Genomic DNA, 72,089 nt, shown 5'->3' with positions numbered 1-72,089 from the left:
AGTTCTTTTTTAGGAATATACTTGTGGGCTCGTCCAGTGACAATTAGAGCCACACAGCCGGTAAAAGTTCTTGTGGAAACCTGAAGTCTTACATTCAATCTCTGAAACCCACATCATAGGAGGAGAGAAACAACTCCTAAAAGTTCTCCTCTGACCTTCACATATGTGTGTGCCTGTACTCATAACACTTCCCAACTCCACCACATAAATTAAATATATATTTGAAAAACTTACAAGGTGGGAGCTCAGCATCTAGGAATACTGTAGGGGTATTTCCCTCTTCAACTTTGGGAGATCAGTGGCGACATCTGAGTAATGGGCTAACAAGGCAAAGCAAAGAGGGAGAGAGGGGAGGGAAACCATTCCAGGTTTGTAGAAACTGCAGATTCAGCAAGCTGAGAGCTAATCAATGATCTTGACACGCTGAGTGGCGTCTAATAGACTGAGTACAAGCACACAGGTAGCCTTGGTCCTGTTACACTTTCTGTCATTCAGGCTGGAAAATACTGCTCTGAAAACTAGAGAGAGCAAGATACCTTTAAAGAATTGTGCAAAGCCAGCCTTGAGGCAGGAGGAGGGGCTTGGACCTGCCTCAACTGAATGTACTAGGCTCTGCTGACTCCCCATGGGAGGCCTTACCTTCTTGTAGGAGGGAATGGGGGATAGGTTGGGGGGGGACTGGAGTGGTAGGAGGAAGGAAGAGGGGGATCTGTGGTTGTACACAGATGTATGTAAAAAGAATAAAAAACTTCTTAATAGTAAAAATTACTGTAAAAAAAGAATTGTGCAAAGCTTGAACTCTATCAAGAGTAGTGTGAGGTTGGTTAAATTTTAGTCTCATCCATCATATTTTAGATGTATAATAATGTTATTATTAGTGTAACCCTCAGACTAGTGAGAACAAAAGCTACAGGATTGGGGTGAACTTTATGACTGAATAGAGAGTTAGTTACTCTTTCAACATGATTTGTGAAAAAATAGTTGTCCTTTTGCCTCTGTTATCTGCTCACCTTCCAGAGTTTCAGGGAGAATTTGGTTATGTGTACATGGTGCCTTGGCTATCATGGTACAGAATCAGAGGGCCACTGACAGAGATGCTGAACAGAGGGAAGAAGGGATGGGAGAGGGAACAAATGGTTAAGGCCCTCTTTTTAGGGTATGAAGGAAAATATGACTTTTTACAAGGTTCTGTGTTAAAATGGAATACATTTTCTTTAAGATTTCCAAGTACAGATTTTGGAAAAATCTAAAAAAATTACTTTAGCTTCCTTCTTTTTACAAATTAAAAATCTTCAAATGTGACATGGAACAGAGACCAGGCCCTATGAATGCTGAGATTCATCAGAGTTGTGTGGCATGTGCACATAATGCAGGGAGAGAATTAGTATAGAGCAGAGAGCAATCTGCATTTGGAATCAGAATATGCGATGCCTACTTTTGACACAGCAGTGGCAGCAGGATTTTGGATTGGCTTCTGGGGTTGCCCTGAAACTTTCAACTACTAATTGTTCTTACAGGTGAGCAGGAATCTGGTATACCTACAGACACTCAGGTTAAAATTCTACGGCAGCAGAAATAATAATGGTGCCAACATTAAGAAGAATACATCTGTTCTTTAAAAACTGTTATGATCATACCTTTGGGAGCTGATGGTTTGGGATGCTTTTGTGGAGGTAGAAATAGATCCACTTTGTCCTGTTTGAATGTAGCATCTCTAATTCAGGGACACTGACTTCTTGGCAGGAGCCTGAGCTCCAGTCAGGACAGCCTTCTTTCATACTGCTCTTCCATTGTTCTCTCTGGAAATACCATGGCTCACTCCCTATACATTCGTGTTCTGTCATACTACAGAATCCTGTGATAGAGGGGTGGCTAATAAATTATTTGACAGGAGATAGAGACAAACATCTCTGTAATTCACAGCTCTGACATAATGAGAAGCTTCTGATTCACTAGTGTGACCTCACAGCTGTGAATTACAAGTTGCACTTGACTCGTTCACAATTTGTCTTTGAATTTATACTATGAAAAGTGAGAACCATATTGTCAAACTGTCACTCCATATTGATGTATTACTGCTGAAGGGTAAGAAACATTTTGTCAAAGAGCAGGAAAATAAAAATACTCTAAAAAGAAGATGGAGTTTGAGACAGATTTGATGGGTAGTATGAGGCAAAGAAAAGATTGCCAGGGAAAAAGGGGCTTGGTATTTGTGTGTACCTGGGGACTTGCCTTGAATTCCCTTGGTAGCACCACACTTCTGTGTATCCCTCAATAGAATCCACACACCCCTCTAAGCACGTTATATCAAACACCTTTAAAGCCCAGGAAACCCCTAGTAGACACTGTTTCTATTTTATAGTTGAGAAACTGAGACACAGGAAGGTTGACTGATTTGTGTGGGGAATCACAGCTAGGAAGTGGCAGATGTAGGATTCAAACTCCGCTTGTGTGCCTCTAAAGGCTATACTCTTAAGCTTCTTCCTCTTGGACATCTGGTCCTTGTGAAGGAATTGTCATCAGAGATGGGGCTGACGAAGTCTCTACCAGTCTTTCATCCGTATCAACCTGAAATCATGTTCGATTGGACCCCTTTCTCCGTAGCAGAGCTACAGAGGACTGAAGTGGCTGGGATGTGTCTCAGTGGTACAGCCCTTGTCTTGGATGCTCTAGGTCCTGTGTTCAGTCACTAGCTTTGTGAGGAAAAAAGCACAAGAACGAGAAATTATTGACAGTACCTACAGAATCCTGTGCACCTGCATTTCTAATACTCCTTTCAAATTTCCATACATCTTTAAAAGATGCAAAGCAAATTATTCTATCAGGACTTGAGCTTAAAACCTTTTATTTTAATAAAATTTCTGACATATAGCAAACTTGTAAGGATAGTTCTAAGAACTGTTGTGCACATTTGCTCGGATTTGTGAATGCTTATACTGTATTTTTTCTCCATCCTGGCTTCCCTTTCATCTTTCCTCCTTCTTTCTCTAAAAACATGTGAAACTAAGTGGCAAAGTGAGTCTCTATCCATAATTATCTGTGTTTGCATTCTGAAAGCAAAAGCAATTTTGACATAATCATGATAAAATGTTCAAAATCAGGATATTTCACATGGGTACAATATTAGTATCTCATCCATGGTCTACATTAAATTATTGTCAATTGTTCTAATAATGATTGTTATAGATATTTGCCTTTATTAAAGAATCCTTGTGTATTTCTTCCTTTGTACCCAAATGTTCAAAGCAGACGTATTTATAATATCCAAAATTGGAATGATCAAAACATCTTCCTATGAATGACTGCTTGAACCATGGCACACTCACTGTGTGAATACACTAAGAAGTGAAAAGGAATGATTTCCTGATTCATGCAAAAGCCTGAGTGGATGTCTGTGGCAATATCCTGGGTGACAAAGCCAATCACATACCGTAGATTTGTGTAATGTCTCTCAGATAACAAATATAAGCAATAGAACAGATGTAGCTACCAGGAGTTAGGAACAGTACTGTGATAACAAAGGGGCACATGTCTGTGCAGGGAAGCACAAGAGAGGTCTTGGTGGTGTGAAAGTGGTTCTGCATTTGACCGAGATGGGGTTACAGCATGATCTGCTTCCTCTTAGTAGAGTTTTAACAGCCAGGTATAAAAGTAATTGAACAAAGTCAGAAAAACAAACTACAAATGATGTGAGGCCTCCTCAGAAGTACAGAACTCGTTTCTCTCAGATCAGAGGGCTCCTCTGATGTCCCCGGTGGACCCCTGCACCACTCCCCATCTCCAGCAGTAGCCTGTCTCGATCTGCCTGCTCTGGCTGACTCTGCTCTTCTTCTTCCTCGCCTTCTGTCATGCTCATCGTAATCTAGTATCTAGCCACCTGTGAAGCTGTCCGGCACACTTTGAGCTCATGTTCTTTCTGAACTCTATATCAGATACAGGTCGCCTGGCCTCTTTCTCCAGTGCCACGTCTGTTCTTTCTTTCTGAGCCTTGCGACAGGAGTTATGCTGGGAGTTACTCCGAGCTCCACTTATAACGTGCACCACTCTATAGCTTAGAAAGCTGCCTGCTTTGAGTTCTGAGTGGCTCAGAGATTTCGTTCAGAGTCTGTGTAGTTTAGTATTGTGCTTTTAAAGAAACTGTCTCCTGTAGTTCAGTCTTGGCCTGTAGATCCATAAGGATGATGAATGGCAGATTTCATACTTTACCTGAAATCCTCCTTAGCTTCACCTCCAGACCCTTCCTCATCTCTCCTAAAAAATGTTGCCAATTATTCATTCAGTGGGTACTTTACATATACATTGTCTTCTTGGTTCCTTTCAGTTTTTTATTTATTAATTTTTAAATTAACATATAAATCAGTGTGTTTCATTATGGCATTTTCATGCATATGTGTCTTTATACCACACTCTTCTCCACTTTCTACACTGCCCTCTCTATACCCCTGCATCCCTCCTGCTGGTCTCCTCCCTCCCTCCAAGGAGTTCCCCTTCCAGCTCACAGCCATTCCTTCCCCCTCTCTTTCTGTCCACCCCTTCCCTGAAGGCTCTTCTTCCCTCTCACGGTCCATTTTCCACTTTCAAGAATCTCTGTGCTGTGTTGGCTTAGGCTCCTCTGAACATATATCCAGAAGTGGTATGGCTGGGCTATAAGATAGTTTCACACTGACTTCCATGGTGGCTATATCAATTTACATTTCCACTAGCAGTGTGTATTAGTATACTTTATTTTCTCAAAGCAGCTTTACAGCAGCTCTTGAACAAAAGTCCACACATCTGAGATGGGTCCAGTTTAATCCAGCTTCCTCCTTTCTACTTTCTATGTAACATTTGCATTCTGTTCATCCACGGAACAGCTTTTTCTCTCCCCACAAAGATGCTTCATAGGCTTCTCCTTTTGCTTTGATATGGATCTTTTGTGAATATGCATGTCTTTCTTCTGAGCATCTGCAAAATCCTAATCAGTCTTGATGGTCCACTTGTAAATTCATATTTGTCAAGAATGCTTTCTTGGTACCTGCCTTAGTTAGGATTTCTATCGCTGTGAAGAGGCGCCATGACCACAACAACTCTTATAAAGGAAAAACATTTAATTGGGGTGCCTTACATTTTCTGAGGTTTAGTTCATTATCATCATAGTATGATGCCGGAGATGGCATATAAGATACCTGACATGCTGCCAGCAGAGATTGGAGATGAGGGACCCAAGATTGTGGACCATCAACCCTCTGTGTGTTTCGCTCCAGATCTTCTGCTTAGCATGCCTCTAGAGGGCCAAAGCAGAAATGCTTATGTGTTTCGAGGTCATGCTTTATGGCATGCGCATGTCATGTCATCCTCCATATAATTACTTCTTGTAATGCTAGTCTTTTTTTTCTATCTGATCTTCATGTTCTGTGTTCCTAGATCAATGGTGATTTCTGTGATACAGGAAAGGAGTGAAGTAAATTTCACAGGAAATTATATAGAAATGATCACCCAGGCTAGGGTTAAGGCAGTTATGCAGGTCATGGGAATAAATCTGCAGCCTGGGGAAGCTTTTCAGGCTTGGATAAACTGTACCGAATGTGTGGTCAACTATAGCACATGGTATGATGTGTATCAGCACACTGGATTCAAATTGACCATGATGAATAATTCAGTTTCTGAGGATATTCCAAGGGCATTGCATAAAACTTGAGACCCTAAGGGGTATTAGCTGAAGACTGTGGATGGAGTAACATACAGATGGGATGACAAACTAAAAGTGTGGGAACCTAGAATAGGAGAAAAACAGTGGCCTCCACAAGAAAGGGAGATGGCAACTTTAATCCAGATATTTTGATTCCTCCTGAAGGAGTGTGAAGACAATGTAGCAATGGTTGAAGTGATTACTGCAAGTTTTATTGGGTTCCTTGATTGAAAAGAGCTGCCGGAAAAGGTGAGCTTCTCTTCATGGAAGCTCTGAAAACTGAATTAGGTCTTCCTTGGAATTGTTGGGATAAGAAGGACAAAAGCTGCTGACTTGCAGGGACAGATCTCTTGTCGAGGTCATTGTGGCCCACCAGTCATGGGGCTTGGTGTTTGCAGAGGGCTGAGGGGGAACTTAGGCAGCTACAGGGGTCTTGAGGTCGGAGCAGGCTGTGTGAGAAGGAAATGACTGTCTGGTACATTGACCACTGTTATTATTTCTACCTTTTTTGTGAAATTGCATGTTGTTAGCCTCTGGGTCAAGTGCTCAGAAGATTGTATAACCATTAATAATAAAATTAGATTATGCTTGCTTTGGTGTTAAGTCTGGGCTATTTCCTGTGTTTAATCAAAGATGTTGAAGAATATATTGGTGATATTCTAAGAATAATCTTTGGAATCATGAGAACACTCTGTATTGGGTGATTGCCCCATTTTTTTCTGTTCCCCCTTGCTCATGATAATAAAAGACTGAGGTTACCAAGGCAAAAGCAGAAGCTAAATAAACTGTAGCAGAAAAGCTTCTTAGCAACTGCAGAAGCTGGAAGTGACCTGTCAGCTTGCACAAGTACTGTCTCTGAGGTGTTACTGTGCCTTCCAGGTATCCCATCCTTCAGACCCCCAAAACTGCTGAGGCTGGTCCCCAGCAGTATGACACGGTGGTGTGCAGGCAGACATGGTGCTGTAGACATGGAGAAGTAGGGGAGTGTCCTACATCTTGACTTACAGGCAACAAGAAGTGGTCTGAGTCACTGGGTGTGATTTGAGCATATATGAGCCCTCAAAGCCTGCCTCCACAGTGAAACACTTCCTCCAACAATGCCACATCTACTCCAACAAGGTCACACCTCCTAATAGTGCCACTTCCTTTGGGGGCAATTTTCTTTCAAATCACCACAGTGCCTTTCACTATTCTCCCTCTTTGCATTTTCTGTTCCCCTTTCTCCTTTCCACTGGCTCACAAATTTGCTATTCTTGTCTGTAAGCTCCTGAAAGGTAGGAACCATGTCTTATTCCTGTCTTTCCTTGCTTTGTCCTAAGGCCCTTTCCTTCATGTAGATCTCCATTGTTGTACACCTGAGTCTTAATTCCATTAACCTTGCTCTGTCTGGGCAGATAACCAACAATTTAAACATTTAACTAATGTTCTCTAATTTTCACTGGGTATAATTGGCCCATGATTAGAGACCTCTTTCCAAGTTGACATGAATTAATTGAAATGGGCTCTTTGGAGATAATTATTCCATTAGATATGATTATACTTAACTGTAGTGTTCATCACAGGAATCAAGAAGCTGCTGTTTGGTATAAGACAGTCCTGAGTTTGAAGCCTTGTTTTTCTAGTTATGACATGAGATTTTGGTCACACCATTTCTTTTCTGTGTTGGGGGCAGTATTTGTATGTATATGTGCGGGTGAAAGTTCATGAGACATGTATGCACATGCTATGGAAACCAGAGAACAACTTCAGACGTCATTTTTAATCCACCTTTTTTTTTTTTTTTTTGGAAAAGATAAGGTCTCCTGGCATAGACTGACTCTTTAGCAGGCCCCAGAGGTCTACCAGCCTCTGCTTCCCCAGTATATGATTACAAGCATTCTCCATCATGCCTCGCTTCTTATTGGGTTCTGAGGATGGAACTTAGTTCCTCATGCTTGAAAGGCAAGATCTGCACCAACTATCTCTCCCCTGCCTCTACTTCTTTAAGGTCAATTCTCTTAATCTGAAAAGCACCCATAGGGGCTAATACCTACCATTTGCTTCTAAGGACCATCCCAAGGAAGGGGTACTTAGCACCTTCCTTTTCCAACTTAGTAAGCTTGGCTAATTTGGCTCTCTTTCCAAACATGATATTAAGATGGATTTGTGAAATGTAGTTTGTGATAAGCAGACATCTTCAGACTTCTCCTGGTGTGTCTGCCTGGTTCTCTAAGGAAAAGAGGACAAGGTTCCTTTGTTATCTTTGTATTTGACCTATGAGAAGTCTTAGGAAGGCTGCTGTGTTTTACAAAGACTCAGTTGCTCATCCTTTTACCATCAGGAGCAGGTCATGATGTTTGGTCCTTTTAACAAGGAGGACATGAGAAAGCAAGTATCCTCTTTTTTTTTTTTTTTTTTTTTTTGATAATGGGAACTCGCACTGTGAAATTTTCTAGTCTTTTTCCTGCTTGAAAAATTCTTTGGATATTACTAATTGGTAGTTCTGTCATGTACATGAAAATTTCCTTTGTGCCTACAAAACAGCCTAGTCTAACCTGGCTGATGTCTTTAAACTCTTAAGCAATTATAGCCAATTTTAATGTTGTTGTCTCTTTTAGAGTTAAATTCTGCTAATTTTTGTTGTACCCATTTTAGTTAACAGATCATTCTTCATGATGAAACAATCAGATTAAGAGTGAAATATTTTGTACTTTAAAATGTATTAGTAATGGTCTTTCTTTTGTTACCATTGCTTTTTTGGACAGATTCTTAACCCAGGCTGGCCTGAAATATACCTGAGATGTCTTCAAGTTCATGATAATCCTCCTAACTTCATCTCCTGAGTGCTGAGATTACAGGCACACGCTGGGAAGGCATACAATGGCCTGCAGCAATATTAAGTAAGGAACAAATGGAAATCAGAGCCTTCTTACTGTCTCCCTAGAACTTTTTGAGGGTAGATTCCTGGTAGGCTGCCCTATTACCTTCAATGTGTTAGTGAACTTCCTGTCAGTGACACATTCTATGGGGCAAGGTCAGGGAAACCAGAATCAAGAAAATAACATGTTATTCCCATCTGGTTCTTAGACTCCACTCATTTCAGGGAGCTGGTCCAGTGACATCCCTTGTAAACAGAAAAGTTCCATCCAAACCCATGAATACATCAGGGGTCATGTCTTCCTCAGTCTTTTCCAGTCTGGAACATTTCCTATGACCTGCAAGCCCGTGTTACTTGTGAGAATTATAGTTGACTCCTTCTGTCAGATATTCTTCAGCTGGGATCTGTCTGCTGCACCTCCATGATTAGATTCGGCCTGGGCATCTTAGAAGCAACTCTGCATTTCTTGTTGAATTTTATCCATACAAATTTTATCCCATTGCTGATAGTGTTCATTTTGGTCATCCTTAAGAAGGTACCTTCCAAACATTGGCACTGTAAGATGACTCTCCTCCTATTCACTGTAATGAATATGTGTTTTGAGGGGAGGTGCTTTTAGACTGTGTGAATATTATGTAGTCTTCATCAAATTGTTAATTTGTTTATTATGCATCTATTTTTTATTTATATAAAAATGGACTATGGATTTCTGTGTTATTGAATAACTGCCAGCTTTATTACTATTCTTGTTCGTTTTGGTGCTCAAGTCATTCCCAATTTGATCAGTGGGAACCCTGTCAAGTTGGCACTGTGTCTTTTTGACATGTCCATAACATTTTTCAGCACTTTCTTTCTGACACTAAAAGATGCTACATCTCATTGTAGTGTCCTGTTCCAGTGAATCAATCATGTCCCAGTTCATGTGCATAGGAAAGTTGTATTTAGAAGCTAGGATCACACTAGATGTGCACATAGTTCTTGAATAGTTTTGCTCTCAGATCTCCTCACCAGACTGAGTCAGGTCATATATGTAGATATTCATACATCCACACACATTTGTGTCTATATGGGGATCCATGGCTGTCTAAATATATTTACAGCAGAATTTACACCAATAGGGTTCATTCTTTCTTTGTCTCCATATTTGACATGATTTTGATAATGAGAAATATGATGGTCATTATCTTTAATACACACATGCAAGTGACCATCCCTTGGTCATAATAACCAAATGTCCAATACTGCTGCTGCAACTCCCTCCACTCATCTCATAGAAACACATTGACCGACTCCCAGCAGCTAGAACTTTCCACATGGACATCAAATCTCTCAGCCTTGTTTCAGGTATCAGTACCTTTCTCTTAGTACAGTCCCCTCAGCCCGCCAGGACTCCACAATTCCAAGCTACCCCACTACCCCACAGATTCTCCGAACATCACTAACATGCTCTACCTCAGTTAGGCTTACTAGATGTTCTTCCATATGTACAACTTCCAGCCCCTACTTGGCCTCAGACACCTTGAGCTGGGCCAACCCTTGTGTTGTATAACCTTGTCATAGCATTTCAGTTCTGACATTCTACAGTGATTGTTACCACTATTCCTTCTAGATATTTATTATAATAACCCCCACTAGGGCTATGGTAGCTACATTTGACCACCCATCGTTTGGTCCAGAATCTTAACCTATGTTAGGCCTGATGCACCCCTGCTGTGATGCCTGGCCCTCAACTGGATACCCATCTCATCCTTCCGAGGTTCTCTCATACCACTGAGATGCATGTCAAATATATATTATGTGGAATCCTTCATCAGCCCAAGGCCTGTCACCCCATGCTGGGCTGTTGGCATGTTTGCAGCAAGTTCTTCCTCACCTGGTTCAAATCCACTCCCCATCCCATCCCAGGCCTTCCTATATTTCCTACTTAAATGTTCTTGGCCTCATTGAGCTTCTACCCCTGACACTGGACACCTTGGTCATGTTTGGGGGTTTTCATCACAGAACTCAAGCTTAAATTCTTCACACGCAGGTGCCTTCCCCTAGAGTTCCCCCTTGATTGCTACAGTGCTCTGGCCTCCAAAGTTAGGCCAGTGCAGCCACCAGTTTCCTGCATGAATGCTTTGATAATCCTCTCAGGTACCCACCCCTTGTACTCAGCTGCCCCCACACTCTGATAGCCTCTGGGTGGGAATGGACCACCTCTGTGCAGGGAATGCCTTCTGTGACATAGCACTCCATGCTGCATGCTACTGAAGGCTGCCTGCTGTCTATGGTTGCCCTTAACGGTATCAATGTTCATGGTATTCCTCCCTCCCTCTGCCACTGGGATGTTGTCCTGCCTTCCCTTTACTCTACCTGGGCTCCAATGTCCTGCATTAAAGGATGCTGTCTCCATAAATTCCTCTGTATCCCACTGGGGTTCCAACACCAGTGCCCTGCCTACTTGGCTTAGCTCTAGCCTTTGAATTAAATTGCTTCAGAAGTGAAAGGGGAGAGAAAGGAGGAGAAGAGACAGAGACTGGAAATGATTTTGACACAGCTTCTCTAGACCAAGCTCCAAGCCCGGGAATAGTATTCCTAATTCCCATTTGTTTTCAGAAATATTCTTTGTTTGAACAATTTGAACATTTAGCCAACACGTCAATGTTCTGAGCTTTTCTCAGGGTACTCAAGAGGCATATTCTCTACAAACAGCTGTTCAGTATGATACCACCAGGGTCCTCCAGTATATTTATAACCTTGGAAGTCAGAGCCACCTATAATTTATACATGTATAGCTCTTCAAAAAATGCAAAAAATAAATCCTTCTAACTTCTAGGGAGTATGGAATCCAATCAGCAGTAGCAAGCATTTCTATATATTAATTATCATTTATTTGAATACTGTTTAAAAAAACCATAAATCTGCAAAAGCTTACACTTTGTAACCTTGATCAGAAATTATTTTTAAACTCCTATTGCAATTTGGGGATTTTGAAAGTCCTAGAACCAAGAACAGAATGTCACAGGGAAGTAGTTTTCATGATGGAATGATGGTTATGAGATAATTATTATAATTAATGCAAAAATCTGACTGTAATTCAACATGTTTGACCGCAGTGCTTCTACGACGACTTAGGTTGTGACAGATTTACTCCCAGGGATGTGACAAGCTGAGGCGAGACATCCTCCTGAATCTGTGTGGTTCGTGCTTGCTGCAACATCCGGCTGCGGCGGGGCCCAGGCCTCCAGCCACTGTGCTTTCTCTCCAGAAAGGACTGTGAAGGGATGCACTGCTTTGTATACCAACTTTTGGTTGTTGCATTTGTCAAAACAAAGACTCTCTGAGAACTGAGGACGAGCTGCAAAGAAGACTGTCCTTGTAGGAATAAATCATTAAAAGCTAGAAAGCGATGACCGACCTTCTGTGTATCATAATAAGGCAAGGAGTGACTTTGCATAGACAAGAAGTACAGCTGTGCTTTGCGAGATGGACAAAAGACAATACCAGGCTCTCTGCCCCTTTGAGGCTCCATTGCTTCAGTCTGGGACATTATGGTTCGTCCTATGCAGGAGACACATAAATATCCTTTGGATTTTCTTCAGTAAGCACACACTAGAGGTTAATAATGTGGGGATGTTTGATTCCCTGCTGTTTTAAATAATTTCATGGAAAATCTAATGCAGGAGGACACTGGTTTAGAAAGGTTATTACCCTCATCAAACGAGAGCACTTCTTTCCTATTATTTTCCACCAATTCCTTGCCCTTATAGCTCCTCTCCCTTCATTTACCACAAATGATTCTTCAAAACGACACTGTGTGGTTGGGTGGAGATGGGATTGGAGAAAGCTTAATCCCTAATCAGGGCCCTGTCAGGGCTGGCAGCGTGTGCATCTTTCTTCCTCTGGCTTGCTGGAGCTCAGGCACAGGCAGGGAAGCACACTCCCTGGAGGGCTGGCCTGGGAAAGCCTGCCTTAGCCTCTCCTGGGCTGTTTGACATGGTGCTGGAGCCCGGGGGAACCTCAAGGCAGTTTAAGCTCCAGTAGCCATCTAAGCTCTTTTAAATTAAGTGGTGCCTTGATTTCATAAATTCTCAGGTCATTATCTCCACTGTGGGTGGCGGATACTTAGAACTCTGTGTTCAAATGGACTCAGCACAGTTTTCAGGGCTAAGGACCCATGTGAGCTTCTCTCCGTAGACTGTGTGGCTCAGGCTCACTGAGTACCAGAGACCGCCTGCTCAGTCTTTTCCTATCAGAACATCATGCTTTTGCATTGATCATGACCATTCCTCAGCCCCCTTTGTCGACATGTGCCACGTGACTAAATTCCAGGCAATGAGATATGAACTTTAGGAGATAGCTGGGTGGTTATTTTAAATGGTGGGTCAGAGCCAGAGAGAAGTTTGGTTTTTGGCTTTTCCTTTTGGTCGGCCACCTATACCAGCCTTGACTGTGGGAGGTTCTTAAAACACAAGACATTGAATCTTAAAATCAAGTTAGTCCCAGACACATTTTAACAATTAGGCACACCCTGCTTCTTTTTCTTCCCCCAGAAGAAATATAGGCATGCCAGCGCGGATCCCAGTGGTTATCTGTGACTATGAGCTGCCATCCCCCTGCTAAAGGTAGGTAAGTATAATGATAAGAGGAGCTTGCACCGATTGCACCTGTCTCAGATATCTTGGTGCCTTCACACATACACAAAGATCCGCACCTACGCTTCCCTGGTGCTGCCTGTCCCTGCTATGGAGGCCAGTGTCACCTCCATCACAGATGTGAGCTGAGCTGAGTGTGGTCCTTCGCAGCCACCAGCTGTGAACTTCAGCCTCCAGCTCCTCCTTTGCTGGCTTTCTTTGTTGGATGTTTTGGTGACACTATAGGAATCACAGAGCCAAAACAGCTGTGAACTTGAGAGCTTTGTTTTATTTTTGACTTTTACTGATAGATGAACACTGACCACGAGAATGACTATTAACCAGAAAAATCTGGTTATGCTTTCTTTGCATAAAAATTCATTTTTTTTTTACTTGCCTGAGTATCAAAATCATCCTTTCTAGCCAGGAAAGCACAGTACTGAGCTCACATTAGACACTCAAAATAATAATTCAATAATTGAAACAGGAAATAAGTTAGTGCCATTTCTGGTACCTATTGTGTTCCAGGGGCCATGGTTGACTGCAGTTGCTTGTCAACTACATGACACTAGGCGTTACAATTTTGAAATTTACCTCTGGGGTGAGGAACACCAACACACCCTTATGTGTCCACTCATACTTCTGCTTTAATTACCACAAAAATCACCATTAAGTGAAGGAAGGAGACTCCATAGAAATGTGCTTTTATTCACAATTCACACAGCCATGAAGTTGGGATTTAAAATTTTTATTAGCATATATTAATTATACATAATAATGGGGTTCATCATGACACTTTCTACATGTACATAATGTATTCTGATCATATTCATTCTCTATTACCCTCTTATTGAACTCCTTCTCTTTCCTGTTTTCATATCTTTCTTTGTGACACTATGAGTTAATTAGGGGGCTTAGAGGTGCACGAGGGAAGTATGGGCAACTTACCAGGGGCTACACTACCAAAGGATACATCTCTTCTTCCTCATGGCAGTTATCAACTTCCTATAGATCTTCAGGGATGGGTAGGGCCTCATGGCCCCTTCTCCATGGTGGGGTATTGATGGGTCCAATGTATGTAGGTCTTGTACAGGTAATCAGAGCTTCTGAGAGTTCAGTGCAATGAACTCAATGCAATGCAGAGTGCATTTGCCCTATCCTGACCAGAAGACATCATTCCACAACACTCCACCCTTACCTCCAGCTCTTCTCGTCTTTCTTCCCAGTCTTCTTCCCTAAGTGAGGGGCTGGTATAGATATCTCATTTAGGACTGAGCATTTATTAACCACTTAATCTCACTGCTTCCAACAGTTATGAGATTCTATAGTAACTACTTTCCATAGCAAAAAGAAGCTTCTTCAACCAAATCTGGTGGCAGCACTATTCTATGGGCATAAACATAAAGAGTCCAAAGACAATTTGATAGGCATATCATGTCCATTTAGCAATATAGTTGCAGTAACTTCCCAAGTAGGGATTATGCCCCCTCTAGACATGAACTTTTGGCCAGGTTTAGAGTACCAGACATGAATTCCCTCCAACCAGAAAGTGGTTGGGTTCCCTGCAGCAGCCATGTCTCGCTTGTACTAATGGGCACGTCTTGCTTAGCAGATCATCAGTATAGTGTGCCAGGTCCAAAGTTGAATAGGATTGTTAGTGGTGATTCTTCCACTTTGACATTTCTTCAGGTTAATAAACAAAAGGAGTCATTGTCAGCTACATAATGAGTCTGAGGCCAGTCTGGGCTATATGATGTCTATCTCCAAAAACAAACACAAAAACCCTGTAATGGTAGGTATCATGAAAATGGAAGAAGATAATTAGAAATGTTCAAGGAAAAGTGGTTTTGAGATACTGTGGACCACTGTGTACATTGTGGGCAAGCAAAACTGATACTGTCTTATTGTTCTCAAAAACTCTAAGCTGTGCTATTCCAGAATATATTTCTGCACACTGCTGCACAGAGCTTTCTAAAGATTAATTAGAAGGGAGATGAATTTCCATTTTGCAGATTGTATGTGAAGGCCTGAGCCCATTTGCCACAGGGCTATGGCTCTCCACAGGGATGGAACTGAAGCTGCTACACTTTATTGGGTGCTTTTTGAGGATGCTCAGAAGAGAATCTCTATGGAAAGTTAAATGAACTCATGTTTTAATGAAGTTCTGATTGACAGGCTAGGGAAGAGTTGGGCCAAACTAAACAGTCATTCCCAGGAGACATGAACACCTTGGAAGATGAGATCATTCTCTGTGTGCATCTTCTGTTGGATCACAGACCAGGTGTTGTGGGTGGGGGTACTTGTGTTATTGGCAATCCCCTACAAAAAAGCAGAATTCCACGAGCCTGCTGGTGAGGGGTTTTGTTTGCATGCCCTACCTGTGAACTGCATTTTAAAATGCATTTTGAGCTTTGAGCTAATAATGTGAATGACATTCAGCGAGATTGCCAAATGCTGGTAATTTAGTCTCATTTTCACATTAATGTGGGCCCACCTGTGATGAATTGGGAGCTAGATAAGCACATCAGTTTTAATTAGATATTTCAGAGACTGGATCTGGCTGAACAGCAGCATTCAATCCTATCTATTTAATAGTGGGAGAGTTTAGCACATTCTTCAGAGAAGTTCACACCCCCCATTTGTCCTTCCCATTTGATTTTCAGATACTCCTTTCTGGAGCTGGGTTACCAGGTGCCTGTATTTGTGCAAATAGAAGAGATGATCACAGAGAGTCTTCATGAGGAACCATTCCATCAGCTAGTGGTGTGTTTTATATCAAGAATCATGAATTTGGGAACCTTCAAAAGACAAATTCCATCACTGATTTTCTGGGAAATGCTGAATGGAGGATTAATACCCATGTCCCTCAAACATTGATCTGATTTAAACAGGTCACTGAGGTATAGAATAGATCTTGGATGACCTTCTGGCAAAGAAAGAGGCCAGTTTTCAAAGTTAAGGATATGACGTTCTATTCTTGATGAAGGCAGTATGTTTTCTGATGCACTAGGGGCTCAGTAAAACCTAATGAAAGAAACTATAAATGTGGAGATATCTTTGATTAACATTTCTGTAAGATAAGAATTAAGAGACAACCAGGGTGAAAAGTCAGTTACCTTTCCAAAGTTGCTTATAGTTGCAATCTTTGTATCGGCTCAGCACTAGCTCTTCTCTGTCCTTTCTGTAAATACATCTACTGGGTTGGACTGTGAATCTTGGGAGAAAGAAAGTGGGCCTCCCTTGCTGCGACTCTGTTTTAAGGCTCAGCCTAATGGCTACCCCACGAAAGGTGCTTCTAGGACAGTGGCCCTTCTCTGGACTGTAAAACCCCTAAGACTTCTGTTACATGCTTTGTCCTTTCTGCCCCTTGGTTAACAGCAATCAGGATGAGATCTTTACATCACTCTATCAGAGAAAACTGATTTTCCCTCTCCCAGCAGATATAAATAATAGTTAACCATTGCCCTAGTTATCTTTTACCCTAGTGACTAAGTTTTCATTCATTCATTTCTTTTTTAAAAACATATAACAAAATAAAATATAATAAGATAAAACAAAATCTATCACAATGAAGTTGGACAAGACAAATCAATACAAGAAAAAGAGTCCAAGAGAAGTCACAAGAATCAGAGCCCACTCATTCGCACACTCAGGAGCTCCATAAAAACACTAAACTGGAGGTCATCATACATACACAGAGGCCCTGTGCATGCTGCCTCAGTCTCTGTGAGTTCATATGGTTCAGGATAGCTGACCAACATATAACTGGACTCCACAGGGTTTTTTTTTTAATATGGTTTTATTTTTTCTTGGTTTTATGGGGGGTTTGTTGCTGTATTGGGTTTTTGTTTCTTTTTTGAGAAAGAACTTAAAGTTGCATGGGTAGGGATGGGGAGAGGATCTGGAGGGACTCGGGGAAGGGGAAGAATATGATCAAAATATATTTGAATTTGAAAATTGTTTTAAAAAATGAAAAATATAATGAAAATACAAAATAACTAGAAGACAAAACAAACAAACAAACAAAAAGCCCCCACATCATTTTTCCCTTGTCTTTCTTGACAGAAGGATATCAAACAGTTGGCCACAGGTACACCACAGTGAGGTTTAAAAATCTGGATACACACAAAAGAAGAAAAAAAGATTCAACATATGCCCAGAAAGTAAAAATCTATCTATCTATCTATCTATCTATCTATCTATCTATCTATCTATCTATCTATCTTCTATCTATCATCTATTTATGTGTATGTATATATAGCATAATAGTAATTACAGCACCCAAACAGAAACAAAGAGAACCACTAAAAACACTTATAAATTATAGTTAATTATGCATCTTTCACACAATAGATTTTGTTATGGTTTCTATATGAAATGTCCCTCAGAGGTTTCTGTGATTAAACACTGTAGTACGAATTGTTAGAAGGTCTTATTAATAAAAAACGAACCTGGAGCCAGGTATTGGGGTGAATGATCAGAGAAACAGTACAGGCCACAGCCACCTCACTTTGCCAGTTCCTCAGCTGATGCTGTTTCCTCAGATTGGAAGCCTCTGAGTCCTCATCCAAATGGATCTCAGTTGAACTGCTGCTAAAAGCCTAAAAGTTTAACCAGCCTAGTTCCTGGTCCTCATGCGCTGTAGATGTAACCAACCATCTTATTAAATAAGAAACACAGAACCAATGTAAAAGAGAAAGCCAAGAGATCAGAGCTCAGAGCTAAAATCTCACCCTTCCTTCTGCGGTGGTCCTAGCTTCCCGAAAGAGAGCTATTTCCCTGTGTGTAAGTCGTTTCATAGTCATTCTGCCTTCTCATTGGTTGTAAACCCAAACACGTGACTTCCTCATCACTGTCTGTATGTACAGCCCTCTAGGTCTTAAAGGTGTATGTCTCCAATGCTGGTTGTATCCCTGAACACACAGAGATCTATGGGATTAAAGGTGTGCGGCGCTGCCGCCGCCGCCGCCGCCGCCGCCGCCGCCACCGCCGCCACCGCTGCCATGATCTGTCTATGGCTCTAATAGCTCTGACCCCCGGGCAACTTTATTTATTAACATACAATTAAAATCACATTTCAGTACAATTAGAATACCACCACAATGCGCCTTATATACCTTTCTGCTTCCTGCCATCACTTCCTGGGATTAAAGGCATGAGCACCATGCCTGGCTGTTTCCAGTGTGTCTTTGAACTCACAGAGATCTGGATGGATCTCTGCCTCCAGAATGTTAGGATTAAAGGTGTGTGTGCCACCATTTTCTGGCCTCTATGTCTATCTAGTGGCTGTTCTGTCCTCTGACTCCAGATAAGTTTATTAGGATGCACAATATATTGGGGGACATAATATATCACCACAAAACACTTGATCCTGAGCTGGTAGTGTTGTTTTGGATGGTTCTGGGGTCTTCACAGGCTGAGGCCCTATTGGAGGGATGGGTCACTGAGGACAGACTTGATAGGTCTTAGCCTATTCCTTCTCCTGACCAAGTCCTCAGCCATGCCAACATGACAGACCTCTTAATCCATGGGTCAAAGTAACCTTCCACTTCCTTAGGTTGTTTCTAGTGGGTGCTTTGTCAAAGTGACAAAACTAAATAGAAAAGATTTCTACGTACTCATTAAATAATGTTTGTGGCTGGGAATTGTGATGCACACACCTTTAACTCCAGCACTTTGGAAGCAGAGGTGGGCAGATCTCTGTGAGTTAGAGGCCAGTCTGGTCTACATAGGAAGTTCCAGGTCAGTCTGGGCTACATAGTGAGACCCTGTGTTGAGAAAATGTTTTTAAACTCAAGTACAAAATAATTCTCCAATATATTAAAATTTAAAAACTCATCTGAAATACCAAGCATTTAGAGTGTAATATTTTTCTTTATTAAAGCATAATTGAAAAATTAAAATGATACTACAATTATACTTTCAGAAGTGTTCATTCTTGGAGATAAAATGGATTAAAGATTTGCATCAGAACTTTTAGAAAATAATTTTTTAAGTTTCTGACTAGGAAATATATTACTTTTATATTCAGGAAACATGCTATGAAAATATAGAATGCCTTTAAATAGAACTCTCTTTGGCTTGAAGTAAAATACGATACAATTTCCTATGAGTCTGTCTATGGAAGACGTTGAGTGGTCCTGTGGAGCAGGAAGGTAGTGGATGCAGAAAGCAGAGAAAGCAAGGTGGATGTGTTGGTAAGGTTGGTTTGACATCTGCCACGCTAATATCTAGACTTCCCCAGGACATTACCGAAACACCTTGTTTTAGAGGGGGAGGTGGTTTCAGATTGTCTCTGTAAACTACCACAAACAATCACAAATGATGACTGGAAGCAGAAGTGGTGGGAATGGCTTTTGGTACCTGGCTCTGTGGCTTTAATTTATATGTGACTATATTGACTTCTTTCACTCCTGAGTGAATATATTGAAGATAATCTTCAAGCTTCCTGCTTTACTTCTTCCCTATCTGCTTTGCAAGTTGCCTTTTAAAAGATGAGAATCTGGCTACAACTTCTTGAACAGGTTCTCCTTGCCTGTAAGGAACCATCCAGATTCCCCACTATGATGGACAAGCATGATATCGATGTCCTGGCACCTGTCCTACTTTCCAGCTCATCTCGGAACCCGCGCTGGACTTCATCACAGCAGGCCACTTGAAGCTTTTGTGTTTTATCCACTGTTACTCAGCCTGCACTTCCTTTTAGAACTATCTTCTATTTCTTCTCCATCTGGTCTTCCATGATCACATACACCTTTATCATGGACTTTATTTTTTTTAATTTAATTTAGATCACTATTTTCCCCTCTTTATTAATCATAGATTCTCTTCTCATACAGTATAATCTGAATACAGTTTCCCATCCCTCTACTCCTCCTAGTTTCTTCCCACCTCCTCTTGCATCCAGATCCACTCCCTTTCTGTATTTCATTAGAAAAGAACAGGCTTCTAAGAGTTATCAACAAAACATAACAAAATAAAATACAATAAGATAAAATGAAAACCATCATATTGAAGTTGAACAACTTCAAGCCAACAGAAAAACAAAAGAGTTCCAAGAAGAATCAGAGACCCACTCATTTACACATTCAGGAGACCCATGAAGTACTAAACTGAAAGCTATAATATATATGCAGAGGACCTGGTGCCGACCTGTGTAGGCCCTGTGCTTGCTGCTTCAGTTTCTGTGAGTTCCTATGATCTTTGCTCAGTTGTTTCAAAGAGCCTTGTTCTTTCAATGTTCTCCACACCCTGTTTCCTTGGCCCACCCTGCTTCCTCTTCTGCAGGCTTCCCTGAACTCTGAGGGGAGGGATTTGATGGTGACATCTTGTTCACAGCTCTGTGTTCCCTGGTCTTTCTCTCTGTGTAATGTCTGTCTGTGGGTCTCTATATTTGTTTCCATCTGCTGCAGGAGGAAGCCTCTCTGATGATGGCCGAATAAGGCACCAGTCTATGAGTGTAGAAGAATATTGCCAGAGTCATCTTATTTTTACTTTTTTCTTTTATATCAGTAATATTTGGTTTTACCCTATGACTCTGGGATCTCTAGACTCTGGTTCTTGGTCATCTAAGCAGTGTCAAGTATGGGTTTCATCTCCTGGAGTTGGCCTTAAATTAAATCAGACATTGGTTGGTTATTTCCACAAGTTTTGTACTACCATTGCCCTAGCATATTTTGCAGGCAGGACAGATTGTAGATCTAAGGTTTTGTGGTTGGGTTGTGTTTACATTTCTCTTTTGGTAACCTGCAGAGCACCGATACCATAGACATTAGACTATGGGGATGAAGGTTCTATGTAGACGCCAGCTCGGCCTCTCCATGGTCAATGAGTTGTGTGGGTGTTGTCTTCAACAGTGGGGCTGTGCTGTAGTTTGTAGAGAACAACTTATTGTCTTGACAACAGCCTGGGTTGTTTGGAGATTTCCATAGGATCCTGTTGGCTAATAACTCAATTGTATGAAACCCAGTCCCCACCCTGGAAGCTTCATTTGGTGACAAGAGATGGCCAATAGGTGTTCTGTTTTCCTTGTTATTTGGAGACTTTGTTAGGATCACTTTCATGTATTATAGGAAGTTTCCATTGCACTAGGTTTCCATACTCCCCCAATTGCCCTTTAATTCTATCTGTTCCTCCCCTCATTCCCTTCCCCTTCCCACCTGATCCTCCAGTTGTCATCCACAACCCTGGCTACAGTCCACCCAGAAAATCTATTCTATTTCCACCTCCCAGGGAGATCCATGGTTTCCCCCTAGTCCCTTCCTATATGCCTAAGCTCTCTGGGTCTATGGATTATAGCTTGTTTAAATTTATTTAACTAATATCCAAATATAAGCCATGGCATACCATATTTATATTTATGAATCTGGGTTACCTCACTCAGGATGTGTTTTTTCTAGTTTCACCCATTTGCCTGTAAATTTCATGTTGTCATTTTTATTAACAGCTGAAAATACTTCATTGTATAAATGTATCACACTTTAGAGTGAGTTATCTTAGTCCTTGGCTACTTACTGTTTTTACCCATTCTTTTGGGGGAGCTACCACAGAAAAAAAGAAGCAAAAGGAAAAGGAGGGGCTTTTTCAGGGTTGGTTTTAAAAAGTTGAGGAAGAAAGGTACTTGTTAATATGTACACTCTAAATAGGTTCTGTCATTATTTTGATTCTAAAATTTTGTCAGGGAGTTGCTGATATTGCTGGGTTCTGAGACCACACTGAGGAGTGTCTCTTTAGAACTGGATTCACCAAGAGGCTTGCCAGTAGCCTCTTGGAGCTAATTAAAATCAAATGAAATGAAAAAATTTAATGTTTCAGTTGCATTAGTCCCCTTGCAGACCTGTCTGTCTTGGAGCACTACCATAGACATAGCTGCAAATCATTTCCACCTTGGTAGAAAAGTCTACTGAGCATCACTCTCTTCTGGATTGCATCCAGAGCAATTGTTTAGAATCAACTTGCTGAATTGTTTGTTCATAATGGCTCAATTTAGCGGGGTTCCAGAGAATAGGGTCTATGGGATCACTTTGTCTTAACCTAGGACACCTGAACTCTAGTCTCAACTATGCCATATCTCAGCTCAGTGGCCTAGTCCCTAAGAGATGAGTATCAGATTCTGGAATTGATATAACATTGTTTTAATCTCCCAAATCTCAAATGACCTCAAGGCTTCCTTAATTCCACTTCCTTTGTTCTCAGCCTGCTATTAATCCCTTCCCTTCTGTGAAGACAAAATGCTACCAAGATATCACTCAGAGCATGGAAGTTAGTTCTTCTTAAGTGTATTTGTTATTGACCTGGGTGCCCACTTCTTGACTTAGGATATATTAAAGAGCATTAGTTTATATTTAGCACCAGATGCTAAGAAAATAGCTACATTAGTTCATTATGGTCTACCCTTTGTCTCACCCGGGGCAGTGTGATACACATGTCAGGGAAAGCCTTCAAAATTGTTTTCGAATCTTGTTCTCAGTCCTATACTATTGACCAGTTAAACCACAGTGTCTGAAGAGAGCTCAGGCTTCAGTATTTTCTGCATTTTGGCATATTGTCCTTGAATTTAGTTTAAACTGAACCAAGTCTATACTTACATTACATTTTGACACTGTCTATCATAACCTTGTACAATTAATCACATAACAGTTTTTTCCTTTTCTTTGTGTGTATACGATTTTCATTGTGTGTGTGTATATGTGTGTGTGTATGTGTGTGTGTGAGTGTGAGTGTGTGTGTGTGTGTGTGTGTGTGTGTGTGTGTGTGTGTGTGTGTGTGTGTGTGTGTTCTGTTCTTTCAGTGACTGGCTGGCCAGCAAACTCCCAGAATCTATCTGGCACCCTAAACTCCACCCCAGTGCTGAGGTTATGAGCTGAAGTGGCTGTATCTATCTGTTCTTTTAATGTCAGTGCTGGGATTCTAACTCAGGCCTCTATAGCAAATGCTTTATCTACTGAACCGTCTCCCCAGCTCTGTGCAACAGTTCTTAAATGTCACCACCCATAACCATTAGTGAAGTAGCTGGATACAAAATTAACTTAAAAATATCAGCAATCATCCGATACACAAATGATAAACAGACTGGGAAAGAAATCAGGGAAATGACACTTCACATAGCCACAAATAATATAAAATATCTTGGTGTAACTCTAACCAAGCAAGTGAAAGACTTATACGACAAAAACTTCACATGTTTGAAGAAAGAAATTGAAGAAGATATCAGAAGATGGAAAAATCTCCCATGCTCATGGATTGGTTGGATGAACAGAGTAAAAATGGCCATCCTACCAAAAGCAATCTACAGATTCAATGAAATGCCTATCAACATTTCAATACAATTATTTACAGACTTTGAAAGGGCATTATACAACTTCATATGGGAAAATAAAAAAATAACAGGAAAGCTAACACAATCCTGTACAATAAAAAAAAATCCAGAGGCATCACCATCCCTATTTTAAACTGTACTACACAGCTATAGTAATAAAAGCCACATACTTTTGGCATAAAAATGTATAGGTTGATCAATGGAATTGAATCAAAGACCCAAATGTAAATCAACACACTTATGGACACTTTATTTTTGATTAAAAAAGCCAGAAAGACCCAATGGAAAAATGAAAGTGTCTTCAACAAATTGTACTGGTCTAACTGGATGTCAGCATATAGAATAATGCAAATAGATCCATAGTTATCACACTGCATAAAATTCAAGTCCAAGTGGATCAAAGACCTTAACATAAAATCAGATACATTGAACCTAATAGAAGAGAAAGTGGGTAATAGCCTTGAAAGTATTGGCACAGGATACAACTTCCTCTTAGCATAGGTACTAAGAATAACAGTCAGTAAATGGGACCTCGTGAAACTGGGAAGTTTCTGTAAGGCAAAGGTGCTGTTAATAGGACAAAGTGGCAGCCTACAGGCTTTCTATGCTATAGCACAGAAAGATTTCAACAGCTCCACAGACAACAGAGAGCGAATAAAGTATATAAAGAACTCAAGAAATTAGACATCAACAAACTAAATAATCCAATTGAAAATGGGGTACAGATCTAAACACAGAATTCTCAAAAGAGGAATCCCAAATAGCTGAGAAACACAGAAATGTTCATCATCCTTAGCCATCAGGGAAATGCAAATCAAAATTACTTTGAGATTCTATCTCATACAGCTGTCAGAATGGCTAAGATCAATAACACAAGTGACAGATCATGATGTCAGGGATATGGAGGAAAGAGAACACTCGCCACTGCTGGTGGGAGTGAAAACTAGTATAGCCACTATGGAAATCAATATGGTAGTTCCTCAGAAAATTGGGGATCAATTTACCTCAAGACCCAGGGATACCACTCTTGGGCATCTATCCAAAGGACACTCCATTATATCACATGGACACTTGCTCAAACATGTTCATTGCAGCTTTATTCATAATAGCCAGAAATTGGAAACAACCTAGATGTCCCTCAACTGAAGAATGAAAAAAGAAAATGTGGTACATTTACACAATGGAGTATTACTCAGCTGTTAAAATCAGTTACATCATGAAATTTGAAGACAAATGGATGGAACTAGAAAAGATCATCTGAGTGAAGTAACACAGACTCAGCAAGACAAATATGGTATGTACTCACTTATAAATGGACACTAGCTGTTAAATAAAGGCCAGTCATACTACAGTCCACAGACCCAGGGAGGCTAAGTATCAAGAAGGGCTCAAGGTGGGACACATGGATCTCACTGGGAAGGGGAAATAGAATAGAATTTTGCAGGTGGACTGGGGTCAGGTAGGCATGGGAACAGGAGGGCTCAGGCAGGGAGTGGGAGAAATGAAGGGAGAGAGTACCAGGAGAGATGGCTGGAATTGGGGGCATTTGGAGCTGTGTAGGGACCTAGTGTAGTGGAAACTCCCTAGAATCAATGAAAGTGACCCTAATGGAGTTTCCTAGTAATGGGAAATATGAAGCCCAAAGTGGCCATCATCTATAACCAGGGAAGACTTCTAGTAGAGGGATGGGACATCAACCCAGTCACAAAACCTTGACTTACAATCTGTCTTGCCTACAAGATGCGCTGAGGTATGGTGGTGTAGAACTTGTGGGAGTGGCCAACCAATGACTGGTCCAACTTGAGACCCATGCTATGAGAGGGAGCCCATGCCTGCAACTGCCTGAATGGTCAGGAACCAGAGGTTGGACAGCCCAGAGACCCAGGATAGAACTAAACATCACTAACAGGAATAAAAAGCCACCAAAATGATTCTTCATGATATTATAATTGTCATGGGGGGGGGGTCTTCATCTTGCAACTGATGAGAGCAAATGCAGAGACCTCCAGCCAAATGCTAGACAGAGCTCAGGGAATCCCAAGGAAGAGGGAGAGGAAGGATTGTAGGCACCAGAGGGGTCAAGGACACCACAAGAACACAGCCCACAGAATCAACTAAACAGAGCTCACAGGGGCTCACAGAGACTGAAGTGACAAACACAGACCCTGTGTGGGTCTGAGCTAGGTCCTCTGCCGATATATTATGGTTGTGTAGCTTGATGTTCTTGTGGAACTCCCACCTGTGGGAGTGGGGATTTTTCTGACTCTTTGCCTGAGCTTGGGGCCCTTTTTCTCCTACTGTGTTGCCTCATCCAGCCTTGATATGAGGGTTTATGTCTAGTCTAATTGTAACTTGTTAGGCCATATTGGGTGGATACCTCTGGGAGGCCTGCTCTTTTTTTTTTAAAGGGAAATTGAGAAGCAGCGGATCTCGGGGAAATGAGGAAACTGGGAGAAATGTAGGGAGGGGGAAACTGTGCTCAAGATGAAGTGTATGAAAGAAGAATAAAAGAGAAAACAAAAAGCTTTAGATTTGACACAAAGGCTCAGGATATATCACAGCTGCTGACCCATAAGACACATCTTGAATGTCAAGGTTTTATGGCACTTTACATTTGAGCATCATCTATCAATTATATTATTTAGCATTTTGTTTTATTGTATGTTTAGCCTTATAATTTAGATATTAGTATTTACTAAATACTAGTTAAAGAATTTTGTTAATAGTTTAAGGTTAATAATAATTGTTTTGAACTAAATATTTTTGTCCTTCTGAAAATTTTAAGTTGGAATAGTAACCTCTAGTGTGCTGAGATTTGAAGATTAGGCCTTTCTCAGGTAATTAGCTTTTTGTAAGGAATGAGCAGACACCAGAGTTCTCTCTGTGTCTTCTGAGGATAAAGCCAGAGGGCAGCTGTTTCCAGGCAAGAACATTCGCACTAGAACCTGTACTGCCAGCTCCCTGATCTCAGACCTCCCAGCCCACAGCGGTAAGAGAAACCCATGTCTGTTATTTAAACTGCCTCACTTATGGTTAAGGTTACAAAAGCCTTGAAAACGAAGCTAGCTGCCCTGCCGGACACTTAACAAGGCTAGCATTTCACTATGCTCTGCTTTCCACGGTTTATCATTTCCCTGATTTCACCTTTGTAGATGATAGACATTTTCTCAGATACTTTCATGTTGGACATTTTCATTAAAATCCGATAAAGGTTTGTTTTTATTTATCTTGTGCACTGGTTTATCATGACAGACACCTGACCTGTGGGATAGTGACTAAAGGAAACTGCAAGGAGAAAGCCTGTAGACTCACATCCGCACTCTCTCTGCTGCCTCCTGGCTGCTGGGATGTAAGCTGCTCTTCCCTGCCACTTCTCTCTCCCATGATGGATGGAAATGATGACCCGAAGCAACCGTTTCCTCCTTTAAGGTGTCGATGTCGGCTTTCTGTCATGGTGTCCGAGACTGATTTACACTTCTTGTTCATGGCAGAGGATGCTTCCCGAACTGTGCATTCACACTTTGGTTACTCGTGGAATGCTTTCGGGCGTTCTATCTTTAAATGTTTCTTTTCCTTCCACTCTTGCTTTTACTGTCTCCTCCTGTGGTCCTGCTTAGTTGTTTCCTCCTTTCTGTCATGAGTCCACTTTTTATTTTATATTTTCTTTCCTTGTTACATTACTTTATGGTTAATCATAGCTTTCCCTTGTTTTGTGTATAACTGCTGTATTTGTTATTTACTCGTTTATTAACCTTTGGTTTGAATTCGTGTGTGTGTGTGTGTGTGTGTGTGTGTGTGTGTGTGTGTGTGTGTGTGTATTCATATGCATCTGTGTATTTCCCCAATGTTTAGCATTTCCAGTCAGCAAGCATTTCTGGTCAGTTTTTGTCTGATATTTTTCGAGACAGGGTTTCTCTGTGTAGCTTTGCGCCTTTCCTGGAACTCACTCTGTAGCCCAGGCTGGCCTCGAACTCACAGAGATCCGCCTGCCTCTGCCTCCCGAGTGCTGGCATTAAAGGTGTGCGCCGCCACCGCCCGTCCCTGATATTTTTCTTTGATATACAGGTATTATGCCATTATTGATGGCCGTACATGAGGTAGCAGATTATTTTGAATTATGTTAAATGTAAAGAAAAATATTAGCATTTATATAAAATTTTCCAATTTGATATGGTGGGAAAGCTTACATTTCACAGCTCAGTAAGCTTACATTTCAATGTCTATCTTATTTGACTAAGAAAAAATGACTTTCTTTAAAATATAAAATCTGCCTCTAGAATCTAGCTTTGTTTCATTTTTATTATATGTATTGCATTATATGTATTATATATTACATGAGTTTAGTATATTTATTTTTTATTACAGCTAACATACTACTTTTGTTACAGTTTTTAATTGAAGATGTACTGTTAAAAATCCTATAGGTAAAATGTCTCAATTAGAAAACCCACAGAAAACCCATGACAAAATGAATGTTCAGTATAATTTCTAAGTTATTTAGAAAAATTTGTTCCTTATCATGTAAAATTATCCTACTGTTAGAATACTGAATTTTTTCATTAAAATGTCATGAAATGTATGACTTATGAGCCACAGACATTCAGTTGGTTTTTTTTTTTTTTTTTTTGGTTTTTCGAGACAAGGTTTCTCTGTATAATTTTGGTGCCCGTCCTGGATCTCGCTTAGTGGACTAGGCTGGCCTCAAACTCACAGAGTTCACCTGGCTCTGCCTCCTGAGTGCTGGGATTGAAGGTGTGCACCTCCACCGTCCTGTGAATTTTGTTTTTTAGCATGCTGCATATCTGTTGCTCTCATATTCCCGTGTCATTCAAAAGTCATGTGAGATATGTGAGGAAAACATCATGATTAGTCCTGTTATACGTTTAGTAACCGGCAGAGACGGTTCTGTGTTTTCCGAATGTAAACTCCTTGCTTTGATTCCTTGCATCATGCTGATTGAAACACACATCCTGCCACTTGGGGGATACAGAGGTCTATAGTATCTGGGAGTAAAATAAATTCCATTGTCTCCTAATGATTATTATCCAATTGTACTGGCACAGATTGGGGAGAAATCTCTTTGGTAGATAACTTAATAGATGCCCCAAAGTAATGTATTTTTAAGATGATCCTGTAGGAAAATTCTTGAGTAGATTCTGCATTGGTTAGGTTTGTGTCAACTTGGCACAGGCTGGGGCCATATTGGAAGAGGAAAACTCAACTGAGAATATTCCCCCATCAGACAGGCCTGACTGATGTGGGAGGGCCCAGCCCACTGTGGGTGATACCAACCATGGCGAGGTCATCCTGGGCTGAGAAAGCAGATCATGAGATTCATGAGCACACCAGCCTCCTCTATGGGTGTAGCCTAACCTGCAGTGGAGTAGTAACATGCTGCTCCCTAATGCTGATCATTCCGGAAAAACAGAATAAATTCTGCAAGCCAATATAGCTAGCAAGTTTTCTTCTGCAGCTGAGTGCTAGATAATATGCCAGTTTGTGGTATATCAGCCACTGCTGGCTTCAATGTCTGTGCTGTTCTGTCTTCCCATACTGTAGACTGTGGCTTAGTCTCAGAAGTCCTGCATTGACTAGGTCATAACCATACGCGAATGCATAGTTAGCAAAGCACGCTGCAGAGGCTCAGTCCACACCCAGTTCAGATGTGTCTAGATGATTGGTTTGTTGTTTGTTAGGAAATTTCAAGGGAAGGAGACAGAATTGACTAGCCATTGTTTAACACTGGCTAAATCTAAATGAAAACATGACAATTTCTCCGGCAGATTTACTTTCCTAATTATGCTTGGCGAATGTTTCCACTGGCTGATGGAAAGAGATGGTGCCTGGGAGGATGCCAAATGGCAGAAGGAAGTGTGACCTGAGATTAAAAAATGTCCAAGGGTAAACTCCTGAGTGGACAATCTGCAGCAAGATTTTTAAAAAGAGATTATCTGAATGTCATTATTCTAGCAACTCTGCCTATTTCCTTCTTGACTCTGTCAAGCACTTTCTTGGCTGAAATACAGACACTGTACTTTTACCTTGCTAGCATCTGACAAGAATGAAAATATATTGCTTCTATTTCAGAGTTTAGTACAAGGTTTTGTAAAGGAGGAATGTTGGCAAATATTGTTAGAATGTGTGTTCACTGTTCATGGTACTAGGTTACACAAGCACATTTTCACATAGGCATGTACTTTGCACGTGTTCCACCCTATAATCCACTCCCTTCCCCTTTCTCAACCTCTTCCTGCTAGTTCCTTTGCTGCTGCTCTGTTGGCATATTTACATACATATCTTATGTAGCTAACAAAAATATACAAACCACAAATGAGAGGAGATGTGATATTTATGTTTCTAAGACTGACTTAATTTTCTTTCTTTTTTCCTTTTTTTTTTTTTTACTTTTCTTCTCTTTCTTTTTTTTGGGGGGGGGGTTGGCTTTTTGAGACAAAATTTTTCTGTGCAGCCCCGAATGTTCCATAACTTGCTCTGTAGACCAGGTTGGCCTTGAATTTAGAGACCTACCTGCCTCTTCCTCCCAAGTAATGGGATTAAAGATGTACACTACTACCACCTGGCTAATTTTAAAAATATCATCTCCAGTTGCACCAATTTCCCCAAAACAGCCTAACTTCATTCTACTTTATAAGTGAAAAATTCCATTGTATTTAAACACCATAGTTTTCTAACCACTCCTCTATTGTTATGATACCTAGGTTGGTCCCATGACTAACTTTTGGGACAGGTGCTACAATAAACATGGATGTGCCAGTATCTGCACTATATTGGCTTGGGCAGATGCCCAAGAGTGGTGTAGCTTGGTCATACAGTAGATCTTACTTAGGTGTTTGAGGAACATCAGAATTAATTTGCACAGTAGCTTCACTAGTTTACATTCTCACTAAAACTGTGTAAGGCTCCCCCTCTGTCAACTTACTAACACTAGCTGGTATTTGTTTTCACAATTTCTTCCCTTCTGACTGGGGTGAAGTTGAATCTCAATGTATTTTTAAGTTGCATTCCTCTGATGGTCATTTGTATTTCATCTTTTGAGGGCTGTCTGTTCATTTCATTAGCTCTATTTTATTGGATTGTTTGATTTCTGGTTTCTTTTTCTTTTTAGTTCTTTGTATGTTCTACATATCAGTATCCTGTCAGATGTCAGGTAGCTATTAAAGACTTTAACCCATGCACCAGGATCTCTTCACTTCATTCTTTCCTTTGCCATGCAGAAGCTTTATAATTTCATGAGGTCCCATTTGTCAATTGGTGGCATTAGTTCTTAAACAACTGAAGTCTTTTTTTGAAACTCCCTGCCTATGCCTATATTTTGAAGTGTTTTCCCTCTAATGGGTTTTAGAGTCTCAGGTCCTAGGTACATTTGGAGTTGATTTTTTACAGGGTGAATATGGAAAATTAGTTTTATTCTTCTACGTGTGAACACAGCTAAACGAGGCCCACTTTTTTCCAATGCATATTCACTAGTTATTTGTCTTGTTGTGGTAGCAAGGTGCCTACAAAGGCAATTTAAGGAAGTGAGGGTTTTGGTTTTCAGTCCAGGGTACATTCCATCATGGTGGCTATAGACACAGCTGTTCACATCAACTCCACAGTCAGGAAGCACAAAGGCAGAAATGCCATGCTTGGGTTGTTTTTGCTTTCATACATGCTGCGACCCCAAGCCATGGAGTGGTGTTGCCTGCTTTCTGGGTGGGTCTTCTAAACTCAATGAACTGTCTGTCATTGACAGACACACTCAGAAGCCTGATTCCTAAGTGATTGTAGATCTTGTCAAGTTGATAATCAATGTTAATCATCACAGTATATCTTGGCATCTTTTTTTTCCCCCAAAAGTCAAGTGGCTGTAGGTGTGTGGGTTTATAGTTGGAGCTTGTATTCCATTGATCTAGATGTCTGTTTTTATGCTGGTTCTGCCTTTTCATTACTGTGGTTCTACAGTACAACTTGAGACACAATAGGTATGGTGACACTCCCACCAATGTCTTTTTTTTTTTTCATGATTGCTTTTGCTAGCTAAAGTTTTTTTGTGCTTCCTTATGAGTTCATTTTTTTTAATTATAATAGAATTCCATAATATCCCCTTTCCCTTTCCTCTGTCTACTCCCTTCCATGTATCCCATCTTACTCTCTTTAAAATTCATGACCTCTTTTTCTTTAATTGCTGTTGCATATGTATGTGTGTGCATGCATATATATTGCTAAATGTATAAATACAACATAATCAGTCCATAAAGCATTAGTCACTTGTATATGTTTTCAGGACTGACCATTTGGTATTGGATAACCCATTGGTGTCCTCTTGTCTGGGGAGGACTGATTCTCTTGCTCTCAGCATCTGAATTTTAAGATTTTGTTCTATTTCTATGAAGAAGGGTGTTGGTATTTTGGTGGGGTTGCACTGAACCTGTCGGTTGCTGTCTAAGAAGCTAGAGTTTTCCTGCATTACCCACAGTCAGGACAAATCTCTGTCACCCGCCAATCCCACAGCCACTCAGACTCAACCAAGTAAACACAGAGACTTATATTGCTTACAAACTGTATGGCCGTGGCAGGCTTCTTGCTAACTGTTCTTATATCTTAAATTAATCCATTTCTATAAAACTATACCTTGCCAAGTGGCTCATGGCTTACCAGTATCTTCACATGCTGCTTGTCATGGCAGCGGCTGGCAGTGACTCTTCCCACCTTCCTGTTCTCTCAATTCTCCTCTCTGTTAGTCCCACATATACCTCCTGCCTGGCCACTGGCCAATCAGTGTTTTATTTATTGACCAATCAGAGCATTTGACATACAGACCATCCCACAGCAGGTTGCTTTTGGTAGACCAGCCATGTTCACGGTACTAATTCCTCCTGTCTATGGGCATGGGACACTTCTCCATCTTTCACTTCAGTTTCTTTTTCAGTATTTTGAAGTTTTCATTGTAGAGTTCTTCACTTCCTTGGTTAGGTTTATTCCAAGGTGGTTTTTTTTTTTTTTAAAAAAAACTTTGACAATTAAAAACACATTCGTACTGACATTTTCACCCTTATTACACTCTCATTCCTCCTGTCTCCTATTGAAAACCTTCTTTGTAGCGAGTGAATTTATCCCAGTGTGACTGTGCATTCTTGATCTGAGCAAAGCCGTAAGGGGTCTCAGGGCTAAGGAAATGGCATGGCCTTCTCCATGCCTGAGACTGAGATGTTTGCTGAAGGTAGATGTTTGCACAACAGCTGACCTTTAACAAGAGAAGGTTATGTGCAGAATTCGCACAGAGTAATTTCCTTGCTTACAGAATACTGCAAGATCACTTTCCGACTTCTGCGATCCCCTACCAAGATTAGCTGTCCACTCCCTGTTTTCCCTGTATGCAATAAACATGCCGAGTATTCCTTCCATTCAAATATGAACCCATGTAACCCAACCCCAGATTCACGTCTGCTTTGTGTTTGTCTTTCTTATTCTCCAGTTGCTCCCGGTCAGGTCATCAGACTCAGCCAGACAGCTGTGGTACTTCTCCACAACAACCACTTCCTACTCTAATTCCAGGTTTTTTGTTTTTGACCCATAGATAGTAAATGAGGAGTGGGGTCTGATCATCTGATCATCTCCTTCCCCAGGAATGATGAGATGTTGATGGACCAAGTCTTGTGTAAGTCTTGTGCAAGTAACCACAGCTGCAGTGAGTTCATGACTACAATACTGTGCCCATGTCCAGAAGACACCCACAGCACCTCCCCTCAACTTCCGGCTCTTGTATTCATCCTGCTCCTTTTTTGTGGGGAGGAGTGACATAGATGTCTTGTTTAGGGTGGAGCATTCAGCTGTCATTTACTCTCCACACATGCCTCAACTGTGACTGGTCTGTAGTGACTGCTGCTCAAGGACAAAGAAGCTTCGCCGATGAGGACTCAGCAGCACTAACTCCAGGCATCGTGAGAAGGCAGTTTGACACCATGTCCATTTAACAAAATGAGAATGGTAAGTTTTCTCCTCGGGCCTGTGACCTCTTCAGCCACAGATTCTTGGCCAGGTTTACAGCACAAGTTACCTCCTGTGGAGTGGGTCTCAGCAGAATCAGAAAGCAGTTCCTACTACATAATAATCATGCCACTACTGCACACAGGGAGTCTAGAACACAGGAGTGAAGACTCCATGCAGGCACCAGCTCTACCTCTCTACTTTCAGTGAGCTGTGTGGATGTTGTTATCAGCAATCAGGCCCTGCTCTCAGTTTTCAGAGAGTGACCTTCTATCCTAGCATAAGCCTGGGTTGTTTAGGGATCTCCAAGGAGGTCCCAACAGCTCAATCAAATGCAAGCCTTGCCTGACTACCAAAGATGACCAGTTTAGACTCTTTCCTCCATTACTAGGAGTCCTCAAAGGGTCACCTTCATAGATTCCAGGAAGTTTCCACTGCACTAGGTTTCCATCCCCTACTCCCCCCTAAAGCTCCTCAGTTCTAGCCACCTCACCCTGCACCCTCCTCTCCTTCCATCCCTCCCCTGTCCCCACATATCCCCAGTCTACCCACAAAGTTTATGCCATTTCTCCTTCCCCAGGAGGTTCATGTGTACCCCTAGAGCCCTCCTCTTTACCTGACCTCCCTGGGTCTGTAGACTATAGCTTGATTATCATTTATTTAATAGCTAATATCCACAAATAAATGAATACACACTGTATTTGTCTTTCTGGGTCTGGGTTACCTCACTTAGGATGCTTTTTTTTAATTGCATTCATTTGCCTATAAATTTCACGACATCATTTTTTAAACAGCTGAGTAATACTCTGTTGTGTAAATGTACCAAAGTTTTCTTATCCATTCTTCAATTGAGGGCTTAATAAACATAAAATAGTAGGTTTCCATAGTGGTTTTTTTTTTATATATATATATATCTTTAGTTTTGATTAACCTTCCCGCCACCTAACTCTCCTCTTCTGTATCTCCTAAGACCCATTTCTGCTTAAATCATTTTACCTCTAGCACTGACTCCTTTCACATTTCACTGTTTGCCATCCCGTTCCTCCTCTCTCGATCCCTCCCCTACAATTGCCCTTTCCTAGCTTCCCGTTCTTTATAAGCATTCCAATGAAACGTCTAACTATTTGAAGCTAGGGTTTCCACGCGAGAGACAATATGCAGCCTTTGTCTAGCTGTGCCTGGATCACCTCTCCTTTTGTTTCTTTCCAGATCCACTCATTTTTCCTGAAAATGTTGTAATTTCACTTGCCTAAGATGAATAAAATTCTATTGTGTATATGTAGCACCATTTCATTGTTCATCATTTGTTTTGTTTGTTTGTTTTTCCAAACATGGTTTCTCTCCATAGCTCTGTGCCTTGGAACTCCCCCTGTAGAGGAGGCTGGCCTTGAAGTCACAAAGATCCTGCCTGTGGCTGCCTCCCCAGTGCTGGGATGAAAGGTGTGTGCTACAACTGCCTGGCTCATCAGTTGATTGACATGTGGGATTTTGCAATTCTTGGCTATTGTGAAGAAAGCAAAGATGAGCATGGGGCATATTGCAGATCTATTTTTAGCTTTTTGAGAAACTTCCACACTGATTTCCATAGTAGTCATACCAGTTTACAATGGGGTCATCCACTGGAGTATGATCAACTTACCAGACACCACCCCCTGAAGAAAACTGGCTTGTCCTCCCCTAGCAGCCATTAGCTTCCATAGTTCCTCAGCTAGGGGTGAGGCCTATGGACCTTTCTCATACCCACACTTGAATGTTGACTGGCTTGATATCGTATAGGTCTTGTGAAGGCAGCCAAGGCTTCTGTGAGCTCATGAGTGCAGCAGGTCTGACATGTCCAGGAGACTATTTCTCAGAAGCCCCATTCATTCTGGCTTTTATAGTGCACCTGCTCCGCTTCCACAAGGTTTCCTGAGCTTTGGGGCAAGGGGTTATGACCTCTATGTCACAATTAAGCACTTTACGGACGTGTAGATTTTGGCAAGTTGTGAGTCTCTGTGTTAATCATGGTCTGCTGTAAAGCGAAGCTTCTCTGATGACGACTGAGAACTACAGTAGCAGAGAAACATACTTATAAAACAGTTCAAATGTCTGTTTATTAATAATAGTTTTCCTCTAGGCATTGGAGCTCCCCAGCCATGTCTTCTTGACTAGATTTATAGCACCAGACACACATTTTCTCCTGTGGAGCAGATCTTAAATCCAATCAGAAAGTAGAGCTTAGTAATTTCTCGAGAAGTCATGCTATCTTGGCCTTTTGTGTTTCTTGTGTGTTTGTACTGGCATGTGTGCTTCAGGGGTTAGGTTGTTGGTTGAATTGGTTTTTTTTCCCATGCCCTGCTGCCTTACTTAATGTTTCTATTGCTGTGACAAAAGACCATGACCAACAAGATGGGGAGAAAAGGGTTTATTTGGCTTACACTTCAGCATTACTGTTCTTCACTGAAGGAAGTCAGGACAGGAACTTAAAACAGGGCAAGATCCCAGAGGCAGGAGCTGATGCAGAGACCATGGAGAAGAGTTGCTTACTGGCTTGCTTCTCATGGCTTGCTCAGCCTGCTTTCTTATAGATTTAGGACTAGCAGCCCAGGAATGGCACTACCCACTATGGACTGTTCCCTCCCCCATTGATCACTAAATGAGAAAATGACTTACAGCTGGATCTCATGGAAGCGTTCCTCAGCTGAGGCTCCTTTCTCTGGTGACTCCAGCTTGTGTCACGTTGACACACAAAGCCACCTAGTGCAGCCACCATGGTGGATTGCTTTTTAATCATCTCTTCTCTTTCAGTGGAAATGCTGCAATCTTCAAGAGGGACTATGTTGTAATCATGTTGGGGTATCATGTCTCTATGCTAGACGGGGGTATCTGTTGGTAGTGAGATCTTCAGCCCATATGCTTGAGGAACCACGGCAATACCCTGTATACACAACCACAGTTGAAAAGTATACACAATCATGATGAAAATACAGCAATAGTTCATCAGACAACATTCTCCCTCAATTATAATCAATGTTTTGGAAGTAAAGGAAGTAAGATATTAGCTTCTAAGGAAATTGATGGAAAAATAACAGAGAAATTAAGACTATTGTTTACTATTGTGATAAAAGAGAGAAGAATCAAGTAACTGTAAATAGAAGTAGGACAGTGGGGGCAGGAAGGGAGATGAGGCAGCTTTGGTTAAGGACAGGACAAAATGAGTGAAGTGAAGCCATACAGTCCCACAGCCGGAAACAATCTCAGCTCTCAGGGTACCAGGACACACGGACTACCCCGAACCAGTCCAGCATGAGGCTTGGATAGTCCTATCAAAAGGAAAATGGGGGAAAAAGAAATGGAAGAAAAAATTAAGAACAGTGAGAAGGCTGGTACCAGGACAAAGTTGGCCTGGCCTTTTGATACTGGGTATCAAAGAATTAAGGAAGTCCAGGAGAGAGAGAGAGCAGAATGGGGTGTAGGGTCTGACTCCCATCTTTTGCCTGCTTACTGGTTCCAGCCTCAACTCTTGCTTGGCATTTCTTCCTGGACTTCCAGATGCCAGTCACCCCCTGGGTGGTCTTACTCCCACTATGGGTTACAAATGTGGTTATATACTTTGGTGAGCCTTCTCTACGGTTAGCACTCAGGTTCGGAACCTGTGACTGTGCTCCTCTGCAGACTCCAGCTAGATTTCCACCTTGCTGAGTACTGAATGACTGTGACTCAAGGTATCTTCTGCATACTTAGGTCTAGAAGTATTCTGCTGGCTAGCAAGCAGAATATGGTCCTTTAACATTTGTCCAAGGTCCTCAGAATGTTGAGATCAGGGAGCGTCTAGGGGGTGAGTCTGCTGAGTCAGCTGCCCCCTTTATTACAAAGGTATCTTTCAGATGCTTCCTGGCCTTCCCCTCACTCTGCCCAAGCGGTGGCCATGTCTGACTTTCGGGTTCTTTTCTCCTCTTTTTCTGTTTGTTAAAATGTCTGTCGCTCAAAGTGCTGTACAGATTTTCTGAGGCTTTCCGGCTTAAGCCAGGCAATCTGTTGTTGCTCTCCCTCTCCCTGGGAGAAGAGAGCTGTCCAGACCACACCAATTCCCTTGGGATGGACTGTGGACTTTAACTGTTTTGCTTTGTGAAGTTTCTGGTTTTGCTTTGCTTTTGAAACTGGAGACTGATTCTGACAACTGTGTCCATCTTTCCCTGTTCCCCAGAGACCCCAGCAGACTGTGCCTGCCTGTCAGCCTCTACCTTCCTTTCCTCTGGACCCCAGCAGACTGTGCCTGCCTGTCAGCCTCTACCTTCCTTTCCTCTGGACCCCAGCAGACTGCGCCTGCCGGTCAGCCTCTACCTTCCTTTCCTCTGGAGTTCATTTTTTAAAAGAAATCAAGTAAGGTCATCTTATTCAGGAAATGCCCTCTGACCTGACTTCATCCAGGCTTGTCACCTGGACAACAGGAACAGCCTCCTGTTTTTTTTCCCTTTGTTCCATCAGTCTTCCATCATGTGGTCTACAGTGGGTCTTCCTCTTCAACATTAGTGCTTTTTCCCACATGATTCTTTCATTAGTGTGATAATAGGAGATGTCACAGTTTGGAGTCTACCAAACCTGCCTCAGCATTACTTCTTACCACTGCCATATCATCACAATCTGCAGCAAGGATAGGCTGGCCATCTCTTTTCCAAACTGCTCATGCTCTAATATTGATCTGCTATTTCTTCTGTTCCAGGTCTTCTTGAAATACTGACTTGCTCCCATGCATAGACCTATTATAATAGGATACAGACTAAAGCCATGCTTGTCTCGGTATTGAGCATTCCATGTTGTAGTATTTTTAATTTGTCATAATTTAAAAGACTTAACTAACCAATGTTCAAAATGATATGTATAAATCATGTGGAAGCCAAATCTCAGTTAATATACTTATTAATATAAGTTTAACATTGTCTAAGCAATCTATTGGAATGGCTTTTTATAACCAAAGTCTTCGCTTGAAGACTGGAATTTTAGACTTGAAGGTGAACAAGGATAAAATTTAATGAATAATACTGTATTAAAAGTTACAGCTATGAAGACAACATACATTTATTTGAATATGCTCTCATTTCACATTAGGATAAAGGGCCCCAAATACTCAAATGAAACTAGTGTCCTCCAAGCTTACCTTAAGTTATTTATGGAGTTGGAGGAAGTACGAGAACGATCCAGAATATGATTTTTTGAGAAAAATAATGCGCCTAGTCTCAGTAGGGTTGTGATATGCTCTCAGTGGAACCTATTGCTCCTAGTTTTCAATTACAACTTTGAATCATATTCCTTGACTAGTAACAAGCAATCAATCATAATTAATTAGTTAAAATGTTCAACCGTTAAAATCATTACCATTAATTAAAATAATTATCTGTATTTTGGCTACACTTCATTACCATCTCAGGGCATTGCTTCACTGTGCCGCCATCCTCGGCGCAGAGTCTCAAGGAATGCAGGGCAGCTGTGATCTGGGAGCCACTCTCAAAGTGACTAGGGAATAAAAGTTTGGCCTTTTTCTTCTTCCTGTGCTGCTGAGGAAAACATTTTACTACAGTATTGGGCTGTGTGGATGAAGCTCTTTGAAATTAACAGTAGCCTATCACAGGATACTAGGAAAGAGGACTTTTGTTTGGTCAAAGAATGTATTTCCTGGAAGGAAATGTTGACTTTCTTGGGCTTTGGGAGAGATGAGACAGAAGTGTTAGAGGCAGTTCTGGACTAGAAGTGGTTGTCTTGAGACTGTGGGCATATGGACTTTCTTCCAGAGTCTCTGTTCCCAAAAGAAATAGCTATTGAGCTTTCCTTCTTAGAAATCCAAGTTTCCCTTTAGGCCCCACATGGTAGTTTAACCTACTGCATAGCATATGTCTGTCTGTTGTACCTCAATAGGTTGCATGCTTTGCCAGGTTTATCCCTCCTGCCCAAGTTCTCCAGGTTGTGTACAGCAGTGAGCTCTTCCAAGGATCTCAGTAAAATATCTGCTGAAAGACCAAGTTTCTTAATACTCTAAATGTGCTTTTGCTAAAATGAAAAACCCAGCCCAAACAAAGCAAGCTGCAACCAAGTTCTGCTAGTATTTATAGCTGTCTATCTGAAACATGAAATAATATTCACATTTTGAAGCAAAATATCATTTGTAAGTCCTCCACTGCTTTAATATCACTAATTCATATGCTTTATTGAACTTTTTCCTATGATTAAACAGACTTGCACTAATTGAAACTTGGTTTTATTTATAGGGCTTTCAAAGACTATACCTTCAGGGACCATATCTATAGTTTGTTGTGTTTGTGTGTCCAGTACATTTATAGCTTCGGGTTTGAACTGCCGCTTCTGCCAATTTCGTTGCTTTAGCACAGGAAAACATGGTCATTGGGCTTTCATTATAAAACCAATTTACAAGTTGAATTCACCAGTTCCTCAAAATGTGGCTGCATACATGGAGAAGGCACTTCTGACCTTTAGAACACGGTACATATTCAAAGTTCACAGCAATATTTTGAGGTATATATTCTCTTCTTAGAGAAACAGTATGAGAATCAAGCAAATTGCCCATTTCCTTATATGTTACCTGTGGGTGGTTATTTTTTGATTAATTCTCAGAAAATTTCATGTACACCATACAGATTTATCAGCAGATTCATCAGGCCAGATGCCAGGTCTCTAGCCTTGTTCATCCTGTAGACCTGAACTTGGCACCTCTGACCAAATGCCTCTCAGTATCCTCAGCCCTTTCTTCACTTTCTTGTCTATTTGGTTTTTCAGATTCCACATTTGAGGAAGAGTATATTTTTCTTTCTCCATCTGGCTTATTTCAGTTATCACTCCCTTCAGTTATTCCATATATGTATTGTAAGTGGTGGGATCTCCCCCTCCTGCTCCCCTGCTCCTAGCCCTTCCCCCTCCTCCCTCCAAATCTCCCAGTCTCTCCTCTCCTCCTTTTTATTCTCCTCTTCTTTCTTGTTTGACAGGGTCTCACTGCATACATAGTCCAGGATATCCTTGGATTTGTGATCCTGCTGCCTCATCTCTAAGTGCTGTGAGTAGAGTCATAACCAAGGATGCTCAGCCAGGTCTCCTTCTCCTGATCCTCTTCCTCTTCCTTCTTTTTAAAAGCAACATACTGTTGCATTTATTCATAGTGATAACTACTACATCTTACTTATCCATTCATGTATCATAGGTTGTTTCCATTTCTTAGTTATTGTGTGTAATGTTCAAGTTAAGTTAGATCAAAGGCATCAGGGTGGGCCCTAGCCTAATACGACTGCTATTTTTATAAAAATTTATATACAAAAGGAGAATGGTAGAGAAATATAGATAGAAGATGACCATCTACATATCAAGGAGAGAGGGCACTAAAGAAACCTGATGGCATATTGATCTGAAACTCCAGCTTCTAGAAGTGTGAGGAAATAAGTTTCTGTTGTGTAAATCACCCAGACGATGACACTTTGCTTGGCAGCCTTAGAACACTAATATAGACCTTAAATTCATATGGTTGGCACTGACTTAGAATTCTATGCCTCACATTCCACTTTGCAAAGCTAACAGCCCAGTCTCATAGGGATTTGCAAGATTTAGTCAAATGAATCTATGTAAAGAACTTGCGACGTTGCCTGTGCGTGGTGAGTCCTCAATAAGTGCTAGCTCTTTTATTACAAACACTCAATATGACAACCTATTGACGCAGTTTAATTGTGAGTGGTTGGAATAGGGGTATTTGTTATACTGTGACCTCTACTCAAGATTGAAGAATTATTCTGAATAAAAGTAACTCTCTTTTGTGGGAATGAGATAGCAATTAAATACTGATTGACATGAGAGAGTTTATTAATATCACTTTAGAGAAGTAATTTTAGGGCATCTTTCTTACATTATATGCCAAACAAAGACTGAAAAATGTATTGATCATGGTCATTAATTTTTAGGGGCTTGTTGTTTATTAGTAATAAGATTTCTATCCAGGGATGGTGGCTCATGCCCATAATCCCAGCACTTAAGAGGCTGAGGCAGGAGGATCGTCATGTTTGAGGCCAGCCTGGGTATAAAGTAAGAACCTATCTTTTATAAAAGAACCTAAATATAATGGCACATGTCTGTAACGTCAGCACTTAGGAAAATAGCAGCAAGACTGGAAGTTTGAAATCAGCCTGGGCTACATAGTAAGACTTCTGTCATGTCCTGTTTTTTTTTTTTTTTAAATAAATTATTGATTAGGAAATCTCCATAGTCCCCCAAACCAACTGAGACTATTGCCACTGTTCTTGGCTCCTACCAGAAGTTGGTGGTAAGTCTTTGCTGAAGATACTACACTCTGGGTAACAGGACATGGAGAAATTAAGCTGCAACTCAGCTAGAAGCTTCCCTGACCAGCTTGCATTGTTCCAGAAAGTACTATTCAGGTTGCTAAGGGAGAAAGGTCATCGATAGTCTTATCCAGAAGGTTACATATGGGTTTAACCAACAATTTTCTGACTTGAGGCCTGTTTCAAAGGAGAGAACTCAACGCCCAGTACTGTAAACCTGGTCAAGAGCTGGTGGCCGAGGAGATCACAGGCTTTAGGGGAGAATATGCTACTATTGTTTTTTTAAATCGATAGGTAGTCAAATCACTTTCTAAATATTTATATCCATAGGTTAGTGCTGCTCCCAGCCTTTGTTAGAAAAGCTTCCCGTGTGGACCATAGTTAACGACGGCCCCCTAACTGGTGGAACTGACAAGACTAAGCGACAGTGGGGTACTCAGCCCTAAACGGGACATCGGGAGCATCCATTTCGTGGCTCAGAGGACATAATGGATGTGGGAGTGGAAAGAAGAGAAGAGCCGGAAAATCTCTTCAAAAGGTGTCTCTGGACACGACATAGCTGTTGCACTCATCAACTCACTGGACCTTGGTTACCTGCCCAAAGATCGAAGAGACTAAATCTGCCAAAATTTTATTCTGTAAGGGAGAAGGTCCCTCCATAAGGGACTATTAAAGTAAGGCCTACCACCCATGCTCATGTAAGCATCCCTAATTAAACTAAGTGGAACACACATACACACACACACACACACACACACACACACACACACACACACACCCTGGACATGAGAAGTGAGGAGACTTATTGAAAGAAAGTTGTTAACAGGAGGGAGGGTGATGAGAGGGTCAACGGTGTTGAAAAAAGTCATTATGTATATGATACCTTTAAAGAACAAATCTTTTTCAGATGCTTGAGTCAATTAACTTGTGGAGGCAGAGGAAGGAACAGTAAATAGTAGTTGACTATGATCTTCATGGCCTCTTCCCACAAACCTACCAAGTTAACTTGTGCCTGTGTTTAGTATTAAAAAAAAAATGCAAAGATGATTTGAAGAGAACAGGAAGGAAAGAGTCATCTACACCACCTCTTCCTAAGATCTAAGCAGCTCATCCTGGAGAGAGGTGACCTCTACTTGGGAGAGGGAGGGGGTATCAAGTCTAGGCCTCAGACTTGAAACCCAGTGCAATACCCTCTCCTCCAGCCCTTACACACAGTAAAATGAGTGCTGTGAAGAATATATGACCCCTAATTACCACCCCACCTCCAACATTGGGTCAGAACCAGGTCCCTACTTATTGGAAACAGAGAGCTGGCACAGAGCTTTGTTTGGATCCAAGATAATGAGACCTAGAACCTGGTAAAAAAAAAAAACTATTTTTGAGCTCAAAGACAGAGCCTCTAGAATGTTCCAGACATCTGGTGGAGACCTGTGTAGTTGGAGGATAGACTTAGGTATCAGCTACAACAGTTCCATCCTTGGCTTAATCTGGGACATATTTGCCCTCTCTTTTCCTGAGACCATGCAAATCCCTATGGCTGGAAGGCTCAGATGTGACCTACTTTATCGATAATCTGGGGGGCCAAGGGATTGCCTCTACCTTGCATCCCCAACTTTAGGTTGTACAGATATTGCAAAGTCAATACTTGAAGATTGGTGTGTGTGTGTGTGTGCTTTAGACCTGCCTCAAAATCAGGTGGGGTTCTATGCCCCTGTGGGGTGGACTTGTGTTTTGTCCTGTATCACCACCAGCTACAGACTGAGTTCTGCTCAGTGCACCTCTGAGATTTTGCAATACCCGTGACCATGAGAGTCAGACACCACCCAGTTTAACACAGATGTCTTTGTTGTCCCTTTTATTTTTATTTATATTGTATAATTTTTATTGCAGAAAATTTTATCTCTGTGCTTACATTTATTTATTTTTTGTCGATAATTTCTTAAAGTGAAATTCTTTCTTGAGTTCTGCTTCAGATAGAATTAGACAAGTAGTACTATGTAACATGGTTCCAAAACATACTTCAAAGCTATAGTAATCAAAACACGGTGTTAACATATAAATGTATGTATAGACCAGTGGAATAGAACAGAAAGCCAAGAAGTAAGCCCACGCACCTACAGTAAATCGATTCTTGACAAAGATGACAAGAATGTATATTGAAAGAATGGTAATCTTTTCAGTTAGTGGTGCTTGGAATTTTTTTTAAAGATTTATTTATGATGTATACAGTGTTTTGTCTGCATGTTTGCTTGTTTGCCTGCACACCAGAAGATAGCATCAGATCTCATTACAGATGGTTGTGAGCCACTATGTTCTTACTAGGAATTGGACTCAGGACCCCTGGAAGAGAAGCCAGTGCTCTTAACCTCTGAGCCATCTCTCTAGCTGGGAATATTGGATATGCAGATTTGGAAGAAAGAGCCTACACCCAACTCCCACCAGTTATGCAAGTCAGCTCACCATGACTTAAGTGTAAGACTGTAGAACTACTGAAAGAAAGCAGAGAGGAAACGGTTCAAGAAACTGAAATGGAATGGTATTTTGGGAAAAGGCCCCAAAGCACAAAAACAAAAGAAAATATAAATAAGTTGAGTTACATAAAACTAGAAAGCTTCTGCTCAACAAAGGAAACTACCTACAGAGTGAAAAGAGGGCTTACTGGATGGGAAGATATTTGTACACTACACAATTGACAAAAGATTGATGTCTAGGATGTCTAGATGTCTCAGTCAATGTTCTGTTGCTGTGAAGAGACACCATGACCACAGCATCTCTGATAAAGGGAAACATTAAATTAGAGCTAGCTTACAGGTTCAGAGGTTTATTCCATTATCCTAGTGGTGGGAAGCGTGGTGGCACACAGTGGACATAGTGCTGGAGAAAGAGCCGACAATTCTACATCTGGGGCGGCAGGCAGCAGGAAGAGGGAGACAGACACTGGGCCTGGCTTGAGCATTTGAAACCTCAGAGCCCCCCCTTCCCCAGTGACACACATACTCCAACAAAGTCACACTTTCTAATTGTGCCCCTCTATAAGCCTATGGGGGCTATTCTTATTCAAACCACCACAATAGGGGATTCTATCTTTTAAAAAGATTTATTTAAAAGATTATTTTTATATACATGAGTATTTGCCTGCATGAATGTATGTGACCCATTTGTGTGCAGTGTCTCCATAGGCCAGAGGGTGGCATTGGATCCCCCGGAACTGGAATTACAAGCAGTTGTGAGCCACCATACGGGTGCTGGGAACTGAACCCTGGCTCTCTGTAAGAGCAGTAGGCATTCTTAACCATTAAGTCATCTCTCTAGTCCTTATAGAGAATTCTTTAAAACAACAAGTAAGTCTATAATACCATATTAAAGAATAGTAATCAAATTTTTAAAAGACATTTCCTAAAAGAAGACATTCATATGTTCAACAGGTACATTAAAAAATACTTGACATTGCTAATAACAAATACTCCACAACACTAATTGTGAGGGGGATACAAATTGAAACCAACCACAATGAGATATCACCTCACCAGGAAAATGGCTACTAAAAAACTGAATGTGACAATTGCTGGATGTGTGTGGAGAAAAGGAACCATTGCATTACATACTACTGTAACATAAATTAATACAGCCATTACAGAGAAGAACATGGAGGGTCCCACAAACATTGCAAATAAAATGACTGTCTGATTTACTTGCTCCAATCCTAGGTATTCATCCAAATAAGGTGAAATTGATATCTAGAGGGGCATCTGCAATGCCCCATTCACTGAGAACTACTCATAACAGCCAAGAAATGAAAACAAGGTAAGTGTTCATTAGCTGACAGCGGGTGTCAGGTGGTACAGTCACACAATGGGACATTATTCAGCCATGGAAAGAATGACATCCTGTCGTTTGTGACAGTGTGAATACAACTAGAAATCATCATATTAAACAGGAACTGAAAGACTAGGACATGTGATTTCATATGTGGAATCTAAGAAGGTTGATTTCACAGAAGGTGGGAGAAGTATGATGGTTACCAGGTGCCAGGGAGGGAAGGAATGCAGGAAGCATTGACTAGCAGGCATTTAGTTACAGGTAGACCTGAGTGGGAAGTTGTGATGTGTGTGACTATAAATTAGGTGTTATAACATTCAAGAAAGAAGAAGAAAGGATTTTTATAGTTTTTAACTTGTAAAAATAATATTTCAGGAGATGAATATGTTTGACTTGATTTAAACATTAATCACTCATGTAGTCACTATGTATCAAAGAACATATCAGATTAATATGTATAATTTATACTTTTATGAATCAGCTAAAAGAAGATCCACTCTATATTTCCATGTCTGCCTGTGACTTTGCAAATGGGCATTTGTCTAGCAGAACTTATCACAGACTGGCAACCCAAAAGCCTAATGGCTATGCTTAGAAGATTTGATGTAGCTACAGTAAACAGAGAGCTACTTAAGAAGAATTAAAGATTTTGTTAAGTAGCCAATTGGTTAAGGGTCTCGGGTTTCTAGACTACAAGGGTAAATAAAGATGATGACTTCGAGGCAAGACCTGTCCCTGTGAGTTAAAGTGAATGACACACGAACTACGCTTGCTTTGTGCTGGGGATCCATCCAGATGCCCCCAGCTGTAAAAGAGTAATACGAGGACTCATTAATTGGTGACTCTGAACACCTTCAGAAAGAGATCTTCACCACAAGCTTGAATTTTCTGACAACCTCCTAATGTATCAAAGCTGTAGAGAAAGGCTTTGCCAGTGTGGTAGCACAATGAAACACCCAATCATGGCTGGAAAGATCATCTCATTAAAAAAATTCATCCTTTATTAAAAACACTTTATTTGGTTTTGCTGAAGTCACTCTCTTGTTTTTATCCCTTAGAGCTGCTGTTTCACAGTTGATGCCAACATTTATTCTTTTTTTTGAACACATTCACATGGAGAGAGCTGTCTTTGACAAGGTAGGGACATTGACACCATACTTTCCAGTTTCCTCTTTACTCCATCTGCTTCCCTCTAGGACTGGAAATTTCAGTGACTAATGTGAATGGCTGTTGTTAAGTTATGGGATGTTGATAAAGTGTAAAATGCGGTTTGTTTATGTGGTGTTGTTTTACAACTGAATGTTAAGCTTGCTACAAGGAGTAGAGTCCATTTAGGAAGAACTCCCGAAAGCTGGAGCTGGAAGAGATGTGTTAAACCTTCACTTTCTCTTGTGTGGTCTTGGATGGGTCTTTTTGTCTTCTCTGAGCCTTGGATTATGCATCCTTGCTGAACACTAATAACACGTGTGCAGTGTTGGGGTGAGATGAGATTGTGGATATAAAGCACATAGTTCAGTGCCTGATACAAACCAAGCCTTCACAGAAGCACTTTCTGGGCTTCCTAACACAGAAATTAGTTCTGTTGTACCAATATCTTTAAACTCACTGAAAAGCCTAAGGAGCACCTTCTCTTAGCTAGACCCTGCTCTCAAAGTTAGAAAGGGAAGGGTAAGCAGGCTGAGGCATGTTGTTTGTTGTGAGAGGAAAGAAAAAGGAAACCTGGTGAGCCCTACTGCAGAGAAATGCAAGATCCAGTAAAAATACAGAAATGGGAGCAAGCAGTGTCTCAGGGCCAAGAGCCTAGGGAGTCTTCATAGAGTTCCAGGTTAGATCTTCAGTTATTCCAGCTGCTACAGCATGGTAGCATAGGCTGAGTGGCTTAAACAGCAAACATTTATTCCTTACTGTTCTGGAGGCTATGAAGTTCAACACCAAGAAGACATCAACAGAGCTTGTGTCTGATGGACTCGGCTTGCTTTGTATGTACATGTGGAGAGCTGAGGCAGAAATGGACCATTTCTTCTCAATACTGCCCATCTCTTAATGCTATCATATTAGGGCACCAACCTACGACTTGTAAATGTCCATAAATCCTCAGTCCAAACCAAGTTAGGCCCAATAGAATCACATCTGTCACGAAGACAAGAGGGTCCACAAGAGCCATGGCAGCGCAAAGCCAATGAGACACAGATCTGATTGTCACCCTTGAGGGACTGCAGCTTGAGGAAGTCTTTTGTGGAGGGAGTCTAGTATAGTATCGTAAGCTCAGATGGTCAGTGGGGTGAAGACTAGGCTGTAGAGCTAGGCAGGTCAGGTGTGTGTGTGTGTGTGTGTGTGTGTGTGTGTGTGTGTGTGTGTGTGTGTGATCCTGTACAGCAGTGCACTCTTACACTAGCATCTGAACACATGGTCGGTTCTACTTGAGCCCCCCCAGACCCACAGACCCACTCATTCTCCTGAGGTTTGTTGGTGGATCTCCTTGAATCCCTGGCTGGCCTTCTTTTTCCTGTTGCCCATATTATCAGGCTGCACCATCTACTAGCTTCTGGCTGCCTTGCTGGGTACAGGAGCTGAAGGCTGCCATGAAAGCTAAGCCAGGCCCTTCTTGAATTTCTGCCAGTCCTGCAGGACTGTCTCCTTTTCAAACCCAAAAAGTAAAATGGGGAAATGCCCTTTGTGTTTGAATTCTGCTTTCTCTGACCTGGAAGGTGTTGGGGTGGAGTAGGTCACAACACACCAATTGTCACTTCCCAGGGGTTGTCCAAATCTGCCACCTACCTTCCCTCATTCTGGAAATAATTTTTTTTTTTTTTACCTAAAGGAGAGATCTCTTTGAAACCTCAGCCTTTATGGACAGCTAGGCCTGGGGGCAGAAAATTTCTAATTAATGGAGGTACTCCAGTAGGAAAACATTTTGTGAAAATATAGTAGCCATTGTAATGGTATTTGGGGCTCCATTCCAATGAGAAGTACAGCATGGCAGGAGTGTTCTCTCAATGGTCCTAAGCTCAGAGGCATCATTGGCAGGATCACTGCTGTGGCTCTAGAGAGGAGGTGCCTGTCTCTTAGGTAAGAGCTCTCTATATGACTCACTTGGGGAGACCATGACAGGGTTCAGGTACTCTGGCCTATAGATGATTTTCTACTGGTTGGGTGGATGAGCTAGTAAAAACTTTACACTGGCCATAAAGAGAAGAAAGAAAGCCCACTGAAATGTCCTATAATTTGAAAATGATGAAAGCTACAAAACATATTGGGATTGAGGATTCTGGAACTTTATTTGGTAGTGAGCAGATATTTAAGCAATGGGTGGCTGGCTTCCACTGCCTGGGTGGATAGAATTGAAGCCAGGGAGATATCATCTTCCCGGTGGCTGCACTTCAGAGGCAAAGCTTCCAGAACATCCGTAACCCATCGTCTTGGACTTTTCCTATCACTGGATATTAGAGTACCTTTCTAGTAGATTCCATTTGTACCACTGTTATTAGAGCTTCCACTAGACCCAGTGGAAGCTATGGTTTCTATTACTTTTGCAAAGAAGTGTATTCCATGTGGGACTGTCTGGTAGGAAATTGGGATAGGAGCCTTGGTGCCTTGGGCCACTATTGACCATGTCTTGTATGCGTGGGGTGGATCCGAACTCAGAGTTCCTTTGATAAAGTTGGTGTAGATTTTTATACAAGTGTGATTTGACATAGGATTTGGGGGAAATTTCTGAGTCTAATGGTGGCACCTTGAATTCAGCTAGTTCCATGTGGAGCATGTCCTTGTTCTGGGCATAGGATATGTGGCCTTCTTAAGTTCATCTAAGTTGTGACAAACAGAACCGGTGTTCTTATCATTTCAGGTTCACCTTCCACCCAAGGCAGCTTCCACAATGGAAGCTACAAGAAGTTGCATCAGTATATAAGAGCATGGCAATGAGTGTTCTTATGTCTTCCTCTCTCCTTCTAAAGCTTTCTTCCCTTTTCAAAAACTGTCATGTAGTCAAGAGATGAGATTACTTTCTGATTGTTACTATGTTTTATTTTTGAAAGGGGAAAGTTTCAGAAAAGTCCATATCACTTCTTTTATGTTTCAATGTAAAAGTTTTAAGTAGCTCACACCTCTAAGTCTATCTCTTAGGAAGTGGAGGCAGGAGGATTACTGTGAGGTTGAGGCTAGCCTAAGCGATATAGTAAGACTCGATCTCTGCAACAAAACAGAACAAAAACCTGAAGGGACAATTTAATCCCAGCTGGAATCAAAGATGAGGAAAAGCAGGCTGTAATGTTTGCTAAGAAAACCTTTCTCTGTGTGGTGCTAGGGACGTAGGGATGGAACCTAGGGCTCTAAAAATGCCTTCTAGACATTCACGAGCAGCTGGGCTCATTGGATATAGGTTTTCTTCTTAATTTTAAAAATAGATGTTTGGTTCCTATGTAGATTAATTTGAGGAACACACACACACACACACACACACACACACACGCACACGCACACGCACACGCACACGCACACGCACGTATGTATACTCGAACAGATATGTGAGTACAGGTTCTCATGGATGCCAGGAGAGGACATCAGATTCCTATAGTTGGAGTTACAGGTAATTGTAAACTATCAAATGTGGGTGCTGGGAACCAAACTCAGGTCTTCCACAAGAACAGTGCAGACTCTTTCCACTGAGCCCTTTCTCCAGCCACCTTGAAAATCTTTCTTGGCTCACTTTCAGATTGTATGTACTAGCTTGGAATGTGTTTTATAGATGCTTTTATAGTCTATAGGGGCATTAAAGAATAATCTGGAAGCTGTGGATAGTGTATTCTATACCCCTTAGGGCAATATCATGGAAAACATTAACTACATATTTGCTAAATGCATGCATTAAATTGCCAAACTTTATTCAAAGAACCTACGTTGCAATTGTAAATAATGGATGATTATATACCTTCCTGTGGCACTGGTCAGAATTTTGGGATTGACAATGAATGCTTCTTCTTTTGCTTATCCCTCTTAAGCGAAGTATACTTCTTGATAAGGGTTGAGTGCTAAAATAACCTTCTTCCAGCATTTATTGGAAGAGGTGCACAAAAATTTCCTCAGAGATTTTCATCATTAACAAAAATATGATGCTGAATGGCATGAGGTCCAGAGAGACAGTGTTTCTATGGGCTAGTAGAAAAGTGCACTACATGCTGTTGCTAGGCAACAGACCATGCCAGCTCTTCTTGAATGAAGGCCAAGAGAATCAACAGAAACCAATGGGCTTATGAGGTGAAGGGTTTACACTCAAAATACCAACTTTCATATTCCTCTTGCCATTGTAGATGCCATATATCTTGGCCAGAATTTGGTGGCAAGGAGCTCTGCATGCAGCAACAGTTTAGGAAATTCTCCCCAAAGCCATTTTATGAAGTCTTGCTTATGGCCAAGTATTAATTATAGGATTTGTGTACAAGATGTAAATTCAAAGAGAAGGAACACATTTCTCTACATGATGTTCCATTTTCACCAATATGTAGCCGCCCACCTACTTTTTCCTATTTGAATATTCCATTCCAGGCCTTTCTCTCCTTGGCTACATGCTTCATGCAGAGTGGGTCTGCTCTAGACAACATGCTCAGATTACATTAGTAACTAGAAAATTCTGTCTTGCAGCAGGTGTTCAGGGTGCTGTGGCTTGCCATGGCTAACTTAACAAATGCACTATGTTGGGTTCCTGAAAGCATTCCAGTAGAAGAAATTGTGGCCGTGGCTGTGTTGGGAAACGCACCCATAGTTTAGCATCCAGGCTAGCAAATCATTTGACTTAAATCACACAAACTGTGTGCATTGTTCTGAATATATCAGGTACTGGCTCTCATAAATGGTATCACATCCCTACTATGTGCTAGATTGTAACACACAGTGTATGCATAATCCATTTACACTAGCACACACATTTATAAACTATAATGTATCCAATGTTTATTTTCTACTTTGCATTTTCCTTAAATTCAACCCTACCCAGTTACTTATTTTGACCATGAATTATCTTCAATGGGATTGACATCAGGGAGTTCTTGGCTGGTGGTAATACTTACAGGCTTCTAAGCCTCTGATAAGTCATGGTAACTGATGAAGCAGCCCATACTATTTCTTACAAAGAATTTTTCTCTCAGGTCTGCATAGATTCACTGTATGCTGACCTGAATTTTTGTTAAAAGGAGCTAAATCAGAGGTTCTGAGAAAAATTTCTGGAGACTTTAGAAAGGCTTTCTTTCACATAGCAAATTAAATAGTTTTGTTTGAAATAGTTACAAAAGAGTTTGACATATATGGCTAGGGACCAGCCCATGTGTCTACCTCCCACCACAAAATAATAGGGAAGTACACTTTCTTACTGTGTGCACACCCAGAATCATGCTTTTCTTCTTTCTGTGAACAGCTATGACTAAAATAATGAATTTTGTGTGAATGATTCTGCTTCTCGTTGGTTCCTCTCCATATGATTATATGATTAAACAATGTATTTCTCGTGTTTGCTGTTTATATTGATGAATTCATGCTTACATATTATTTGTTTGCAATATTTTGCAATTTAAATAATAATAATAATAATAATTTGTTTACATATTATTTAAATTTTGCAATCACCTAAGATATATTCATCTTTTTATTTGTAGCAGTTTTGAATTATTTGCTCTCACAAATGATGCTTCCAGGAACACTGTTGTCCCCTGCTTGTGCCAATGCTATGTCTATATATTTTTAGAACCTGACAAAGTGAGTGTGTGTGTGTGTGTGTGTGTGTGTGTGTCTGTGTCTGTGTCTGTGGGTGCTGTGTATGTATGGCATATGTACAAATGTGCATGTGTTCATACTCATGTGCCGTGGAGGACATAGGAAGATGTCAGGCGTCCTACGCTGTCACTTTCCACCTTGTTCCTTTGGGACACTGACTCTTAGTGAACCTGGAGTTAAGTTGGTGACCAGCAAGCACTAATAATCTTTGTGTCTCCCCACCTCTCTCAACCCTCTCCCATAGCACTGGGGGTGCCGGCATGTGAGCAGCCACACTTCACTCAAATCCTCATGACTGTTCAACAGGTGTTTGTTCTACCCTGTTGTCTCCCCGCTCCCCACGGCAGGGTGTATTTTTAAGTGTAGAATTACTGGGAGAAATGTGTAAGTTCAAATGTACTAGATGACTGCATCCTTTCCCCAATGCGGTTGTATCAGTTATGTGAATTTTCCTAGCTTTACTCTTACCATGTCACCACACCTATTTTTTTAAGAAAGTGTGGCAGACTAGAGGGGTTATGGTTCTGTTTGTCATTTGGTCGAGAACTCTACTTTCTGGCATGACTAAACATGGTTTTGAAGAGGGAGGAATTCATAGTTGTGACAATCTAGATGTAGATGTATAGCTTGAGATCTTGATTTCAATTTCTGTTTCATATTGTGGCCTTCACCTTCTTTCTCATTGGAAGAAATTTCTTTCTACAGAAAAATAATGGCTAGAAAGGATTGCTTGTGGTTTTATGGCCTTGGAGAGGGTTCTCAAATCTAAATTCCCCAAAAATGTTATAAACCCTCACAGATTAAGTCTGTATGAGTGCTGAAAATTACTAACATATCCTTTGGCAAATCTTTTAATCAGTGTCTTTATTGAAACAGTTACGGCAGAACTTGCCACAGGAGTTTTTCTTTTCTTTCTGCCCAATTTGAGATACAAACATTTACAAATATCATTGTCTTCACCCATGAAAGTACTACTGATGCTGTTCTTTGGATAAGTCTCCAGGTTTATGTGTTGGAAACTTCTTGGTTTAACAGTTTGGGATGTGGGAACTCCAAGGCCTTGTGGGCTTTGTATTTATGGATAGATTAATTTCCTTCCTTCCTTCCCTTCCTTCCTTCCTTCCTTCCTTCCTTCCTTCCTTCCTTCCTTCCTTCCTTCCTTCCTTCCTTCCTTCCTTCCTTCCTTCCTTTGAGACAGGGTTTCTTTGAGTAACAGTCCTGGAACTAGCTCTGTAGACCAGGCTCGCCTCAAACTCACAGACATCTGCCTGTCTCTGCCTTCTGAGTTCTGGGAGTAAAGGCATGCACCAGCACTAGGCTATATTAATGTCCTTATTGAAGGAGTACACATGTTATAAACAAGCCTGGCTCCCTTTGCCTTCTCCTAGTCTTGTGCTTTCCTGCTCCTCTCTCTTCTGTCTAATCATAGAGCAAGAATCTTGAACCAGACTCGCACCCCATGATCTGTGATTCTCAGCCTCCAATTGTAAGGAATTATTCCTGATCTTTATAAATTATCCAGTCCCCAGTGTTCTGTTATAGCACACAAAGTATGCTAAGAACGCATGTGCTAAATAAAAAGACAATGCATAAATCCTTCTCTCTTTTTGATAAGGTGCTTGCCTGCTTCATAGAGCAGTCACAGGTATTTGAAGAGAACAGGGCTTTCACAGAAGACTCCTTAGAAAGGAAAACACAAATCATGGAAGGAACAGTTCACTGGATATGACACTGAAGAACAAGGTCTGGCTTGCCCCTTTTAATGGTCACTAAAGTAGTGAGGTTAGGGAGCTAAAACTAATATAAATAAATTATTATCTCAGACAAAGGAAGGGGGAAGGATATAGCTGTGTAAAAATACACACTTTCAACTATTTTGGTCAATTTTATTTAACAATAGCTAAGTCATGGTTTTTCTATAATGTATAGCATGCATACATATATGTGCATGCATATGCATATACATTTCAAAGAATGCTATCCTGTATTTGGCCAGTGAACAAATAAATAGTAATTATATTGTCATTACTGTTCTCACATTTTTCAGCCTGAGTTTGGTAGATTTGCCTGTTTGGGTTGTATAGTACTGAGCCAGGGGATATATATGTCTAGGAGACAACAGCAGGTAAGATCTTGAGCAGTTAACAACACAAACCTCCATCTTGTAGTATATACTAAATGGCAGACTGGATGGAAAACTGTTTATACCAAGCATGGGAAAGGCTACAATTTATGAAGCTCTAAATGAGTCATCAAGGTTTCTCTTTATGGGGGAAGATAATATTAACAGCTGTTCCATTGGATTCCGTTTGCTCAGTTCAATAGGAATTTTCTAATGGTTTATCTATTTAATGTTTTACATCATGTAAATATTTTGCTCTGATTGTAATATGCATTTGGATCTCACATTTCAGGTTTATACTTTTGTGATGAGATGTTTTGGTATGTGCATTTTTGATCCAAGGAGATTGTTGAAGCGGAGCAGAGCTGTGTTTAAGAACAAATGGCTGATGGAAGGATTGTCAGTGAGGAGCACAATCCTACTGAAATTCTGTTCTGATGTCAACAATGTGCCCCCCCCCCCCAGTTTTTTGACATCCCCGATCACATGATTCCCTTCCCTTGCTGACTTCTTATTTATATCATTGCTTTTCCTCAGTTTCTTTACATCTTTTGTTAGTCAGGAAAGACTACATTATGTTCTGGTACCAAAGATGTCAGTGACTTCACAGTGCACACATTTACCTCTGGCTCTTGCCACATGTCCCACATTGGCCAGCAAACGCCTCTGCTCCTGGGGGCCTTGGGCTAAGCGAAGCCTCCTCGCTGCCTGGGGAAACACTACTAGAGCTTACTTCAGTTACTACAACAGGAAGAGGAACCTGGAGGACTTTGTAGAATTTTTCTCAGACTGGAAGTGACACACAGATCCTCTGCGTGGGCTTTCTGTGGAGGATCCATGAGTGGGTAACAGAACTCAAGAAGGAAGTAGAACTGAGTAGGTTAGTCACAAGAGTCACACTAGACACTAGTAAAATTAAAAGTGGGGGAGCCCATCTAGGAAAGGAATTCATTAAAATTCCCACCATCCTTATTTGGGTAGGTGTGGGACACTCCCTAGAGAAGCATCCCTGTAGACCCAGACGCCTCTGGGCCTGTCGGCAGTCACTTTTCCATGCAGACAAGGGGGACTCCCAAGACATATGCTAAGAGACTTGGTATCAGCTCACTTAGCCACTCTGTTTGCACTGTCCTGCCAAGGACACTCTCTGGCAATCAAGGGACACTGGGTTTTTAAAGACACACCTTTCTAAGAGGCCCATGGTGTTGTTTCTGTAGGATAAACATCCAGTGTGGAGTAACTGATCAACAGGTATGCCCATCTCGATGGAGACCTACTGAGCTTGAATGGGAGTTGTTCTTCACACACTCTCCTGCTCTGAGGTTTGTCAATATTGTAAATATCTGTGTTTATGTGTTGGGGAGTGAGGACCGTAGTGGATAGGTTAAAAAACAACCAGGCAAAAAGAATTATCTTGCTCAAGATAGACAATGCAGCTTTGAAAACTGAGGATTTTTTGGAAACTTGTGAAGATATACATATATAAAAGAGAGCAATCTACTAAAATAAAGAGACATTTAAAGTGAAAGAAACAATGGCTGATGGGCTAATGAAAATTAGCAAAGCTATTGATGAAGATGATTGTCTGGCAGGTAGAAAGAGCAATGCCTTGACCCCTAGGATGCAATGCAAAAGGAGAATGTTATACAATGTGCAAAAACAGCAGGAGATACAAAAGACAGATGCAGATGTCCAGCATCCTCCCTATCAGGCTGGGACCACAGTGATGCTGATATCTTGAAGACAGCATCACTAGATTCAAGAAGACTGCTGCTGATCAGAAATGGCTTTGAGTTCTGAGTAGGATGAGAAAAAACAAGCAGGCAAATAAATAAAAACTATTCCTAAATATAGCCTACGAAATCTGAGATAAGGAGAGGTCAGGGAACATTCTGGATGCTTTTAGAAAGGAGGTAGGAAAATAGTAACAACCAATCAGTTGATCACATGCTTGAGAATCAACAGAGCACTGATGTGATCCTCATTAGAGGAATGATGATCTTGACAAGGTAAACACAGTCTTCAAAGGGAGGAGGTGCAATGTGGCACGGCACGAGTTTCTGAGTCCTTCTCTCTAGTTTACTAAAGGAAGTATAGACATGCAATTCTAGGGTGGGTGAGGGGGTTCATCTGGTTAAGAAACCCTCTGAGTCTGATGGCTTGAGTTTGATCCCCGGGATTCAGTGCTGGGAGGAAAGAACAGACACCCCAAAGTTTCCTTCTGACCCCCACCTATGCACTGTGCATGCATGTGCTCACACATGTGCACCCCACATATATACAATTAATAAAATATTTTTAAAAAGAAATTGAATTTTACACAAATGGAATATTCAAATCATAAGATTTATGAGGTGTGAGAAGGGAGCCTTTACATTTTTTTGATTTTTTTAATGTGTGCCAGTGTTTTGTCTGTACCGTCGGAGGTCAGGAGAAGATACTTGATCCCCTGGAACTGAAGTTATAGAAGATAATGAGCCATCATGTGGGTGCTAGAAACCAAATGTGGGTTCTCTGCAAAAGCAGCAAGTGCTTTTAACCCCTGAGCCATTTCTTCAGCCCTATGGGGATCTTTTCAAAAGAATTATGCAAAATTCAAAAATTTAAAAAAACTTTTAAAGATGTTGCCAATAATAGAAGAATCACTAGCAGGTTGTCTCATCACGGAGGGCCTCAGACCTGATCGTAGGCTTACTTCTGGTCTGCTCCTTTCTCTGGCCTGATTGATTAGTTCAGCTGTCATCCTGAGTGCTATGGGTGTACCAGGAAGTTGAAAGGGAGTATGGAGGGCAGAGTAGAGTTCTCTCTCACTAGGTTTTGTTAGTTCATCAGTATAACTTGATTAATCTGTTGGGACTGCCAGTCTTATTTTTTCATGTGTAAAACGGGGAGGTTAGATTAAATTATAGGATGGAATTGTGTTTGCAGCACTCTGGGGATGATGCACAGTACTTGGAGATCATCTCTTGGGATGGGGTTATGTTTAGACCTGTTTTCAGATGTGCGTGAAAGATCTCATTTGTGCAAAAGTGCATGTGGGGTTAGATTTTTCCCTCCAGTTCCTTGAGTTCTAAATTCCTAGAATTCTGTAATGACAGCTGGGGAGAGAGAGAGGGGGTGGGGGACGATGACTAAATATTGATAAACAATTGGTTCTTTTTATTCTATCTGAAAATGAGTTAAGAATAAAGGTTGTTTCAGTGTGAAAATAAATCACTAACAGATAAGAAGGACAGGCTAAGGTGAATATTAGAATTTGAGTTCTAGCTGTTTGTAAGCGCCTCTCTTTCAGATCTTGAAGGTGTTTGCTTTCTAAGTAAATAATATCCAATCAAAAAAAAAGTTTTTGTTGGTCAGGTTTCCTGATGTGCACACAGCTCTATCTGCTGGCAAATTTATGTTTTGTTTTGTTTTTTACTCCTTAGGAAATGATAATGTAATGTAGTTTAATTAAGTCCCTCTCTCCTTCCTCCATCATGGTACTTCCTGACAGAGCCTCCCCCCTTCCTGCTGTCTGTGGGAAGATAGAGATGACAGAAAGGAGAGCTACTGCCTGGGCTGTGCAAATGCCTGGATGTAAATTAATCTTAAATTAATCTGGAAAACATTAAATTAAACTAATATTTAATGAAGTGTAGCTTTTTGGAAGTAAATTGTGACTTCCTTTAGTATTTCAGTGCAGGCGGCTGTGGTGCGTAGGGGTTTCTTAGTTGCACACTACACTGGCAGCTTTTCTGCATTAGAATGCCGTAGATCAGGATTGCCGTTTGAATTTCTCATTTTCTAAACTGGAGAAGAAACCTCTTTTTTTGTGACATTTATTAGTCTTTGCTCTTCTATTACATAAATAACAGCTTAATCTAAATTTTGGTCTTTAATCATTTATATATTTGCTCAGTGACTCCCCAGTAATATGATGTAGGGATGACTGGATGTCCACTCACAGACAAAGCATCATGGATAGTTGTATTGTAAACATCCATGTGACCAGATATTACAGGGTGCAGGGGTGTCTAGTAGGACATTTCGATGGCCATCAGGCCCCATCTACTTCATGTGGACACAAACGCGGACCACACTGCCTGCCATCATGACTTGCTGTTTAAGTTGTGATTAAGATCAAATGTAGATGACAATGATCTGTTCTTACCTCAGAGATCAGAAGTTACAGGTCCTCCTAAGGGATTGGGGCTCTGTTATGGTTTTAATATTTAAAAATCCCTTTAGGCTATGTTGATTGCTTGGCCACCACCTGATGGCGCTGTTTTGGAAGGTTCTGGAAACTTTAGGAGGTAGAGCTTAACTGGAGGCCACTGAGGGCTGGTTCATGGCATTGGGGGTAGGGATGGGGGCAGGAGCAGCATATTTTGTTCCATGGTAAAATGTGTCTATTCTGTTTCCGGAGTGCCATCAGACAAATGGCCTCTGGCACATGTTCCTGTTGCTATGATGTACTACATCACTAAAGACCAAGTAAGAATGGACAAAGCCCTCTGAAATCATGACCAAAACAAGTACTTTTTGGGTTGGAATATTAGGACATTAAGACTGATACACACACACACACACACACACACACACACACACACACACACACATACATGTACACACACATGCACACACACACACATGCAGTCACACACATGCACACACACACACATGCACGCACACACATGTGCGCACATGCACTTGGTGGGGAGAAGATAGAGAAAATTATGTCTGGATTTGACAGTTTTGCTTTTTAACTAATTTAACTCCCTCTATGTGACAATAACAATATACATTTAGATTGTTCTACTTCTATACCCTTAGAAAACCTTCCTTCTGGTCAATCTTCCTTGGCCTTCTATCAGTATTTAGATATGAACCCACTCTGGAAAGAAATCTGCTGTAGTCCAGGTGCATCTGGCCTGCAAGATGCTGTCAGATCAGGAGAAAATGAAGTGCAAATCAGGCAAGAAAAGGAATGGGAATATTTGGGGGAAACCTAGGCCATTTTCTCAAAGGTAGGCATAATTATTCAATTAACATTGAAAAATCAGAGGGTTTTCACCAATCTGATCACTGGGGTAAGCCAGTTCAGTCCAGGTACCCTCTCTACCATTTCTAGTAGTATAAACTGGGGTCATCCTTGGGGATTCCTAGCAACTTCCCTAGCACTGGGTTTCTCTCTAGCCCCATGATATCTCCCTCTATCATGGTATGTAGCTGGAGAAGTCTCTCCAGGTCCCACCAAGCCCTGGCAGTCCGACAGCCCACTTATAATAAACACACAGATACTTTATTATTTAAACTGTTTGGCCTAATGGATCAGGCTTCTAGCTATCTAGTTCTTACATCTTAAATTAACCAATTTCTATAAAGCTATACCTTGCCACATGGCTCGTGGCTTACCAGCATCTTCACATGCTGCTTGTCATGGCAGCAGCTGGCAGAGTTTCCCTCTGCCTTCCTGTTTTCTCATTTCTCCTCTCTGTTAGTCCTGCCTATACTTCCTGCCTGGCCACTGGCCAATCAGTGTTTTATTTATTGACCAATCAGAGCAATTTGACATACAGACCATCCCACAGCAGTGGTATCTATTTCATTGTTTTCCCACTCCATCCCTGTTCTAGCTGGGCCATCTTGTTCTCTTATGTTCTCATCCCCTATCCCCTACCCTCCATTGCCTACCCCTCCTTCCCAGTTAACTCATGGAGATCTCATCTTTTTTCCCTTCTCAGGGAGATCCATGCATCCCTCTTTGGGTCTTCTTTGTTATCTAGCTTCCCTGGAATTGTTGGTGGTTGTCTGGTTATCCTTTGCTTTACATCTAGTATCCATTTATGAGTGGGTATGGTATATACCATGTTTGTCCTTCTGAATCTGGTTTACCTCACTCAGGATGATATTTTCTAGTTCTATTCATTTGTCTGCAAATTTCATGTTGTTGTTTTTCTCTGTGAATACCTTAACTGTCATCACAGAGCTTTTCTCCAGTGACTGATGGAAGCAGATGCAGAGATCCACAACCAAACACCAGGCAGAGCTCCAGGAGTCCAGTCAAAGAGAGAGAAGAGGGATTCTATGAGCAAGTGCATCGGGATCATGATGGGGAAATCCATAGAGATGACCAAACCAAACTAGAGGAAACTCATGAAAGTTGGATCAATGGCTGTTGAACCTGTATGGGACTGGACTAGGCCCTCTGCATAAATAAGACAATTGTGTAGTTTGATCTGTTTGGGGGAGGGCCCTGGCAGTAGGATCAGAATCCATCCCTGATGCATGAGAGGGCTTTGTGGAGTCCACTACCTATGATGGGACACCTCATGCAGCCTTGAGGCAGGGGGAAGGGCTTGGACTTGCCTCTGCTGGAAGTGCCTTCCTGCAGGGGGGTTGGGAGGGAGAGGCTTGGGGCGAGGATTTTTCTTAATGAAAAAAAAAAAAAAAGAAAAATCAGAGGGTTATTTGCACTATTAAAAATGGAAACAAAACCCACAAATTTGGAAGTAGCTAATTGCATTGCCAAGGGTTCTGTCATTCCTAATTATTGGTGACCAACACAGTGTTTAAAAAGATTGTATGGTAGTTTCACTGATCTCCTTGATTCTGAAATTTGTCTTTCTTAGGTAGACCTGGTATAAGTCAAGAAACTAATCAGAAGCCTAGACTGGGCAGGGTGGGCATACAGTGAGCATAGAGTGGGTAGAGTGGGCACATGGAGCTTAGAGTGGGCAGAGTATACATACTGCCCCCCTGCCAGATAGGAAAGAAGAAGTCAGCTTGAATAGTGTTTTCCAACTTCAATACACAGTAGCATTAGCTACTTGTAGGTGAGGCCAGGTCTCTGACTTGCAAGACTGGCCAGGAAATGGGTTCCTTCAGTTAGCCTGATTTCCTGCTGGCATACGCATATTGTGCTGTATCTCTCTCATCATCACTTTCCAATGTAATTTATACTCATTCTTGGAAGACTTACACCATTCTAATAAGCACACCATTCATCTTCTGTAGAGGATAACGTGCTGCCTCTGTGTGGTCTCACGGGTCATAAACAGAATGCATACCTGTTGGTGAGTTGTAGAATGATGTGATTAAGGGTAGGCTAGGTCCTGAAAAGACAGGGACAAATCTCCTCTGTCTTTTCTCCTTTGTTCTCCTCTGTCTTTTCTCCCACATAAAGATGGTGCGAGATGGTATGAGAAGTGTAGAACACTCAAGGTTTGATAATGTAGGATAAGGAGAGAAATGAGAGAAGGGGGAAGAGAGAAAGAGAGAGAGAAAGGATGAATGCATGCATGTAGGCCAACAAGTGTACACAAAGGGAGAGTTGAGAATGTTCCAGGCTAGGTTAATAAAAGGAGCAGGAGAAATGGATAAGCAAAGAGTATCAGTAACAAACCTAGAAGGGGAGGAGAGGAAGGGATCTTGACAGCGTGTCTAAGATCACTCAGAACCCATCAGACTCTTCCAAAGCCAGAGACAGGAAATTGAAAGAGATGATTACAGTGAGGAGAAAGGATAGAGTCTAAAGCTATCCAACAGTGCATGCCATGTGGAGTTCTGTGAAGGCCTTGATTAAGATTCAGGATAATCACAATTGAAAAGTATAAGTCAGAACAGCCATGGTGGATGATAAAATTGCATAGTAATAAGCAGATTTTGTTGTGTAAGAAGAAAGTGCCAACTGTTTTTGGATTCTATAAACCTAAACTTTGAGGGTGAGAGAGAGAGGCATGGAGTGAACCAGAGTGAGAAAGTGGATGTGTACACTGTGTGTGGATGTGCGCTGTGTGTGTGTGCACTGTCAGTCCTGTGTGTATGTGCACCGTCAGCGCTGTGTGTGTGCACACCGTCAGCGCTGTGTGTATGTGCACCGTCAGCACTGTGTGTGTGTGTGTGTGTGCACCGTCAGTGCCGTGTGTACAGAACCTGAGAGGTCTGTGCTGGTGGCATGCCGGTGAGGGCTGACTCTTGCCTGAGACATTTCACCTCTATCAAATGCTACTCTGTCCTACTTTCAAGTTAGGGCAATTGTCAGAGAGTACAGTAGTGCTCTGTGCCTCGATGACCCTACTCCACTGGCTGAACAAAATGTCAAATGAAGATGGATTCCCTTCTGGGATCATAATTAACTACAACAACACAATTATATAGTTACTTTTAGCTTCTTGTAGACAGTGGAAAACACAAAATATTTGAGGATAAATGAGGATCTCCTGTGGTTTGAAGTGTGTCATTCAAAAGCATATATTTTATTCCTAACCTCTGTTCCCTATGAATATGACTTTAGGGTTTACAAAAATCAAACAAGGTCATATTGGATTCAGGGAGCCCCACATGCTAGGTGTTCTGTTAAGGAGAGAGAGAGACTGTGAGACACACAGTGAAGACCTTGCGGTCATGGAGGCAGAAGTTGGAATGGTGCAGGTTCAAGTCAAGAATTCCAGGGGTTACCATCTGCTTCCAGAAGCTGTAAGAGATAAGGAGAGTTTTCTCTAGGACAGTCATATGGAGAGTGGCCATGCTGACATCTCAATTTTGCATTTCTGGACTATAACTAATAGAGAACTAATTTGTTGCTTTAAGCTACTCAGTTCGTTATGACAACCAAGAGAAACTAACCAAGGCAGTTATACAGTGTGACACAGAAGTCAGTTGCTCCTGCATCATTGATACACCACCTGCTTCTACCTGTGAGGACCATTTGTGATGCAGAACTTGATTTGTTACCTGCTTCCATAGGAAATCCCACCATGTGTGTTCAGGATGCTGAAATTTTTGGTATGTCTTAATGAACACTGGGGACTCATCATAAGGGTGTCATCCTGTGTTTCAAACATATTCTACAGTTCGCTGTGGAATTGTCTCCTTATAGATAGGCTGTTCTCACTCATCTATCCCTTTCCCTCTGAAACAAAAAGATCCATAATCGTCTCTGCTCATCTATAAAGGCTCTGTGGTCCATAACCCCCATTAGATATATGACTGTACTGAATACTATTTATTCTGATGATACACTGATATATGACAAATCTTATGTTAAGTTCAGTAGAAAATTAGCTATAGTAACTAATAATTAAATAGAGTAATTTTATTAATATGATTTTGAGCTATCGATAAGTAAAATAAGGGTTCCTTAAGTGCAAGCACTATGATACTGAGATAATCTGATAGTTGAGAGTTGAAAGGTCTGCTAACTAACTAATGGGTGGGTAGCATATACAATGTGAATATTCTGGACAAGTAGATCAAGTTCTGAGTAGGACAGCATGAAGGTTTATCATGTTACTAAGAATTATGATCAATTCCAAATTATGAATTGTTTACTTCTGTAATTTTCACTTAATAGCCTCAGATCAGCTAATCACAGCTAGCTTAAACTATGGAATGTAAAATGTGGGAAACAAAATAATAGTGCAAATCTGTCTCAAGTTATTAGCAATAATGGAATGCCTTTGAACATATTCTTGCTTATCATAACATTCCTTTGTAACACATAAGCTCATCTTTTGGGAGAGTTTGGTGAATAAATTTCTTCGTGATACTATACATGAACTACATAAGAAAACACCCGTTTCTCTTATTCTCTCTTTAGGTCCTTTTCCACTTAAAACGCACATCCCTACATATACTACCTAGAATCCTGTGAAGAGATCATCACTCAAGTGTAGGAAGCTCCTTAGACTTAACAGGGCATCATTAATGCTGCAATGACACCCAGGAAATGTAGGGAAGTGAAAGTCTGAGCTATCAAGAAAAGGCTTCTCATATTGTGTATCCTAATAAACTTGCCTGGGGATTGGAAGACAGAGCCAGCCACTAGATTAGACATAGAGGCCAAACAGTGATGACACATATCCTTAATCCTATCACTCAGGAGGCAGAGATCCACCTGGATCTCTGTAAATTCAAGGCCACACTGGAAACAGAGCCAGGCAGTGGTAGCACACACCTTTAATCCCAGTACTGAGAAGAACACACCCCTTTAATCCCAGGAAGTGATGTCTGGGCAGAGAAAGGTATATAAGGTGTGAAGAAACAGGAACTCACTCTCTTGAGACTGAGGATTTCCTAGGGGTAAGAACTTGTGGCTGGCTTGCTCTGCTTTTCTGATCTTTCAGCTTACACCCCAATATCTGGCTCTGGGTTTTCTATTAATAATATCTTTTAAGATTCATGTTACATTCTTAACTGTTAATTTTTTTATTTTTCAAATATATGAAAGTGATTTAATTATTTGCTGTGTTTTATCTGGTCTATCACTCAATAAATATAACTGAATTGACCTGATTCATGCTAACTAGTTTTTTTTTTAAACACAAGCAGGTCTATGGTGCATTGAAAATATGGTTTTTACACTTGTACATGCATGAGATTTAGAAAGTGATAATCAGGGTTGTCTAATATATGGTCCACAGGTGGCATGCATGTTGGGAGAATGAAACCCAACATGTTTGAAATGACATCATATCACAATATCAAAAGGTTGGATAACCCTGAACAATGCTAGAGATACATCCTGGTTGGTTTCTTTGTTATTGTACTATTCACATGCTTAAAGATCATACATATTATTGAAAAGGTTGATTCGAGAGAACAGGAATGACTAAAGCTAAGATTTGCAGTAAGGTGACAGAGAAACAAACTCGTTTATTTTATCAGAACGCGAGTGTTAGAGGGAGACTCCATGACAGGAAACACTGTTGGCACATATGAGGGCAGATCCCAAACTTTAAAACCAGAGTCACTCCAACGTCATACCTTCGGGGAGTTTTTAAGAATGGCGGTCAAGTGACTTGGGAGATGGCACAGTTGGTGACATGTTTGCCACACAGGCATGAAGATCTGAGCTGGGATTGCCAGCACCCACATAAAAGCTCGCATCTTTAACCCCAGCATCAGAGAGGTAGGGACAGGTGTGTCCCTGGAGTTAATGCTTCCATATGTAGTTTTTAGAGGGAGACTCGCAATCGAGGGACTAAGTTCAGGGTGCACTATGCTTCCTTAAGCCTTTGGTGCGGCATGGAAGGGGGTCTTATTTCAGTGTTGCTGATTGCCATTCCGCTTGCCCTCTCACAAATGTGTCTCTGCCTTTGACAAACCCATAGCACACAATCCTAGCCCCTGGGAGTCTGTGTAGTGTAGCATGAATCCTAAAGGGTCTTATTAATGAAAACAAACCTGGAGCCAAGTATTGGGGTGAACACTGAAAGATCAGAGAAGCAGAACAAGCCATAGCCACCTCACCTTGCCAATTCCTCAGCTGATCCTCTTTCCTCAGACTGGATGCCTCTCAGGTGAACTGTGCTGCTCAAAAGCCTAAAAGCTTAACCAGCTCTAGTTCCTGGTGCTCATGCCTCATACACCTTTCTGCTTTCTGCCATCACTTCCTGGGATTAAAGGCTCTTGTTACCATGCCTGGCTTTTTCCAGTGTGGCTTTAAACTCACAGAGATCTGGATGGATCTCTGCCTTAGGAATGCTAGGATTAAAGGCGTGTGTGCCACCATTTTCTGGCCTCTATATCTAGTGGCTGTTCTGTTCTCTGACCCCAGATAAGTTTATTAGGATGCACAATATTTTGGGGAACACAATATCACCACAGTGTAGGAAAGATCATGGGCTCCAGGTCAGCATGTGCTACACAAAGCACACAGCCAACTTGGACTGCAAAATGGGACTTGTCTCAAACAAACAAACAAATCAAACAAACAAAAACACTCAGGGTTGTTACTGACTTGAATAGAAACTCTCTCCCACTAGCTCATGTGTTTGAATCCTTGGCTCTCAGCTGGTAGTGCTGTGATGGGCAGTTGTAAAACCTTTTGGACATGAAGCTAGCTGGAAGATGTAGGGTCATAAGGACTTGAGGACTATCACCAGTTGCTTCCAGTCTGGCTCTCTGCTTATTTAGACGCCAATATATAACAAGCCCCACCACAAGCTCCTACCACTACAGATGGAGCCCTAGCCACCATGCCTTCCATCCATGATTGACCATAGCCTATCAAATTATGAGCTCCAAGTCAACCTCTTCCCCATTTAACTTGCATCTTTCAGGTGTTTTGTTATAGTGAAGAGAAAAGTCATACAACGTTAGAGCTGGTCCTACATCAATCACACCAGCAGGTGTGAATGTCAAAGACACTCAGCTGTACCTGAGTGGGAGCTGCCTTTACCAGCAAGCACCTTGCCTTTCTTTGAAATGGTCTGTGAGCCCCACGAGGAACAGGACTTTCTGAGGCTGAACATGAAAGTTTTCCAAGGCGCTCTGTTTTCCTGACAGACCACGGAACTTCTAGGACTCTAATAAAAGGCAGGCTGCTATTGCTGTCATGTCAAAAACGCTGGCGTCGGGAAAGGCGACATGATTTCATGGCTAATGATTCCCTCCCTAATATCAGTGTGGGCTGCAGTGAGGATAACCAAGTTGAGCTGTCTTAGATCAAATGATTCAATTAGGCCAGCTGTCCCTATTTGTCATGGCTCAACTCGCTTTCAAATTACCTTTCCAAAGTGCATACGTGCCTTAGTATAGAACTTAACAGCTCAACTGTTTCAAAGAAAAGGGAGGCTTCGGCATGATTAGAAAAAAGTCACTGTTTTTTCTCTTTTTACCCTCACAGGCTTCTCTACACCTCCTGGCCCATTCTCATGGGAGGACCAGTAAGTGTCTGCTCAACTCACTCTGCAGAACCAGTTATTATCAGGACAGTGTTTACCTCAGAAGCCTTGGGGGTGTCTTTTGACCAGAAATTGTTAACTCAGAAAAGGAAGCACTGGTGAAGAAAATCCTAAATTGTTAAAGAAAGTAAGGCTGGGTTGGTTTTTTTTTTTGACGGGGGGAGGAGTGATTTTCCTAATTTCCAACACTTCCATTGGCATTTGAGAAAAAAGAGAGAGAGAGAGAAAAAAGGAAAAATTTGCATCAGAAGGGAAAGGCTCACGGATGAGAAGTGTAAACCCTAAACTCTTGAGATCAAGGGGACTCTGAAATGAGAGGGTTTATCAAATGCTTCCACATGTTAGCCACAAATAGCAGCAAGTTCCAGGACATGTTCCGTAGCCTACCAGCATCCCTATCAGCATCCCTACCAGCATCGGGTCTAGATAATAGCTGGAGCATGTCTGCTAGACCAGCACTAAGAGAAACTTTAGGGAGAAAATGAAAAGTTTTTTTTTTTTTTATGTTGAACCTTCCCTGCAGAGAAGAGCCTCTGGGTATGAGACATGCAGACAGCTTTAGGACAGAGCTGCGGTCCTTAGGAGAAATGAGTGTTGTTGCTTCTGGGTTGATTTGGGTTGTAAGAGGTGTATGGTAGAAATGGGAATTGAATAGAGGGTTGACATCTAGTATCTTAAACAGCCTTTGTTGTGAGCCTGTAGCCTGTTTACTGATCTCACCTTTCTTCCACTCTCCAGCCGGTTTTATCACCTTTAGGACATCTTGGATTTTTTTTCTCTCTCACTAGACTAGTTAATGGAGATTCGGGGCTCTGTGTTAGATCATGTGTTTAGTATGTGCAAGGCCCTAGGTTCAACCCCAGCACCAAGGAAACAAAGGAGGGAGAGAGATGAAGAAATGTGTAGCTTTCATATGGGTTCAGGCCAACAGGAAAGACTGTTGTAAGAGACAGAGCTGTAACTGACCTTCACTAGAGAAAGTAGGAAAAGGTCAGAATCATAGTGTTTCTATGTGAGTAGTCGAATTACCTTAAGGGGGAAATGACCAGTCTACTGCTAGGTACTGGTTAGATATCAGAAGTCTTGAAGGACAGCAGGGGCGATAAATGATGTCCTCCCTCATAATAAACAGCTTGTAAAAACAAGAATTGGAACTGAACCACAGGGCCCTAGTTACTGATCAGAGGAGGAATCAGACCCAAGTCTGAACTCTGGCCCAGGGAGCAGATGGAGACAGGCCTTCTGAACATCTATGTGCTATTAATCTATAGGGGATCCGTGCCTGGTTCCCAGAGTACTGGCCTTGCAGGATTACTCTGATAAAGAACAAGGACATACCATTGCCTTCCTGGAAGAATCAGTCCAAATGGACCTGCTCATCACCTAGACAGGAAACTGTCTCCTGGAAGTACAGAAGTACCAGAGACTTGAGAAACAATAATCTTGCCTAAACTATAAACTGGCAGAATGCTCTCTCTAGCCATGGCCCACCGTCACCCCTTCCCCCAGAGTGTACTCTTCTCTGCACTATGATGAATTCTGTCTTTCTTCACTCTGTGCATATTCTCTAGATTCTTTCCACAGAGATCAGAAAGTCTGGGAGTCTCAGGGAATCCAGTAAAGATCCCGGTTACACTGTCACGAATAGCCCGAATAAAGGAATGGGCCAAGTGACAGCGAAAGGTGTTATATAGAGGCCGGGGTAACAGAGCAAAGACCTGGGGCTTGATTTCTGACCCGCTAGGTCTTGCAGACAGTGACTACCAAATCTTGGCCCTTCATTTTTGTTGCCTTTTGTTTTGAAGAGGCATGAGGATCATTGCTATCAGAAGGAGAAAAGCAATTGAAGTGATTTTAGAGAGGAATGTAGCATGAGTAAAACAGGCAGAAATCCAGGAGCTTGATCTAAGGGAGAGAAAATGAAGGTGAGAGCCCTGAAATATTCCTTGAATGCAGCTTCAAGGGTGGTGACTGTTTCAGAGCCTAGAAATGCAGGTCTGGAAAGAGAGATGGGTGATAGACTGCCACACACACCCATGATGGTTACGTTGTGTTGCTGGAGGGCTTCTCTCCAGGCTCCCCAAGCCCCACAGTTCCACAATCCACTTATAAAATAATCACTCAGACGCTTATATCACTTATAAACTGTATGGCCATGGCAGGCTTCTTGCTAACTGTTCTTTTATCTTAAATTAACCCATTTTTATAAATCTATACCTTGCCACGTGGCTGGTGGCTTACCAGCGTCTTCACATGCTGCTTCTCTTGGTGATGGCTGCAGTGTCTCTCCCCCCTTCTTCCTGTTTCCCCAATTCTCCTTTCTCTTTGTCCCGCCTATACTTCCTGCCTGGTCACTGGCCATCAGTGTTTTATTTATATAGAGTGATATCCACAGCAACGTTGGTATCTCTTCACATCTTGAGTCCCTAGTGTCTCATCTGTAAATTGAGGAGAGGGTGTCTAAATGAGCTGACCAAGGTCCCCTCCAGCTCCGATTCCCCGTGAGCCTCCTGACTGACTTGCCTATTCTTTCCTATTCCTTGCATTCTTTACTGACATATGAACGTCCAGGCTTTAAGCAGGATGCTCTGAGGCCTTTATCACTCACCCTCTGTCCTACCTTGTCCTGCTCCACCGTCTCATTTCCTCAGCGACTTTGCTATCCTTGCAATCAGTTTCTATGTTCTCCTAACTAGGGAAACACCTGCCTGAGGTCATAATTAGCCTAATTCACCCCCAGGTAGAGTGAAGCTCTGCTGTATGGCATATCAAATTCTAAAATAACTCTCAGCTGTGGGCTTCGGCCTCTTTAACAAGATGCTACCAGGTGACCTCCTTCCCCGCTCTGCCCTGGCCTCCTTTCCAGCTTCACTGAAGCTTGGAGCTTCTGCCTTATGTGTCCAGCCTGGCGCCTCCTATCCCAACAACAGCAGCTAGAGGACCTGAAGGGTTAAGGAGGATGCAGGAACAATGTGAGACCTGTTTCTTTTTGTGTCTTGTTGACTAGGCTAGATAAAGATGCCACAGTGAAGAAAATGATGACCCGGGACCTGATGTTAACACAGGAAGGTTTTTTTTTTTTTTTTTTTTTTTAAAATCAGGTGCCCTGCTCTGCTGTTCTGACACTAAGGAGGCTGGCCCCCTGGGGCTGGATACCCACCTCCCCCATCTCAGACTGTCACTGTTGGTACCGCTGCTTCCTAGAGAGAAGCAGGGCAGGACCTTCCTTCAATCTACCTGTTGGGAAGGGATCTTGAAAGACATGAAAGAAAAGAACCCCTCTCCAGGAGGTTGTGATAATCTTATAAATCTTTATTCTGTGTATCAATCTTCATGTCTTAGCCCTGACAATTGAATAAACTCAGCCCCTTCTCTCCTGCTCAATGTGTATGTGAGTGTGTGTGTGGGGGGGCACATGACATGAATTTTGTTAGTCCTCTGTCCCCAGCTGCCTATACCCCCACTGGAGCCCCTCATGTGTGACAGGATCCTTCAAAACCCATTACCGAGGATGGAATGTTGTAGCCATTCTGTGTCCTGGGTAGGTGGGTATACATGGCATGTTGTCCAGTTTCTGTGTTTGAGGACTGAGTATAGGGTTTTACCTCTCTAGGAAGCCATTATGACTGCCTGTCCCATGAGTCTGGGTACAGTGACTCTTACCTCATCTCACAAAGCTGTGGACTTTTCCTGTTACAGCTCTAACACCAGCTTGTTTGATCACTCACCATCTTCTCCTGTGTTGTGAACCCCGGTATGGACTAAGTTTTGGTCAGTCCTGGACCTTCAGGGCCTCTACCTGGAGTATCTGACAGCCAGCCTACACTCCTTTGGTACCCACTGCATGGATGAACACGTGAATGTTCTCACTGTGTCTACCTGGAGTATCTGACAGCCAGCCTACACTCCTTTGGTACCCACTGCATGGATGAACACGTGAATGCACTCACTGTGTCTACCTGGAGTATCTGACAGCCAGCCTACACTCCTTTGGTACTCACTGAATGGATGAACACATGAATGCATTCACTGTGTCTACCTGGAGTATCTGACAGACAGCCTACACTCCTTTGGTACTCACTGAATGGATGAACACATGAATGCACTCACTGTGTTCACCTGGAGTATCTGACAGCCAGCCTACACTCCTTTGGTACTCACTGAATGGATGAACATGTGAATTCACTCACTGTGTCTACCTGGAGTATCTGACAGCCAGCCTACACTCCTTTGGTACCCACTGCATGGATGAACACGTGAATGCACTCACTGTGTCTACCTGGACTATCTGACAGCCAGCCTACACTCCTTTGGTACCCACTGCATGGATGAACACGTGAATGCACTCACTGTGTTCACCGATGCCGGGAGAAGATATGGCTCATTAAGTGGCTCTGCTTTCTGGTGCTTGAAGAACTCCAAACAGCTTTGATTCAAAATGTTGGCAAAATAGACTGCCTCCACTATTTTGACTTTTTCAGAAATGAATTGATGAGGTAATACGATTTGAAGCAATGCCATAGAAATATATCATGCTGTGCTTTTGAAACCCAAGTGCGACAGGGACCTTGTGCTCTGGCTTATGTCCTGGTTAGAGTTAAGAGGGATTTGCTAACTGGTCTCATCCCAGAAGCCGCATACCAAAGAAATGGATTTCTTTGGAAGGATTGCCTTCTTTTATGGTTGGGAGAAAAGAATTGACATGTGAAAATATGAAATTTGCTATAAGGAAGTAGGCAGCCAGGCCAACCATTGGTATTGTGACATTCCTTTTTTTTTTTTTTTTTTTTTTTTTTGTTATGAACACTTCCTACAGTGGTCCCTTTACTTGATTGTAAAGTTCAGGAGTGGAGTCTCGGTAGTCTTGGTAGTCCCTGGTCAACTAAACTGCAGCCCTCACACCTGTTCAGATGTCCAATTGAAAAATGACCTGGATTTCCTGGGTGTTTAAGCATTT

The 72,089-nt window shown here is 41.6% G+C and overlaps 1 long non-coding RNA gene across 1 annotated transcript; it reads left to right on the top strand.

Annotated features, from left to right (window-relative positions):
* The first annotated feature begins 44,990 nt into the window (after positions 1–44,990).
* Positions 44,991–67,253, top strand: LOC143271627 (uncharacterized). Its single transcript, XR_013048830.1, has 3 exons — positions 44,991–45,562; positions 46,636–46,714; positions 67,075–67,253. It is a non-coding gene; the product is annotated as an uncharacterized LOC143271627 (long non-coding RNA).
* Positions 67,254–72,089: the final 4,836 nt, after the last annotated feature.

Source organism: Peromyscus maniculatus, chromosome 2 (assembly GCF_049852395.1).
Source record: "Peromyscus maniculatus bairdii isolate BWxNUB_F1_BW_parent chromosome 2, HU_Pman_BW_mat_3.1, whole genome shotgun sequence".
Taxonomy (NCBI): Eukaryota; Metazoa; Chordata; class Mammalia; order Rodentia; family Cricetidae; genus Peromyscus; species Peromyscus maniculatus.
Note: the sequence above shows the minus strand (reverse complement) of the source record. Positions and strands in the feature narration are given on the sequence as shown.